The sequence below is a fragment of the Rhinoderma darwinii genome, chromosome 6 (genome assembly GCF_050947455.1).
Source record: "Rhinoderma darwinii isolate aRhiDar2 chromosome 6, aRhiDar2.hap1, whole genome shotgun sequence".
NCBI lineage: Eukaryota > Metazoa > Chordata > Amphibia > Anura > Rhinodermatidae > Rhinoderma > Rhinoderma darwinii.
Window position 1 is genome coordinate 13466515 of NC_134692.1, and position 71280 is coordinate 13537794.

At 44.4% G+C, this 71280-nt stretch overlaps 1 protein-coding gene across 2 annotated transcripts; it reads left to right on the forward strand.

Annotated features, from left to right (window-relative positions):
• Positions 1-8746: 8746 nt before the first annotated feature.
• SLC4A3 (solute carrier family 4 member 3) lies at positions 8747-34411 on the forward strand. Of its 2 annotated transcripts, XM_075829189.1 has the most exons (17): positions 8747-8859; positions 9220-9400; positions 12069-12204; positions 12463-12598; positions 12890-12983; positions 14929-15113; positions 19845-20073; positions 20740-20976; positions 21445-21593; positions 22115-22309; positions 22812-22988; positions 23079-23168; positions 26018-26184; positions 26577-26827; positions 29123-29292; positions 29410-29583; positions 33802-34411. In XM_075829189.1, the coding sequence occupies exons 1-17, from the start codon at positions 8815-8817 to the stop codon at positions 33877-33879; spliced, it is 2694 nt and encodes an 897-aa protein (XP_075685304.1). In that variant the 5' UTR covers positions 8747-8814; the 3' UTR covers positions 33880-34411. The 2 variants fall into 2 exon arrangements, with proteins under 2 accessions (XP_075685304.1, XP_075685305.1); XM_075829190.1 differs by lacking the exon at positions 29123-29292 and having other exon boundaries at positions 33802-33889.
• The last annotated feature ends 36869 nt before the right edge of the window (positions 34412-71280 follow it).

Here is a 71280-nt window from a genome sequence, read left to right on the forward strand (position 1 = left end):
CCGCCGCCCTCCCAGGACAGTGGAACATTGCCTGGAATGCGGGACTGTCCCGCTGGATCCAGGATGGTTGGGAGGCATGCATTCTGTGCGTCGCCACACACTATGTCCTGATGCTGGACGGTATCAGGACCCAGTGCAGCGGCGCCCATAGCTGAACGGGAGCAAGAAGAGTGTTTATAGGCAGAGGTTTGTTTTTGTTACGCGGCGCCTGTGCGCTATTATTACCCTTCCTCCCTAGAAACTGACTAAAAATGACCAGTACTGTATTAGGGAGGTTAAAATTACGGTGACTCCCGGTAAAAACGGGAGAGTGGACATGTCTGTAGGGGTGATCTAATAGTATGTACACATAGATGAATGGAAAGTATAGAGATCTTTCTAATTGTCTTTTTATACCTAGGCCTGTAATCATGACCTCTACGTAGAAAAAAAACCAGTTTCATCCTCATCATAGACATGGATTCTTTACTGTAAGAGCAGTGACAATATGAAACTCTCTTCCACATGATGTTGTGATTGTGGATTTTTTTTAAAAGTTCAGGAAGAGCCCGGATGCCTTTAGTGAATGATATAATATCACAAGTTATATGTACTAGATTACAGCAGATGAGACATTGATTCATGGATTTATTGTGATTGCCAGATTTGGAGTTCGGAAGGAATTTTTTCGCTATTGGCTGTCGCCTCCTGAGGGGTTTTGCCTTCCTATGGATCAACAATATAGGATTATATGTTGGTATTGATGGACCTGTGTATTTTTTTTCCACCTTCCACAATTAGGTAACTAATCTGGTTGTTTTTTTTAGCTTTCGTATGACGGCCATAAGACTCAAACGAACCACCATGTTTCAAGTAAGCTGAACTTATGTTTGTTTCACGAACCACAGGGAGCCCTGGTCTTGAGGCCATGGCAAAATGCAGCCATATTACAGCCGTGATGAGGCATAAGCCAAAGAAGCTTCCTTAATGGGTTGACTCAACAAGAAAAGCCCCTTTTAAACGGCACAATGTACACCTGTACATTGCACCGATAGCGAGAGTGGGGCCATAGTGTTGCTCAGGTCAGTAGGCGATGGAATAAAGGCCTTTTTTAAAATACATTTTATTGAAAAGGCCTCTTTTTCTTCATGAATAAGAGTACTAGACAGTGGCGTAACTACCGCCGTAGCAGCAGTAGCGGCTACTACGGGGCCCGCGGCATGAGGGGGCCCGTGTCGCCCGCCAGCATGGCCGGAGGCTCCGCTAGCAGCCGCTATGGCTGCTACAGCGCGACGCCACTGAACAGTACGGCAGAGCAGGGAGGTATCTCCCCGCTCTGCCATTAAACAAAAGACATGTATCCCCTCTCCACAGGATATCCACAGGATAGGGGATACATGTGTGATCGCTGGCAGCGATAGGGAGAACGGGGGACTGAAAGTCCCCTGACGTTCTCCATCACAAACCTCGGACTTCCGGGGTCTGTGTCGGCAGCTCCGGAGAAATGAATGGAGCGCCGGTCGCGCTTGTGCGCATGCGTGACCAGCGCTCCTTTCATATTTAGTGAGCTGCGCAGACGCCGGAAGTCAGAGGTTAGTCATGGAGAACTTGGGGGACTTTCGGTCCCCCGTTCTCCCTATCGCTGCCAGCGATCACACATGTCTCCCCTATCCTGTGGATAGGGGATACATGTCTTTTATTAGGACACACTGTAGGTCGCATTTTTTTGGGAGGGGGGACGCTGTATGGCGTTCCCTACAGGGGGGACGCTGTATGGCGTTCCTTACTGGGGGGGGGACGCTGTATGGCGTTCCCTACAGGGGGGGGCGCTGTATGGCGTTCCCTACAGGGGGGGACACTGTATGGCGTTCCCTACAGGGGGGGGGACGCTGTATGGCGTTCCCTACAGGGACGACGACGCTGTATGGCGTTCCCTAGAGGGGGGGGGACGCTGTATGGCGTTTCCTACAGGGGGGGCTGTATGGCGTTCCCTACAGGGGGGGGCTGTATGGCTTTCCCTAGAGGGGGGCTGTATGGCGTTCCCTACAGACCCCCCCTGTAGGGAACGCCATACAGACTCCCTGTAGGTAACGCCATACAGTCCCCCCTGTAGATAACGTCAGACAGCCCCCTCTATAGGGAACGCCATACAGCCCCCCGTAGATAACGCCATACAGTTCCCCCTCTAGATAACGCCATACAGCCTCCTCTGTAGATAGCGCCATACAGCCCCCTCTGTAGATATCTACAAAGGGGGCTGTATGGCGTTATCTACAGGGGGCCTGTATGGCGTTATCAAAAGGGGGGGTTTGTAAAAAAGGCACTATCTACAAGGGGGGGGGTTGTGTGACACCCGGGGGAGGGGGGGCCCCCAGTCAAAAGTTTGCTATGGGGCCCAGTCTTTCCTAGTTACGCCCCTGGTACTAGATAAAAAAAAAGACCCCTTTAACAGTGTGCCAGTCACAGTGTAACCCCCTGAGTGCCTCAAATACCCCTCATCAATGCCGGCCTCAGATGTCTCCATAAAAACCCAGTCCATGCTCCCCTTTTGTGCAGGCTGGGACCGATAGGTGTAGGAATTGGCGATAGATGGGGACTCCAGTCCTCGGGCCCTACTGATCTAACATTTTTCATCTATCCAGTGCATGAGTAATAAACATTTTTTGCTGGAGCACCCATTTAAATGTCCCTCATTTTCAACTGATAAATAGATTTGTATTAATAAATTAAAGGGGTTTTCCAGACACTAAAAATTGATGGCCGATCCTCAGGATACACCATCAATAGCTGATGGGTCGGGGTCCGAATTTCGGGACACCCGTCGATCATATGTTTGGAAGGGGCCGCAGCGCTCGTATGAGCGCTGCCTTCTCTTCATTTCTTCTTGCTCACTGTGAATCGTCGACACGCATTTAGCGGCGATTCACAGGTATTGCAGCTTTTTCTCCTATTGAAGTGAATGGGAAAAAGCTGCAGTACCTGTGAATTGACGCTAAATGCGTGTCGACGATTCACAGTGAGAAAGAAGAAATTAAGGGGGAGAAGCACTCGTACGAGCGGTGCAGCCCCTTCAAAACATTGCTCTAAAACGCATCTCTATGATTCTGTACTGCATATTAGACCCAGAATTCTTCATTATTTCATGATCTGATGCAAATTGACCTTTACAAATTTCTGGGTATTCAGATAATTTTTGTGGTAATGTATAAATGAAAAACAGTTCAATCGTAAAGACATGAAAAGCATGAAAAAGTGAACAGTGTACCATAAGTGCCACTTTTTTGTGGCCCTTTAAAAAAATATTAGCTCAATGACATGGTGGGCAGGTTGTCCCTGGCTGATAACTGGTGCAGGGGACCTCAAGCTGTCCCCTTGCCTAGAGCACCATCCAGTCATGATCTGCTACTGGGTGTATGTAAGCACAACTGCACCTTCATTTATGGGTCAATGACATTGAGCAAAGTTATTGTTCACCAGCGCATGATCCAACATCATCCAATAATTAGCCTATAAATTAGGTGTCCGAAATGTATCACTACCAAGAGAGGAGACATAATTAAAGACTTCTGGCCAGCAGCCGTAATATTCAAAGTGTCTGTTCATATTTTAGATCAAATTAATCTACATAAAAAGTTGTCACACTTTGTAAATCCATTAAATTACTTATTTTGAACTGAAACTGAGTTACATCCTGTATTATACTCCAGAGCTGCACTCACTATTCTGCTGGTAGAGTCACTGTGTACATACATTACATTACTTATCCTGTACTGATCCTGAGTTACATCCTGTATTATACTCCAGAGCTGCACTCACTATTCTGCTGGTGGAGTCGCTGTGTACATACATTACATTACTTATCCTGTACTGATCCTGAGTTACATCCTGTATTATACTCCAGAGCTGCACTCACTATTCTGCTGGTGGACTCACTGTGTACATACATTACATTACTTATCCTGTACTGATCCTGAGTTATATCCTGTATTATACTCCAGAGCTGCACTCACTATTCTGCTGGTGGAGTCACTGTGTACACATATGACATTACTTATCCTGTACTGATCCTGAGTTACATCCTGTATTATACTCCAGAGCTGCACTCACTATTCTGCTGGTGGAGTCACTGTGTACATACATTACATTACTTATCCTATGCTGATCCTGAGTTACATCTTGTATTATACTCCAGAGCTGCACTCGCTATTCTGCTGGTGGAGTCACTGTGTACATACATTACATTACTTATCCTGTACTGATCCTGAATTACATCCTGTATTATACTCCAGAGCTGCACTCACTATTCTGCTGGTGGAGTCACTGTGTACATACATTACATTACTTATCATTCACTGATCCTGAGTTACATCCTGTATTATACTCTAGAGCTGCACTCACTATTCAGCTGCTGGAATCAGTGTGTAAATAGATTACATTACTTATGCTGTACTGATCTTGAGTTACATCCTGTATTATACTCCAGAGCTGCACTCACTATTCAGCTGCTGGAATCAGTGTGTACATACATTGCATTACTTATCCTGTACTAATCCTGAGTTATATCCTGTATTATACTCCAGAGCTGCACTCACTATTCTGCTGGTGGAGTCACTGTGTACATACATTACATTACTTATCCTGTACTGATCCTGAGTTACATCCTGTATTATACTCCAGAGCTGCACCCACTATTCTGCTGGTGGACTCACTGTGTACATACATTATTTATCCTGTACTGATCCTGAGTTCCCGAGCAGAGCATTGCAAGCACTCTGGCTGAGGACACTGACCCTAGGGAAGCCATTGATGTCACTGTCCATATATGCACAGTGATGTCAAGAGCTTTACAATGCCAGAGTCCCCGCCCAGAGTGTCATTTTAAGTGCTCCGGCCACTGTGCATATATGGACAGTGATGTCAGTAGCTACAATACCGGAGTCCCCGGCCAGATCATCGGAAGCGCTCTTGATATCAAGAGCTTCCACCGGGCCAAAAGTCTGCGGGCAGAATATTTCCGTTGCTCTGCCTGGGGACTCCGGCATTAAGAAGTTCCTGACATCATTGATGTCAGGAGCTTACCGAAGTATACATTTAATGCATACCTGTGACGGATGCCATTCAATGGCATTTATCCCCCTTAGGCTCCCGTGTGAAAAAAATGTATACCACGCGGTATACTTTTTTTGCAGGATCCCTCAGGATGAAATAGCATAGTCTATAATGCTATTCCATCCTTCAAAAAAAACAAAAACATACTGACGTTTACCAGCTCGACGGAGACCAGAAGGAAACTATTTTGGTCTATGTCGGGCTAATGGAGCCCTATGACCATGTTTATCATGTAATTCGGGAGCTTTAAACGTAGGGCACAAATGTGATGTGAAGAAGTAAGGCATTTTGAGCTAACAAATGGGGGTCCATCATTTGGGGAACTCCAACAATACGTTGAATCAGATAGCAGCTATATAAAGATTTCTCATGCTGGAGGACCCGGTACATCCATGCATTATGCAGAGGCCCCCTAATTTTAATGGCCAAGGCTATGCAATGCTTTATTTTCCCTTTGGTGGCGCTGCAGGGGAATGTACTTATTAGATCACGGTTGATCACTGGAGGTCCCAGCAGCAGAATACCCTAAGATCAGGTTATTTTCAGGGGACCCTTATAACGAAAAGGGATTGTAAATAGAGAACATCCACTTTTGTATTTATTAAAAGTTTAGAGCCCCTCTCATACTTATACATGAACATGACAGTAGAAGAGCCTCGGTCTCCCCCTAATCCTCGCACGTATTCATCATAACTGCGCTCTGACATTGAATGAAGTGCAGGAACTGCTGGAGGCTCCGGAGAACGATCAATTACTAGCCGATCAATAATTACACCAAGGGAAAGTATCGATTTGTTGTATTTTAGCAACAGTTATGTCTGTTCAATGCCGAAAGTCTACTGTGTATGCAGTAAAAGATAAAAGGTCTACGTGTTCTGCTGGACTAACAATAAATAGTAAATAACCAAAGTAATAATGAACCAATTTAACTGTTGGTCCTCCTTTGACCTCTACGTTAGGTCCTAAACAAAGAAGGGAACCATCTCACGTGTTACTCTACATTCTAAAAAAAGAACATGTGTCTGAGACTGTCATCACTGAGCAACGGGTTGGTTGAGGAACGTCATGGAAATCCATGGAGATGTCCCAGGGGCATGGACAACTCAATAGAACAGGCGGGTAGTGACACACAGGGAAGATACACCAGATAGACAGGCTGGAGACCACACTAAAGTATTGAGGCAAGGTTGAGATAAGGGGAAATCCTATGGAATGGACTTCAGAAGAAGAAGTTAGACTAAACATAGACTAGGAAGGATATGTATTGACCTTCTTTAGTTCATCTCCAAGCAACCATTCCAGTTCCACTAGGGAGGAATAGAGAAGGAATTGGGTAATTTTAAAACGAAAGCAATTTTGGGGTTCCATGGTCTACTGTCTTGCATCATTTGGCTACAGGTCAGGTGAAAAAGTTCACCTGTGATATGTGGACATTTTGGGAAGAATCCAACCCCAGCCTTGGTATTCATAAATTCCATTTGAGTAGCTGACCCTTCTTTAGAAAATATAAGTATATTGTAGGAAGACCCAGGTACGGCCAACACGAGAGTAAGACAAAGAGGTTTATTTCTGCTAAAGTCGAGGTAATAATCAAGGAGAAGTAGGATGAAAACCATACAAGAAGGAGATGAGAGTGAAGGGAAGGAGGAAGCCTCCAATGAGCTGGTTAGGAAAGAAAGTTCCAGCCGAAATATAAGGGACTCGGTAGGACGGGAGGACTTTGAAGAGTTTGTCTTAAACTTTGAGGATTATGATCTTTTGGAATCCATCAAAAACCATCTATCCCATTCAGAAGGAGACAGTGTCCGTAAGTAACAATGATCAATAAACTATTTTTATGATAGGTATACTGTTTTAGTTTTTAAGTGTTATTTCTGTGTTTTATTGGGTATGACCTAAAGTCTCAAGTGATCTTTTTTTTATAGCTCTAATGTTAGTGAAGTCAATGTCAACATTTATGCATAGAGGACAGGACTCTTAAGGAGGCTAAAGGGGGACATTCCTAATTACTATTTCAGCCATTCTATAATAGATGTTACAAAGGAGCGCTAAGATGGAGCTAATGTTTCAATTGCTGGTTGACTGGTAGACATTTGTATTGTGTAGGTTTATATTTTATACCAATTATACTTAAAGAGGTTCCCAGCCTAAATCCATATTTAGAAATATCTGATTAATAAAGCAGGCTAAGATGGGGAATGACATGATGTGACGGCAGCCTTCTCTGCTGTCGGTACAGGTCCAAGCTAGCTTTGGGCTGAGTACCTAAATTATATAAAGTAGACTGGTTGCTATGGATTAATTTCCAGCCTTTTACACCTAGCAACCAGTCTTTCTCAGATTAATCAAGTATTCAGCTGAAGGGCAAATTGACACTTAGTTGGGGCAAAAAAGGGGCAATGACACCACATATTTATTCTTGTTGACATATTAATTCGATTTTTTAAACAAAAATGGAGAACCTGTTTAAGAACCTCAGTACCTTTTTAAAAAATTACTCCTCCTTCCCATGCAACTAAGGCTCTGGGTCCTATGAACAGATTTCTGCAATTAGGGTTAATGTGTAAGTAGATGTTACTACTCAGGGTCTGTAGATGCCCCAGGATTTGCTGCCTGAAGATACAACAGTAGGTTTGACCTAAAAATTGGAGTTACCGCCCCATTATGGCCAATTCCCTTTTGATGAAGGGATAAAATAGCATTACCTATAACTAAATATTGGCCTTCGCACAAGACTGAGCCCTTAAACCAGATATTTTGGTGACAATTCTGAGGCCCCAAGTTTTTTGTCCTTGAATAAATGTCTCTTTAATACCCTGTTTTGAATCGATAGGCAGCATTGTGCTGAACATTGACAAACTTCTTCAATACTGTCAGTTGTGGTTGAGTGAGATAATTCACTATATCCTCATAAGCATTGGCCCAGCCACCAAAAAGACTGGCGGAACACCAAACGTTTGTTCAGATCCGGCAGTGTCACTCACATTTACCAGCAGTTCTGGTACCAGATGCCAGAAAGGAAAAAATGGCTACCGGGACCCAGCAAAGGATTATAGATCGCTTTTTAATGTTAATGTTTTGGATGGGTGAGGTGGAAAGTGAGAGACCGACAATAGAAAGTGGGTCATGCCTGAGGTCAAGAAATTTTACATGTGGGACATGAATCCTAAATTGCTTTATTCTAGTCTTTGGTCCATATGTTCTGTTAAAGAGGACCAATCACCCCTCCTGACATGTCTGTTTTAGTAAATAATTGTATTCCCCATATAATAACGAATCTGGAGATTTAATTTTATTTGTAGAACTCTACGTTGTGCCGTTCCTCTGTTATTCCTACTAGAAACGTATGAATAAATTGACAACTGGGTGTAACCAGTTGGGGGACCCTCCCCTTTGTGAAGGGGAAAGGTGACTTTCAAGGTGGTGGAGGAATCAGGTAATGCATATCATCGTTATGTCCATTGGTGATGATATTTTACAGATACTTGGGTAGTTCCCGACTTTTGACTCTGTATAGCAATTTATATATGTTTTTCAGATTGGTTTTACCATTCTATGGAGTTACGCACATTCCAAATCACACCGTAACCGCTCCACATGTCCTTAGCTAACACTTGGTTATTTATTTGCATAGTCCTAAATTTGGAGGAACCTCCAGCGCTGCGCAGGCAGTTAGTAACGAGGAACCGTGCAAGCTGGAAAGAGGCCACTGTCAGCCCATCACGGATGAACTGGGCCAAGAAAAAAACTGATAAGAAGGGACCCCATGAGGTGAGCCCAATGAATACTGCCACCGGGAATGAACAGTGTAGCCTGCGCCATATCCTCCAACAAGGAGTACGTATGTTAGTGAAATATGGCACGTGCTACTGAACAGTGTCAGGTGTTTTATGGGGGAGAGACATGTCAACCATCGTGCAGAATGGCATCATGGATATGTAATTTAGGGGGGAACCCAATGAGTGCCCTGAATTGCTACGTTATATATAATGGCATTATTGGGGTATTCGTTGAAATTCAAGTGACTTCCTGTAGATCATGAGTGGTTCATCTGGGTAGAAATTATATAGTGAAACATATAATGAATGTTACAAGGACCCTCTGTATGGACTTTCTATTTCGTATCTCCAGGTCTTTGTGGAGCTGAATGAGCTCGTGTGTGCAGGAGGCCGTCAAATGCAATGGAAGGAGACCGCTCGCTGGATAAAATTTGAGGAGGATGTGGAACAGGACACTTCAAGATGGGGAAAACCTCATGTGGCTTCATTGTCATTCCGTAGCCTGCTAGAGCTCAGGAAGACCATCACCCATGGTGGGTTTTGTAGGTTCATCTGCTGACCCCTTAAGTGAACTGATTTTGGCAGTAAAGTCCTGCATTTCTTTGGCCCTTTCTGCTAAAATTAAAAGACTTTTCAGATTTTTTTTTTAATTAAATTGAAAAAAGTCGAACTCACGATGTTCCTGTACATTGTATCCTGATGTAAAGGATCTGCCAGGCACAACTTCTGTGTATACGCCCATAGGTAATCAGTCTGCACCTGAGTCTATGTCTCTGAGACTGACTCCATCTTCCACCACTCAGGATGGCAGGCTTAGGAGTGGGAGAGCCTATCGCAGCCTGGCTAGACGGAGCTAGCTCCCGCCCTCTGTCTATTTATACCTGCCTGGTTTGACTGGGCTCGTTCACCACTCTTGTTGCTCACGGTGTTGCCGTGGGCAACTGCCCAATTTCCCTTAGCTTTGTGCCCCTCAAGAAACTACCCAATGCCAAGACGTTAGCTACCTTGTTTGTCAAACACATCCTGCGTCTCCATGGGGTCCCTGTCAATATTGTTTCGGACAGAGGGGTACAATTTGTTTCATTGTTTTGGAGAGCCTTCTGTAAAAAGTTGGAGATTGATCTGTCCTTCTCCTCTGCCTTCCATCCTGAAACTAATGGCCAAACGGAGAGGACTAATCAATCTCTAGAACAATATTTAAGGTGTTTTATCTCTGACTGTCAATATGATTGGGTCTCATTCATTCCCCTCGCCGAATTTTCCCTTAATAACCGGGTCAGTAACTCGTCAGGGGTCTCCCCCTTTTTCTGTAATTTTGGGTTTAATCCACGGTTCTCCTCCGTTTCACCTGGTAGTTCCAACAATCCTGAGGTAGAGGTCGTTCATCAGGAACTGTGCACAGTCTGGGCCCAGGTTCAGAAGAACTTAGAGGCGTCCCAGAGCGTACAAAAAACTCAGGCTGATAGAAGATGTTCTGCTAACCCCTTGTTTATGGTTGGGGATCTGGTGTGGTTATCGTCTAGGAACTTGCGCCTTAAGGTCCCGTCCAAGAAGTTTGCTCCCCGGTTTATTGGGCCATATAAGGTCATTGAAGTCCTCAATCCTGTCTCCTTCCGACTGGAGTTGCCCCCATCTTTTCGAATACACGACGTGTTTCATGCCTCCCTCCTTAAACGCTGCTCCCCATCCTTGGCTCCCTCGAGGAAACCTCCTGTTTCCGTTCTCACCCCTGAGGGGGTGGAATTCGAGGTGGCCAAGATTGTGGACAGCAAGATGGTCCAAGACTCCCTCCAGTACCTGGTCCATTGGAGAGGATACGGGCCTGAGGAGAGGACTTGGGTACCCGCCCGGGATGTTCACGCTGGGGTATTGGTCAGGAAGTTCCACCTTCGTTTCCCCAATAAACCAGGTCCACTTAGAAAGGGTCCGGTGGCCCCTCATAAAAGGGGGGGTACTGTAAAGGATCTGCCAGGCACAACTTCTGTGTATACGCCCATAGGTAATCAGTCTGCACCTGAGTCTATGTCTCTGAGACTGACTCCATCTTCCACCACTCAGGATGGCAGGCTTAGGAGTGGGAGAGCCTATCGCAGCCTGGCTAGACGGAGCTAGCTCCCGCCCTCTGTCTATTTATACCTGCCTTTCCTGTTCCTCCTTTGCTTGTGATTCTTCTCGTGTGGTTTCCTGGCCCAGCTACAGCTTCTACTATTTGATCCTGCTCCATACTGACCCTGGCTTACTGACTACTCTCCTGCTCTGCGTTTGGTACCTCGTTTACTCCTGGTTTGACTCGGCTCGTTCACCACTCATTTCCCTTAGCTTTGTGTACCCTTGTCTGTTTGTCGCGTGCACTTACTGAGCGTAGGGACCGCCGCCCAGTTGTACCCCGTCTCCTAGGGCGGGTCGTTGCAAGTAGGCAGGGACAGAGTGGCGGGTAGATTAGGGCTCACTTGTCCGTTTCCCTACCCCCACCATTACACCTGAACATTGGAAGCTAGAATCTGAGATCAAGATGTCCGACTGCAGTTGTCTCACCCAGTGCAAATGGAGTTATCACATGGCTGGGTCTTTTATGGGGGCTTTTGTAACCGAAAATTAAGGGAACATCTGTTGATGGCACTTATAGGGATTCTGTGGATTTTACATCAGGGGGTATCCGTAGCCAGAACTTTTGGGGCATCTAAGTCAGGCAGTGTTATGGTGACATCCATGGCAGGCATATATGAGAGATCTGTGGTAGGCACACTATGAGGGTATCTATTATTGGCAGGTTGTAAAGATTTTTTCAACTGTCACAGGATTTTTGGGGCATCGGTGGGCGGTGCGTTATTATGGGGACTTCTGTAGCTGCCAAACTCTTGTGGGGGCATCTGTTGCTTACTTTAATCAGGGTTTCTGTGGCTGGCTAAGTGTATAATCCATGTATAAATCCATCCATGTATAAATATGTCATTTGTGATCATGTTGAAAATGAAAAAAGATCTCCTGACTGCTTAGGACCATGATGCTTTGTTGGATTTCCATTCCATTTCACGTCTATAATAATTGTCCTGGTGACTTATGCAGCTGCAGACTGACACTGTGCATATGTTTATTAAGTCCACACAATAAATGTTAATGTCAGTAGATCTAATAAAAAATGGTGTCGGAAACAATATTCAATTTGTCGGACGCTCTCACTGACATGCATTTGCATTACAGGAGCTGTACTCTTGGACTTGGAACAGACCACTATGCCCGGAATCGCCCACATGATTGTAGAGACTATGGTAGTTTCTGACCAGATCAGAGCCATCGATCGTGCTAATGTTTTGCGGTCACTTCTTTTGAAGCATAGGTAATCTGTGAAACCTGGATCTGAATTAAATGTAGATATATAGTTCTGCAATGTCATGGAGATATATCTATCTAAAGACCCAAAATGTCCGATTGGCCTATAGGAGTCCATGACGCTCATTTGGCTATTTTCATATTATTGGAGACTGACCACCCCTCTTTCAGGATCTCAGTGGTCAAGACGTCTTATCGATATATATACCATGAATGTTTGTTATGGCAAAACACCTTTAATTATACTGTAATTTCTCTTTGGTAGCCATCCTAATGATGGAAGAGATTCTCACCATCCTCGTAACACATCCACTTCTGGTGGAGGCAGCCTTGTCACAATCAACAGCCTAGCCACAGAAACCATCACCAATAATTCCAATTATGACCTGGACAGCAAGCAGGTAAACTGAACCAGTGGGTTCTTCAAATCTGTCATCACAGACAACCCCTCTAATCTCTGATCAGCTGATTTCCGTGGATCCAGCTCCCGAGGCCCCAGCAAACAATTAGTTTTGCCGGAGGAGGTTGATGCAGCCGCCACAGGGGAGATGAAGTACTACATGGCGGCCATTCACATGTCATTTGCCTTTGTTTCGAGATAGGCCTTTTTAGTTACTGGACCCTATAGCAGTACCCTATGTCAGCACCTTTAATACAATTTCTTTGTGTTCCTCTCTTATTCTCTGATGTAGAAAGCATCGAATGGACCGGAGGGTCACCGTCTAAAACACTGGAAGCTCATGGAGAAGATCCCAGAAAATGCAGAGGCCACCGTCGTTCTTGTGGGTTAGTAAATGTTTTCTTTATTGAGACCGTGCATTCGCACGATATTGCTTAGAATGTACTTGGAGAGTTGTAATGGATTATGTGGGAATTGCACAATCTCTATTATCTGGATGAGCGGAGGTTGGAGAAATGCTAGTTTTAAAGGAACGTTATGTTATGTCTAGTGCAGGTCCGGAGGGGGCGGAGCATGACACAGAAGTTCAAAGAACACCAAAGATAGAATCCCTTGTAAAAATGATTATTCCGACCGGTGAAAATCTGCTCCATTGGTCGGCATATATTGTTCATGCTCGAAATTTTTTCTTGGTTTACATTCATAGCATTAAGTTTATTAGGAAAATGCCTGTGGAGCTATCAACAATATTTCCCACAATACAAACGATTCTCCATTGGAAAAATGTATTGCGTTGTGGGCGATATCTTTTTGTCTCCTTCTTCGACATGCTTTATAAATAATTTAAAGTGATTATCAGATTGCTGGTCATATGGTGAGCACATCTTTACAGCCATCTTACCAGCTGATATCTTCACCTTCTGACGTATATGATAACATTATGATACATATACAACATAAGGATATGAGATATAACATATAGATATTAATGTAGCCTATCCTCTCCCTCCTTTATTTGCTCTGTCCCCCATCACCTTAGATTTCCTATCCTTGTACTGCACCTTTCTGCAATTTGATTCAGACTTTTCCAGAGGTCAAACCCCCTGCAATCCCTTTATAAAATAAAATGTAACAAGGTGTAAAACAAAAACAAAAAACACAAAAAGTTAATAAAAAACAACAATAAACACATTTTTTTTTTTGACAAAAAAAATTATATATATACATACGTATCACAATATATCGTTATTATCACAAAGGATATACATATGTTTGGTAACCCCACATCCATAAGAACGTACAACAAATTGTATAACGGGTGAAAAAGGAAAAGCAAAAAACATTGGGGGAAATTTACTAAGCAGAATTCTGGCACAAAAAAGCACATGGCGTGAATCAAATTTTTTATGTGTTTAAGACATTATTCTCACCTTCCTTGACAGTTTTGAAAAGTGTCTTGAAAAAGGGGAGTGGCTAAGAGGATTTTTTTGGCGCTAAATACTGGTGTAAAGTACGCCAGCCAAGAGGTGGTGTAAAGAACAGTATCTAACATGTCTAGCCAGATGCGCCAAATTCAACATACACTGTGCGACACTGTGATAAATTTGGTGCATCTCTGGTCTAGTTTTAACTTTAAGACAGTATTATTAAATCTCCCCCTTTATTTTTTTGCGATTTTATGCATTTTCCTTATAAAATAAATACATTTTTCTGGAAAATGGTTCCTACAAAATCCACAACTCGTGCAGCAAAAAACAAAACTTCATACGGCTACATTGATGAAAAAATAAAACAAAGTATACCCGACCGATTGCAGCCAGGTCAACAATTTTATTGGCCAAAATCAGGTACGTCACTAAGGGGTTAATATGTAGTATATTTACATGAGACATTAATTCAATGGGGGAGATTTAAGGGCTACAAAGGAAAAGCAACCAATCAGATTTCAGCTTTCATTTCCCAAAGGGTCTCTAGAAAATGAAAGATGGAATCTGATTGGTTGCTATGGGCAACCATTCCACTTTCCCTTTGCCGTATTGATAAATCTCCCCCAATGTCTACATTAAAAAAGTTTAATGTGACTGTAAGGGGGTTAATAAGCTGAGCTCTGATTGGTTGCTATGGGTAACAAGGTCAGTTTTTAGGTGTAACAGTTTTGTTAAAAAAGCCGACGTGTAGCTATAGGGGGTGCAGAGATGGCTGTCGCACCACTAAAGCAGCAAGGAGGTAAAGATTAGGGTAGGAAATTGTATACTTTGCGTTGATCATATACATATATAGCGCTTATCTATATAAAAACACAACGATCACATGTTCTGGTATAATCCGCAGGTTGCGCTGAGTTTCTAGCCAATCCCGCCATGGCGTTTGTACGGCTCAGTGAGGCGGTCCTGCTGGAGTCAGTTCTTGAGGTGCCAATTCCTGTGCGGTTCCTGTTTGTTTTGCTTGGTCCCTCTCAGTCTCATATGGATTACCACGAGATTGGCCGCTCCATCTCTACTCTTATGTCAGATAAAGTAAGTACACCCGGTACATATGGTTAAATAGTAGAGGTTTAATAGTAGGAACTATGTGACCCCTATCATCCTTTTTTAAAGGAAATGGCAAATTTCCAACTAGCATTTAATGACTGACAAGACCCAAATGAAGATTGTTTCCTCTAAATTATTTCCTGTCCGAATGAATCAGACAGAAAACCCTCTGTATGCCCCTATATGATATGCAGGATGACCCCCTAGACCACTATGGGTTCTGTCCTACACAAGTCAGAGGTTGCAAGGAGTCATAATACGGCCGTGGCAGCGAGATTTTGCTTGTGGAACATGAGGGTCCATTGACTGACAGATGACTCATTGACTGAAGATGCCGGTAAGGCTTCATTCACATCTGCGCCAGGGCTCCGTTCCGGCGTTCTGTCGGAGCTTTCCATCAGAACGGAACCCTAACTGAAACAAATGGAAACCATAGGTTTCCGTTTGAATCACCATTGAATTCAATGGTGACGGAGCCGGTGCCAATGGTTTCCATTTGTCTCAGTTGTGCAAGGGTTCCATCGTTTTAACGGAATGAATAGCGTAGTCTAAACGTTTGACAAACGTCTGACGTGTCAAAGTGACATGTCAGAAGTTGTATTGGTGGGGGTCCGAGCACTGAGACCCCCACCAATCGCTAGAACCAAGCAGCTGAAGTGCTCGTATGAGTGCTGAGCCGCTTCGTGTCTCTTCGGCTTTTTCCGGTAATTAATGTATCGGTGTACGGACTCAATAGAAAGTTTATGAGCCCGTACTACGATACATTGGCTTTCCGGAAAAAGCTGAACAGACACGAAGCGGCTGAGTGCTCACACGAGCGCTTCAGCTGCTTCGTTCTAGCGATTGGTGGGGGTCTCCGTGCTCGGACCCCCACCAATCCAAACTTCTGACATGTCACTATGACTTGTCAGAAGTTTGTCAAACGTTTAGCTACACTTTAAGCCTCTGATTGCAAAAATTTCCATGATATGGTAATTAAAGGGATATTCTGGTAATAAATAATCACCTATTTATTGGAAAGGTGCTAACTGCTAGATCGGTGGGGGTCCAACTAATGGGATCGCCACCGATCGCCAGAACAGGAGTTCCGTGTCCCCTGCTCCCTCCCATCCGCAAGACAACTGCCAGGGAGAGTTGAATGGAGCAGCAGTCGAGCATGTGAATGCCAATCCATTCAAAGTCTATGGCACTGACGGAAACAGCCGAGCACAGCATTGAGCTCAATGTGTTAGTTGAATGCAGTAAGCTCCCTCTAGTGGTTGCTGCAGGAAGCCAGAATGCTATCACTTAAAGGGGTTCTTCACTTTGAACAATACCTACTTGTTAGCAGGGTCTCTTGACATTAAGCTGATTATAAAGCGTCCCTATGCTGGGACCCCCAGTGATCAGCTGTAATTTGTTGGGAAACCTGGCAATAAGTGTTCAGTTTTCCTGCAGCACCACTACAGGATAAATTAGGTATTACACAGTACCCATTCATATCAATGGGCTGTCTGTGTAATGAAGGACAGGACAGGTCCTCCAGAGACACTCTATGTAACCGCGCTACAATTTGACCAAGTGATGACGATCCCGAACATAGGACCCCCCCCCCTCTATTATCTCACAATTCCCTAATAGGGTTTATGAAAATGTGTTTTCTATGCTGGACAACCCCTATGTAGGGAATTTGGAGCTCTGTTTCAGAAAAACAGAGCTCCGACTTCTATACAGGTATATGAAGAAATGAAAAGTGGTGGCAGGTGCCCTTTAATGATGATTTACTAGCGGTCGTGTGCACAGAACTTTTTCAGTGCACTTTAAATAACACTTTTCCCACAAGTATCAGACACTTGAGCTTTGCTTTATTTCTGGAGCTGTTAAATTACAGGTGGGAAGAACACTTGAAATTACAGCACTTATGACCTGCGAAGACGTATGAGCAGCCGTCATGTAGAGCAGCGAGGGTGACGCTAATTTGATATTATTAATCTAATTGTAAAAGGTAAATTGTATTAAATAAGGAGATGGCGCTCGGATCCTTCTCCTGGCAGAGGCCATAAAGAGAGCACTGACACTATGTGATTATTACGCCCTGCTAGGACTCGGGATTTTTTTTTTCATTTAATTGGTTTAATTATAGTTATTTTACAAGCACAGGATATATATCAGCTCGTACGGAAACGCTAAAGCATTGGCAATTATAAGGAGATTATAAGCTCTGCTGACGGACGGATAATGATGGGATGAGGCGTATTGAACCTTTGCAGGAATTCGATGGTTTTAGAGCCCGGATCTTGACTCTCTTATCGCAGATCGCTCTGTAGCGGTTATTATAATGCATAATTTATTAGCTACGTTGCGCATGAAAATCTTATTTTTACTAATATTGAATATTCTCTTAAATAATGCACACAAAGCAGGATCTATAGAAACCATTTTATGGCATATAATGCTGGTCAGCACTAGACTGGCGGGTGAATATATTCCGGACATTGACAGGGACACTATGCTGCGGAGGTTGTACTGGAGGTCCACCATGAACACTATGCGTTTTTGGGTCCAACATTCTGTGCTGATTAAAGAGGTCGTCCAGGTGGGGGGCTGTTTTTCATACTGATGACCTATTCATAGGATAGGTCATCAGTATATGATCAGTGGGGGTCCGACACCCGGACCCCACACTGATCAGCTGTTTCCAGGCGCGGGAGGGCTCGTGCCGGAAGCAGATCACTCCATTCATTGTATAGTGGCCGTGCTGCAGTACTGCAGCTCTGCTTCTATTTTAGTGAATAGGAGTAGAGCTGCAGTAACCTAGCATGGCGGTTATACAGTAGTCGGAGCCATCTGCTTCCGGCACCAACCCCTGCATAGCTTCCAGTGCCCGGAGGCAGCCGAAACAGCTGATCGGTGAGAGGTCATCATATACTGATGGCTTGTCCTGTGGATAGGTCATCACCAGTACAAAAAATAGCCCCCAATCTGGACAACCCCTTTAAATTATAACATTCTGTCTACCTGAAATCACCACTAGAGGGAGTTTACAGTATACTGTTTTATTATTGAGTTTAACGTATAATTAGTATGCAATAAGCTCCTAAGCTCCCCCTAGTGGTGGCTGCAGAATTGAGTCATTTAGCATTATACAGTGGATTTAAAGCTGTGTTTGAGAAAAACAGAACTCCAACTCTATAAAGATATATTATGAAACTAATCAGCAAATAAATTTTGAACCCATCATTCGAAAACTGCATATTTTTAAAGAGTTTTCCAAAAATACTATTTTATGACCCGTTTATAGGATGTCATAAAACTCTGGTTGATGGTGGTCCAGCCACTAGGACCATTGCAGTTACTGGCCCCTAGAGCTGCTTCATATATTTCTCTTTTCAGCTGTACTTAAAGAGGCTCTGTCACCAGATTTTGCAGCCCCTATCTCCTATTGCATGTGATCGGCGCTGCAATGTAGATTACAGTAACGTTTTTATTTTTAAAAAACGAGCATTTTTGGCCAAGTTATGACCATTTTTGTAGTTATGCAAATGAGGCTTGCAAAAGTCCAAGTGGGTGTGTTTAAAAGTAAAAGTCCAAGTGGGCGTGTATTATGTGCGTACATCGGGGCGTTTTTACTACTTTTACTAGCTGGGCTTTCTGACGAGAAGTATCATTCACTTCTCGTCAGAACGCCCAGCTTCTGACAGTGCAGACACAGCCGTGTTCTCGAGAGATCACGCTGTGACGTCACTCACTTCCTGCCCCAGGTCCTGCATCGTGTCGGATGAGCGAGGACACATCGGCACCAGAGGCTACAGTTGATTCTGCAGCAGCATCAGCGTTTGCAGGTATGTAGCTACATCGACTTACCTGCAAATGCCGATGCTGTTGCAGAATCAACTGTAGCCTCTGGTGCCGATGTGTCCTCGCTCGTCTGACACGATGCAGGACCTGTGAGTGACGTCACAGCGTGATCTCTCGAGAACACGCTGTGTCTGCACTGCCAGAAGCTGGGCGTTCTGAAGAGAAGTGGATGATACTTCTATACACAACGCCCAGCTAGTAAAAGTAGTAAACACGCCCCGATGTACGCACATAATACACGCCCACTTGGACTTTTACTTTAAACACGCCCAGTTGGACTTTTGCAAGCCTCATTTGCATAAATACAAAAATGGTCATAACTTGGCCAAAAATGCTCGTTTTTTAAAAATAAAATTGTTACTGTAATCTACATTGCAGCGCCGATCTGCTGCAATAGCAGATAGGGGTTGCAAAATCTGGTGACAGAGCCTCTTTAAAGGGTTTGTCTGCTTTTTTTTTTTTTTTATTAAAAGGGCCCCCTGATGGTAAGATGATCAAAGGGTGTCCTGCTGCTCGGACCCCCACTGATCAGCTGTAAAATGTGAGGGAACTTGGTGGCAAGTGTTCAATTCCCCACATGGCTAGTAGATGAGGGTCCTGAATGCCCCCTCGTCCATTAGCTCAGAATTCCCTAATAAAATCTTCCTATCTTGTTGGGCACTGTAGTAACTATTGAAGGAAGGTGTCGGACTATCAGTAATTCTGGATTATTCGACGGACATAGCATTGTGTATAAAACACACATGTATGGGTGGGGAACCTCTAGAAAGACAGGCCAAAATTAAATACTATATAGTTATTTTTTTAAACAAGTGCCTGATTATCAGACTCCGGATTAAAGGAATTTTACTGTAAATAGTTTTATTCGCGTTCTTCCAGGTTTTTCATGAAGCTGCGTACATGGCCGCAGAGAGACAGGACCTCCTGAACGCCATCAATGAGTTCCTAGATTGCAGTATGGTTCTTCCTCCGTGTGAGATGCAGGGGAAGGATCTTCTCCGCTCCATTGCTACCTTCCAGAAGGAACTACTGAGGAAAAGGAAGGAGCGGGAACAACGGCGATCAGGCAGGGAACACGCAGCTCCTAAAGTGACAGGGCAACCAGAAGGTAAGACATTCAAGACCTAATGTATCAAAAATGTCCTGTAAAAAAACAATGTGGCCTTGTTGCCCATAGCAACCAAAAAGAACTCCACTCTGATTGGTTGATACAGGGCAACAAGGTTACATTTCTACGTGTAAGTTTTAGATTTCTAGATGTTCTTCAAATATATCCATCTTCTAGGGGACTCTAAGGATACATTGTGGACTATTTTAGGCAGGTGTCGTACATGTTACACCCAATTTGGATTAAGTTTTTGCTCTACGTTTAGCGTGTACATCGGAAAAGTACTCAATGTACGCGCTAAACATATATAGGGCCATATTGGTCTGACAGAGGCAAAAAAAAATTATTTTTGGCTTTCATCGGGGTGGCAGGTTTATAACATGGGAGCCTATGGGTGACAGGCAAATGTCACAAGTATATGTTTAATGTATATGGTATCCGTTTAATGTACACATCATGAAAAACGTCATGAGATTTCATGTCGTATCTGTTTAAGGGATGCGATTATATTCCATGGGTGACGGATGTCACTGTTAGGTATCAGTCGCAACCTATATTTACCTTGGAAGCTTATACTGGCGAATACGTTAAATGCAAGCCAAAAACGTGATGTGAATGGGGCTTTATTTCATGTCATCTCTCCAGTTCTACAATTTCTGTTCCCAGACATTAATCTAATGAAGCCAGAGGATGATGATAATGATGACGATGATGAAGAAAGTCAGCTAGATCCCCTGGAACGCTCAGGATTTCTTTTTGGGGGTCTGATTCGGGACATACGCCGGCGGTATGTGAGGTACTGGAGCGACATCAAGGATGGTCTCAACAGTCAGTGTTTCGCCGCCGCTCTGTTTATCTACTTTGCAGCTCTGTCTCCGGCTATCACTTTTGGAGGTCTCTTAGGTAACATTGCACATTGCGAATAATAGGTGGTCAACAGGGGCGGATATAGAAAGCGGACGTCCCGCTGCAAGAACAGTATATGTGCCCAATAGCTCAGCATACAGCACCCCGTTATGTCTCTCTTGCAATCCACAAATAATTGTGATCTTTATCTGTCATTTATTAGCTCAGTCCCTTAGATACAATCTAATAGACAGAAGCGGCTAGCTGCTGTTAAGGTGGTACTGTGCCCCCTTAAGTACTGGGCCCCTGTGCAGCTGCCCAGGTTGCACATTTGGTATGTCCGCCACTGGTGGGTCAACTAAGAGGGTGATTTTTAGCTTGTTCTGGTGCACACATATCCACTAAGAGTGTAATCATGTTTTATACTCCAGTTACATCCAAAGCTGCAAGCAATTATAAGCAGCTATCATTTTAAAAATTGTATAAAAACTTGAAGGCTGAAAAAAATGTTATGTACATTCTTAGGAGAGAAGACTCAAGGACTGATGGGAGTGTCTGAGCTCATAGTATCGACCTCAGTGCTTGGAGTAATCTTCCCCTTACTCGCTGCGCAGCCCTTGCTCATCATTGGGTTTTCTGGTCCACTTCTGGTCTTTGAAGAAGCATTTTTCAAGGTATAAAGAAAACAAATGTTTACAGCATAAATTCATTACATTCCTAAAAATACTGAATTATATAGAGGGGATTTTAATATTTAAATAGGCTGGACTAGTCCCTGCATCACCCAAGCTTGTCATTTCACGTAATTTAAAGGACTAGTATGGTTTCAGCAAATTAAGGTTGCTCATTGTATAATGAAAAGTTAAACCATTTTCCAATATACTCTCCGTATCAAATCCTTACAGTTCTCAAGATCTCTGCTTGCTGTCATTCAATAGGAACCTTCAATGTTTACTACCAGTGGATTCAAATGTGTCCTGGTCATGTGATGGCACGGCTCGTTACACTACCGTTTTTACAGCTGTGTGTTGTTGTTTTTTTTATCCACTGAAAGTAAACAATAAAGGTTCCGATTGAATGACAGCAAGCAGAGATCTTGAAAATGGTAAGGCACTGATACAGAAATGATATTTAAAAATGGTATAATTAATACAAATAATAAACATATGCTGAATACGGAAAATCTTTATGCCAGTTTTGCCAGGTGCAGGAGATAGAGTATCTGACCGGCAGGGTCTGGATTGGTTTTTGGTTGGTCCTGTTTGTCCTCGTGATGGTGGCAGCCGAGGGGAGTTTTCTGGTCCGTTACATCTCTCCATTCACACAAGAGATCTTTGCATTTCTCATTTCCCTCATCTTCATCAATGAAACTTTTTACAAGTTATATAAGGTGGGATTTCTGTGTAATTGTTACTTTGTGATCTTGCTGTAATGTCTAACATCAATACTTTACATTATTTAAAGGGGTTGTCTGGTTTAGGTAACTCGTTTTTAAATAGCCTATTAGGACATTCAGAGTTAATAGAGGGAGTCCCTTTTTCAGGACCTCCATCAATCAGGCCAAGTAGATACAAAGAGTGTCTATCCCTCTGGAGGACCTGGCACATCCATACTTTACACCACATTCATTTTATAGCCTCATTTATCCTGTGGTGGCGCTGCAGTGGAATTAAACACTTGTTTCCAGGTTCCCCCACAAGTGATCAGTCAGGGTTCAAGCAACAGGACAACGCCGCAATTAGCTTCTTTTCGGGCCACCTTTTTAACAAATTGGATTATAAAATTAGGACAACTGCTTTCATTAGCATATGGGGACATTATACTTTCACACATTATAACATCGTAAAATCCTAAAAATAATGAATAAAGTTAAAATTCATCTTTGTTACTAGGTCTTTACAGATCACCCCCTTCTCAGGACGTACCCTTCTGGAGGAAGTCGTACAGCCGCCCTTGGCCCTCGCATGCAACCCAACACGGCTTTACTATCTCTCATCCTAATGTCAGGAACTTTTCTCATCGCTTTCTTCCTACGGAAGTTCAAGAATAGTCGGTTCTTGGGAGGAAAGGTGGGGTGCAGATGGCGCATGATATGTCCAGGTGTAATTTGCTTTGCTCTGTCTCATTGCTATCTCTATAACTGTGTCTTGTTTTTTCAGGCAAGGAGGGTTATTGGTGACTTTGGAATTCCCATATCTATTCTAGTCATGGTTCTTATTGATTACGCCATAACTGATACATACACACAGGTATATTTACATTTCCTGTATCTAACAATAATATAGCTACTATAATACTGCCCCCTATGTACAAGAATATAACTACTATAATACTGCCTCTTATATACAAGAATATAACTACTATAATACTGCCCCTATATACAAGAATATAACTACTATAATACTGCCCCCTATATACAAGAATATAACTACTATAATACTGCTCCTATATACAAGAATATAACTACTATAATACTGCCCCTATATAAAAGAATATAACTACTATAATACTGCCCCCTATATACAAGAATATAACTATTATAATACTGCCTCCTATATACAAGAATATAACTACTATAATACTGCCCCATATACAAGAATATAACTACTATAATACTGCCTCCTATATACAAGAATATAACTACTATAATACTGCTCCATATATACAAGAATATAACTACTATAATACTGCTACTATATACAAGAATATAACTACTATAATACTGCTCCTATATACAAAAATATAACTACTATAATACTGCCCCCTATATACAAGAATATAACTACTATAATACTGCTCCTATATACAAGAATATAACTACTATAATACTGCCCCCTATATACAAGAATATAACTACTATAATACTGCTCCTATGTACAAGAATATAACTACTATAATACTGGTCCTATATACAAGAATATAACTACTATAATACTGCCCCTATATACAAGAATATAACTACTATAATACTGCCTCTATATACAAGAATATAACTACTATAATACTGCTCCTATATACAAGAATATAACTACTATAATACTGCCCCTATATAAAAGAATATAACTACTATAATACTGCCCCCTATATACAAGAATATAACTACTATAATACTGCCCCTATATACAAGAATATAACTACTATAATACTGCTCCCTATATACAAGAATATAACTACTATAATACTGCCTCCTATATACAAGAATATAACTACTATAATACTGCCCCCTATATACAAGAATATAACTACTATAATACTGCCCCTATATACAAGAATATAACTACTATAATACTGCCCCTATATACAGGAATATAACTACTATAATACTGCCCCTATATACAAGAATATAACTACTATAATACTGCTCCCTATATACAAGAATATAACTACTATAATACTGCCTCCTATATACAAGAATATAACTACTATAATACTGCCCCCTATATACAAGAATATAACTACTATAAGGGCATGACCACACATGGCGGAATTCCTCCGCAACTGTCCGCATCAATGCCGCACCTAATCCGGGTTGCGGATTACGGCTGCGGATCTGCACAAAATGTGCAGAAAATTGATGCGGACTAGCTGCTGCGGACTGCGGGAAAAGTGCTTCCCTTCTCCCTATCAGTGCAGGATAGAGAGAAGGGACAGCACTTTCCCTAGTGATAGTAAAAGAAATTCATACTTACCGCCCGTTGTCTTTATGACGCGTCCCTCCTTCGGCATCCAGCCCGACCTCCTTGGATGACGCGCCAGTCCATGTGACCGCTGCAGCCTGTGCTTGGCCTGTGATTGGCTGCAGCCGTCACTTACACTGAAACGTCATCCTGGGAGGCCGGACTGGAGACAGAAACAGGGAGTTCTCGGTAAGTACGAACTTCATTTTTTTTTACAGATACATGTATATTGGGATCGGTAGTCACTGTCCCGGGTGCAGAAACAGTTACTGCCGATCGCTTAACTCTTTCAGCACCCTGGACAGTGACTATTTACTGACGTCTCCTAGCAACGCTCCCGTCATTACGGGAGCCCCATTGACTTCCTCAGTCTGGCTGTAGACCTAGAAATACATAGGTCCAGCCAGAATGAAGAAATGTCAAGTTAAAAAAGCAAGACGCATCCGCAGCACACATGACATGTGCATGACAGCTGCGGACTTCATTGCGGAACTTTGAATCTCCATTGAAGTCAATGGAGAAATTCCGCCATGAGTCCGCCACTGCTCCGCAACAGACAGAGCATGCTGCGGACACCAAATTCCGCTCCGCAGCCTATGCTCCGCAGCGGAATTGTACGCATCGTGTAAACGAACACTGCTAAATTAAAGTGAAAGTCAATGGAGAAACGGCTCCGCTGCGGAATAACGCTGCGGAGTGTCCGCAGCGGAATTTAAGTGAAATTCCGCCATGTGTGAACCCGCCCTAATACTGCCCCTATATACAAGAATATAACTACTATAATACTGCCTCCTATATACAAGAATATAACTACTATAATACTGCCTCCTATATACAAGAATATAACTACTATAATACTGCCCCTATATACAAGAATATAACTACTATAATACTGCCCCCCATATACAAGGATATAACTACTATAATACTGCTCCTATGTACAAGAATATAACTACTATAATACTGCCCCCTATATACAAGAATATAACTACTATAATACTGCCCCCTATATACAAGAATATCACTACTATAATACTGCTCCTATATACAAGAATATAACTACTATAATACTGCCTCCTATATACAAGAATATAACTACTATAATACTGCCCCCTATATACAAGAATATAACTACTATAATACTGCCCCCTATATACAAGAATATAACTACTATAATACTGCTCCTATATACAAGAATATAACTACTATAATACTGCCCCTATATACAAGAATATAACTACTATAACACTGCCATCTATATACAAGAATATAACTACTATAATACTGCCTCCTATGTACAAGAATGTAATTATATTACAAGTGTATTACTTAACTACGTTTTTAACTAAAACTGTTAATATAATAATGATAAATGGATTCAGCAGATAACGTCTCCTTTTCAATTCCACCATTTCTTCTAGAAATTGAATGTTCCATCGGGCTTGTCGGTCACTTCTCCTGGGAAACGTGGTTGGTTTATCCATCCCATGGGAACATCAAGCCCATTCCCGCTCTGGATGATGTTTGCCTCAGCTATTCCAGCGCTCCTGGTTTTTATACTTATCTTTATGGAGACTCAGATCACAACGTGAGTAGGGCTCTTGCAATATGTTTCTTCGGAAATAGAACTTAAAGGATTTGTCTGGTTTAAAAAACCCATTTTCATATATCCTATTAGGGAATTCTGAGTTAATAGAGGGGGTAACCCAGTTCAAGACCCTCATCTATTAGCCAAAAAGTAGAGCGTCTACAAAGTGTACTCTCATTCTAAAGCACCCGCAGCCTCTGTATATTACACAGTCAGCTCATTGCTGTCAAAGGATTCCATGTAATGCTTCTTTTCCCCTGTGGCGGCACTGCAGGCAAATTGAACACTTGCTGCCTTTTTAAATTTTTTGTGCATAAAAAGTTTTAAAAGTATTTATATTTTATAAGTATTATTTTAATAGTGTTTTTCTATGTGCCTGGTCTCCTTTCCAGTCTCATTGTCAGCAGGAAGGAGAGGCATCTACAGAAGGGCAGTGGGTTTCACCTGGATCTCCTCCTCATTGGCTTTCTTGGAGGTATTTGTGCTCTCTTTGGGCTACCATGGCTAACGGCGACCACAGTGCGCTCTGTCACTCACGTCAATGCGTTAACTTTGATGAGCAAGACTGCGCCAGGAGAGAGGCCACGAATCTCAGAGGTTAAAGAGCAGAGAATAACAGGAATACTGATTGCTACATTAGTAGGTAAAAGCGCAACACTCAAAGCCTATGTGTAACCCAATTATGGGGATACTGTGTAAAATAAATTTCCCATTAGAATTATAGTATTATCTAATCTATCTATCTATCTATCTATCTATCTATCTATCTATCTATCTATCTATCTATCTACAGTATACCTGTTATCTATCTCTATATATCTGCTATACTTTTATGTTGCAACCGTTAAGCTATTTCATATACCAGTTCCCAGGTGCAACTTCAACCTCTGCACCTGTAAAGCCTTGAAAATGCACACAGTGATGTCACTGCGCATGAATAATAGTCACAGTGATGTCACTGCGCATGAATAATAGTCACAGTGATGTCACACTACACAGATGTCAAACATTGTAAAGTCATACGAAAAGGTTAATATCCACAGTGATACAGTATGGGGATAACGCGCACAGTAATGTCACAGAACAAGGATAATAATCAGCATATTAGTACAAGGATAATGCACATAGTGATGTCACAGAACAGGGATAATGCACACAGTGATGTCACAGAACAGGAATAATGAACACAGTGATGTCACAGTGCAGAGATAATAAATGCAGTGATATCACATCACTGTTGTAATAAAAACAGTGAAAGCTAAAAGATAATGCATACTGTGATGTCACATTAAACTGGTGAACACTAATATTCATAATGTGGCAGAGGGGCCCCCTCAGGTCCTAGGGCCATGGTGTGACTGCATTCTTTGCAACCCCTATAGTTGTGCCCCAGTATTAATATTATTTTCATTATCGTAATACATTGACACACTTTTGCAGCACTATCTACATCCTCCAGTTACCACTTCTGTTTGATCTCAAGGGCATGGCCCCACGTGGCGGTTTTCTTCCGCAACTGTCCGCATCAATGCCGCACAGAATCTGCGTTGCAGATTCTGTGGCGGATCTGCCCAAAATGTGCAGTAAATTGATGCGGACTGGCCGTTGCGTATTGAGGTGAAAGTACTTCCCTTCTCTCTATCAGTGCAGGATAGAGAGAAGAGACTGCCCTTTCCTTAGTGAAAGTAAACAAATTTCATACTTACCGGCCGTTGTCTTGGTGACGCGTCCCTCTTTCAGCATCCAGCCCGACCTCCCTGGATGACGCAGCAGTCCATGTGACCGCTGCAGCCTGTGACTGGCCTGTGATTGGCTGCAGCCTGTGATTGGCCTGTGATTGGCTGCAGCCGTCACTTAGACTGAAACGTCATCCTGGGAGGCCGGACTGGAGGAAGAAGCAGGGAGTTCTCGGTAAGTATGAACTTCTATTTTTTTTTACAGGTTGATCTATATTGTGATCGGTAGTCACTGTCCAGGGTGCTGAAACAGTTACTGGCAATCGCTTAACTCTTTCAGCACCCTGGACAGTGACTATTTACTGACGTCGCCTAGCAACGCTGCCATAATTACGGGTGCACACACATAGTCACCCGTAATTACGGGAGTCCCATTGACTTCCTCAGTCTGGCTGTAGACCTAGAAATACATAGGTCCAGCCAGAATGAAGAAATGTCATGGTAGTAAAACCAATACGCATCCGCAGCACACATAACATGTACATGACATCTGCGGACTTCATTGCGGAATTTAGAATCTCCATTGAAGTCAATGGAGAACTTCCGCAATGAGTCCACAACCAGTCCGCCACACGTCCGCAACATCCATTGTATGCTGCGGACACCAAATTCTGCACCGCAGCCTATGCTCCGCAGCGGAATTTTCCGCCTCGTCTAAACGAAGCCTACTAAAAAGAAGTGGAAGGCAATGGAGAAACGGCTCCGCTGCGGATTAACGCTGCGGAGTGTCCGCAGCGGAATTCCAGAGCAATTCCGCCACGTGGGGCTTTGCCCTAAGACGTTTATGGCAAAATTCTTCAATTTGACGCTTATTATATTCCTTGTTTCTTATTTTATTAAATCAGCAGTTTGAGCTTCAGAGCTTCTCTTCTTTTTGCAACTGAGGGGAGGAAATTGCAACTACAGTCAGCCATTTTGAAAGTTTCTGGCCATCTGGTCACCTACCTACATGTAAACATATACAGAGACATTTCCCTGGTCTCATTCCTTCTATTTTCTCCTCCTTTCATGTCTATAAATCCCGCATAGTGTCTTCTATGTCTAATTGGATTAGTCCCAATGGAGGGCACTCCTAAAATGAGGTTGAAATGTCCACATGACGGCCCACATACACCATGGGAGCTATAGTAACGCAAACCCCTCTTGTTTCCATTAATTTAAATGCAGATATCATCACGGTTTTATCTGTATCTCTAATGCAGGACTCTCCATAGTAATGGGAGAGATGTTACGTCAGATCCCGCTGGCTGTTCTTTTTGGGATTTTCTTGTATATGGGGGTGACGTCTCTCACTGGGATACAACTGTTTGAACGACTTCTTCTTATCCTCATGCATCCAAAACATCATCCAGAACACCCCTATGTGGTGAAGGTGAGCTGGTTCCAGAAAAAATGGTATATACACCTGACAGAATATTCTATTCTATTCATGGGGGAGTCCTTTGTACTTGGTGGATATCTGTAGGATTTTCTGTGTAACTTCTTCTAGGTGTGCACATGGAGGATGCACCTTTTCACCTGCGTCCAACTCTCCTGCATTGTGCTGCTGTGGGTGGTGAAGTCTTCTCCAGCGTCACTCGCCTTCCCATTTCTCCTCATCCTCACTGTTCCATTGAGACGATTCATCCTGCCACGTTTTTTCCATGAGAGAGAATTAAAAGCTGTGAGTTACCTATCTATATATAATTTCTAGTGTCTCTTGATATTTAATCAATCATATGGCTGTCAAGAAGGGTTTGGGGAGGGAAGTGACAACTGCTTGGAAGAAATTTCTGGACCATAAAAGTGGTTGTCATCTTCAAGCCCATTCAGCCACTGGCCGAATCAACTAAAATATGTATTTTTACATAGGGGGCAGTATTATAGTAGTTATATTCTTGTATATAGGGGGCAGTATTATAGTAGTTATATTCCTGTATATAGGAGCAGTATTATAGTAGTTATATTCTTGTATATAGGGGCAGTATTATAGTAGTTATATTCTTGTATATAGGAGCAGTATTATAGTAGTTATATTCTTGTATATAGGGGGCAGTATTATAGTAGTTATATTCTTGTATATAGGGAGCAGTATTATAGTAGTTATATTCTTGTATATAGGGAGCAGTATTATAGTAGTTATATTCTTGTATATAGGGGGCAGTATTATAGTAGTTATATTCTTGTATATAGTGGGCAGTATTATAGTAGTTATATTCTTGTATATAGGGCGCAGTATTATAGTAGTTATATTCTTGTATATAGGGGGCAGTATTATAGTAGTTATATTCTTGTATATAGGGGGCAGTATTATAGTAGTTATATTCTAGTATATAGGGGGCAGTATTATAGTAGTTATATTCTTGTATATAGGGGGCAGTATTATAGTAGTTATATTCTTGTACATAGGGGGCAGTATTATAGTAGTTATATTCTTGTATATAGGGGGCAGTATTATAGTAGTTATATTCTTGTATATAGGGGGCAGTATTATAGTAGTTATATTCTTGTATATAGGGGCAGTATTATAGTAGTTATATTCTTGTATATAGGGAGCAGTATTATAGTAGTTATATTCTTGTATATAGGGGGCAGTATTATTGTAGTTTTTTTCTTGTATATTGGGAGCAGTATTATAGTAGTTATATTCTTGTATATAGGGGGCAGTATTATAGTAGTTATATTCTTGTATATTGGGAGCAGTATTATAGTAGTTATATTCTTGTATATAGGGTGCAATATTATAGTAGTTATATTCTTGTATATAGGGGGCAGTATTATAGTAGTTATATTCTTGTATATAGGGGGCAGTATTATAGTAGTTATATTCTTGTATATAGGGGGCAGTATTATATTAGTTATATTCTTGTATATAGGGGGCAGTATTATAGTAGTTATATTCTTGTATATAGGGGGCAGTATTATAGTAGTTATATTCTTGTATATTGGGAGCAGTATTATAGTAGTTATATTCTTGTATATAGGGTGCAATATTATAGTAGTTATATTCTTGTATATAGGGGGCAGTATTATAGTAGTTATATTCTTGTATATAGGGGGCAGTATTATAGTAGTTATATTCTTGTATATAGGGGGCAGTATTATATTAGTTATATTCTTGTATATAGGGGGCAGTATTATAGTAGTTATATTCTTGTATATAGGGGGCAGTATTATAGTAGTTATATTCTTGTATATAGTGGGCAGTATTAGAGTAGTTATAGTCTTGTATATAGGGGGCAGTATTATAGTAGTTATAGTCTTGTATATAGGGGGCAGTATTATAGTAGTTATAGTCTTGTATATAGGGGGCAGTATTATAGTAGTTATATTCTTGTATATAGGGCGCAGTATTATAGTAGTTATATTCTTGTATATAGGGGGCAGTATTATAGTAGTTATATTCTAGTATATAGGGGGCAGTATTATAGTAGTTATATTCTTGTATATAGGGGGCAGTATTATAGTAGTTATATTCTTGTATATAGGGGGCAGTATTATAGTAGTTATATTCTAGTATATAGGAGCAGTATTATAGCAGTTATATTCTTGTATATAGGGGCAGTATTATAGTAGTTATATTCTTGTATATAGGAGGCAGTATTATAGTAGTCATATTGTTGTACATAGGGGGCAGTATTATAGTAGTTATATTCTTGTATATAGGAGGCAGTATTATAGTATTCATATTCTTGTACATAGGGGGCAGTATTATAGTAGTTATATTATTGTATATAGGGGGCAGTATTATAGTAGTTATATTCTTGTACATAGAGGGCAGTATTATAGTAGTTATATTCTTGTAGATAGGAGGCAGTATTATAACTACTATAATACTGCCCTCTATGCAAAAGAATATAACTACTATAATACTGCCCCCTATGTACAAGAATATAACTACTATATACTGCCCCCTATATACAAGAATATAACTACTATAATACTGCCCCCTATGTATAAGAATATAACTACTATATACTGCCCCCTATGTAGAAAAATATAATTATTTTAAAACTACCCGCTATGCATAGAACACAATATAATATAGCCCCCCCCCCCATTGGTCAGGAATATATCTAAATATGTAAATATATTTTTCTTCGTTCCACTAGAATTATTCTTTCTCTAAAAGGGGTTGTCCAGTTTAGAAAACCCATTTTCATACACCCTAGTAAGGAATTCTAGGTATATAGAGTGGGTTCCTCTGTTCAGGATCCTAATCTCTTGTTCAGAGTGGAGAGCGGTTACATTGGACGTCTCGCTCTGGAGAACCTGTCCTGTCCTGTATTACACAGACAACGAATTGATATGAATGGACACTGTGTAATGCTTAGTTTCCCCTGTGGTGGTGGTGTTGTAGGGAAACTGAACTTTTACTGTCAGGTTTCCCCACAAATAACAGCTGATTGTTAGGGGTCTCAGCAGGGGGAAACTTTGCGATCTACATCTTGTCAACAGGTAAAGATTGTCCAGAGTGGAGAATCTGCTTTAATAGTTTCATATATCAATGTAAATGTTGGTTCTTTGTCCCTGCTGTTCTATATGGGTCATCATCTCCTGACGATAACAAGAAGCCTCAAAGTGATCTGGTTATTTAACCTGATCAGCTCAGGTCACCTTGAAAACATGCTCTAAGGCCACATTCACACGGCAGTATTTTGGATCAGTATTTGGAGGCCAAATCCTGGAGTGGAACCTTTAAGGTATGCCCAGACGTGGCGGAGTTCTGCATACACTGTCCGCATCAATGCCACAGAGAATCTGCGTTGCAGATTCTGTTGCGGCTCTGCCAAAAATGGGCATTAAATTGATGCGGACTAGCCATTGCGTATTGAGGGGAAGAGGGCTTCCCTTCTCTCTATCAGTGCAGGATAGAGAGAAGGGACAGCCCTTTCCCTAGTAAAAGTAAAAGAAAATCATACTTACCCGGCCGTTGTCTTGGTGACGCGTCCCTCTCTTGACATCCAGCCCGATCTCCCTGGATGACGCGGCAGTCCATGTGACCGCTGCAGCCAGTGATTGGCCTGTGATTGGCTGCAGCCTGTGATTCGCCTGTGATTGGCTGCAGCCTGTGATTGGGCTGAAACGTAATCCCGGGAGGCCGGACTGGAGGAAGAAGCAGGGAGTTCTCGGTAAGTATGAACTTCTATTTTTTTTACAGGTTGTTGTATATTGTGATCGGAAGTCACTGTCCAGGGTGCAGAAACAGTTACTGCCGATCGCTTAACTCTTTCAGCACCCTGGACAGTGACTATTTACTGATGTTGCCTAGCAACGCTCCCGTAATTATGGGAGCACACACGTAGTCACACGTAATTACGGGAGCCCCATTGACTTCCTCAGTCTGGCTGTAGACCTAGAAATACACAGGTCCAGCCAGAATGAAGAAATGTCATGTTAGTAAAACCAATGCGCTCCGCAGCACACATAACATCTACATGACATCTGCGGACTTCATTGCGGAATTTTGACTCTCCATTGAAGTCAATGGAGAAATTCCTCAATGAGTCCGCAACAAGTCCGCTACACGTCCGCAACAGTCAGTGTATGCTGCGGACACCAAATTCTGCACCGCAGCCTATGCTCCGCAGCGGAATTGTCCGCAACGTGTAAACGAACCCAACTAAAAAGCTGTGGAAGGCAATGGAGAAACGTGTACGCTGCGGATTTCCACTGCGGAGTGTCCGCAGCGGAATTCCAGAGCAATTCCGCTACGTGTGGTCATGCCCTAACAGATAAAGTATAATGGAAGGATTAGCACCTCCTACATGTTTTGAACCCCCCCCCCCAGTTTTGACTTCCAAATACTGATACAAAATACTGACTAAAATACTGCCATGTGAATGAGGCCTTAGTCTGGATGGATCTCATGCTGAATCACATTGTATTCTGTCTTCTCTAGTTGGATTCTGAAGATGTCGAACCAAACTTTGATGAAGACGGCCAAGATGAATACAATGAACTTCATATGCCTGTCTGAGACTTGCCCATCATGATGTATTCTGTCTGGCGCCATTCTACCCTTCATCTCTCTACTACGATGAAAAGACGTCCCAAACTTTTAGGGTCCCATCCCCTATTACAAACGATAGTCCTAAGTGGCATTAGACATACGATAGTAGCCGGACCTCCCAATTGCCAAAGTAATGTTTTGTATCAGCACAATTTCATAAAAATTTCCACCAGCGAATGGCCACATGGAAACCATCGCCTCAACAATAATAAACGTCCTCTCGGGAACAGTCACCCAGAGCTGTCTAATGGCGTCCATAGGCTTAAGGCTGTCCCCAAAAATCGGCCGTGTAAAAGTGTTAGTCATCTAAGGTTTATGGGTGGCTTTGGTTTCACTTTATTAGTGGCCAGGATTGAAAAAATTATTTTGCATTCTTTCACAGAAGAATCCATAAAAATAGCACCCCCAGTGGACAGTTTGTTAAATACATCTATAGATTACCTTATCTTTTCCAGGTTCAAATGTTGTCCATTAACCACTTGTAAAATAAATGTTTTTTTTCATACGAGTATGTGTCATGTCTTCATCTTTTAGGACCGTTAGGCCTCACAGGTGTATTATGGCACCCTACAACCTCCAAGTCATAGTAGGGCACCCATAGCCAATTGTGGGTCCATACTGTACTTCTGTATGCCTGTTATTTCATACGGAGGCATTTGGGAGTTTTATCAGTCCGATTCCGTATCATATCATGTTCTATTGGACGCCGTATTACAAAGGCATTCTCATCTAGAAGCATTGCTTTCTGGGGGATAATATCTCCATAATATGGTGCCGTATAGAAGCACCATATGGCAACACATGGAGTGCCCGCAGCACCGTGCACACAAGGCCTTAGAGCAACAGCCAAACTTTAATTGCTATTTTATACTTCGAGATATTGGCAAAAGGATCGGGCATGCTGGAAACCAACTACCCAATCCTTCTGTGCTGTCGGGGTAAAGTCAGGAGGTCCCCTTACACATTGGATGGTTGGTCTTGCTGAGATCGGCAGGTACGGACAACATTGATCTTACGCGGATGGTCACCTTTTATATATACACAACACTCTGTCACATCCCATTGATGACGCCATAGTCAGTGTCACACTGTGCATTGTGATACCTTGAGGTGCGGCTTGTGCAAGACATAGCAAACTTAAATACTCTGTGATACAGTTTACAGCGGCTGCGGAATAAAATCCCAGGAGCCATTTAAAGCGTTAATTTTAAAAACAGGGTGTGCAAACTTATGCAATAACTTTGCTGAACGAGCCTATTTTTTATGAATGGCCCAGTTTCCTTTCTGCCCTTGCTGAGGCTTAAAATAGCTGCGTTTCGTGATTTTATCCTCTGAGCGTTGGCAGCGCGCCAGGACAGGATTGCAGCTCACACGTAACCGGTCTGAGAAAACGAATGAATCTGCTCTAATTGAACCTAATGAGTCGAGAATATTTCTGCCAATCCAACATAAAGACAGCAGATCAAAAGCACGGCAAAAACAAGATAACGCATTAGTGCCGATGGAATCTTCAGTCCACTTCTTTCTCCTGGTAAAACACAAGAAACAGAGGAAATATTGACTTTTCCTTGTTCAGGGACAAACTTCAAATGATGCTGAATGTTGAGATTTAAGGGCTTGTACAGAATGAAAAAACATGACTACTTTCCTCCAAAAAACAGCGCCACAACTGTCCACAGGTTGTGTGTGGTATTGCAGCTTAGCAATGCCACAATACAACCGCAACATGTGGACCTGCTGTGGACCAATTGTTCTGTCTTTAGATAAAGGGGCTTGTCTATGGATCTTTTGGAGGGCCATATAGTGTACATGCCCAATGAAAACTTTGGCCTTAAAGGAACAGTAAACCTAGAAGTGAATGAGGAAAGTAAACAGTCTACAGGATTTTTTGTAGCTCTTAAAAAAAAAAATCTTGAAGAAAATAATTTCCTTATGATCCCTTCCATTTTCATCTGGCAAAAAGATAAAGGGGGCGGGGCTTAACTGCCTTCTATAGCAGACAGAGCAGCAAGGAAGGGCTCCTGCTACAGCCAGATGCCTTACAGCTAGAGTCAGGTCTGATCTCAGGTTTGTGAGAAGAGAAGTGGGGAAATCTCCAGAGACAAATACAGAACAATTTTTAATATATTTGTTACAGATTTAATTGTAATATAAAATGGGATAGGGAAAAGGATCAAAGTAAAGTAAGAGATTGGGGAAAAGAGTGCTGGAATTATTTTTCTATTTTTTGTTGTGTGTTTAGGGTATGTCCACACGGCTTATTTTCGGCTGTTTTTTGGGCCATGAAAGGCCGAAAAAAGGCGGAAAAATCGGAAGCAGAACACCTCCAAACATCTGCCCATTGATTTCAATGGGAAAACGGTGTTCTGCCCCGACGGGCCGTTTTTTTACGCGGCCGTTTTTCAAAACGGCCGCAAAAAAGAAGTGCAGGTCACTTCTTAGAACGTTTTTGGAGCCGTTTTTCATAGACTCTATTGAAAACTGCTCCAAAAACGGCCGTAAAAATGCCCTGAAAAACGCAGCGAAAATCGCAAGTGGCTTAAAAAACATCGGAAAATCAGGAGCTGTTTTCCCTTGAAAACCGCTCTGTATTTTCAGACGTTTTTTGCTAAGCCGTGTGAACTTACCCTTCGTGTTCTGCATTTCGGTGAAGTGAGGCTCGTGTTCTCAGGGCCTTCTGGATCAATACTGGTAAGGGAATGTGAGCACAAACTTAAACAAGGGACGCAAGGCCAAAAGTAACAAAAAGTTCCTTTATCTGTTTACTTAACTGAATAAGAAAAGAAAAAAAACAAAATGTATTTTTGGATTCTAAATGGTTACATTTTATAAATACCTGGAAACATAGAGATGGAGGATTAGGAGTTGGTGAATTCTGGCGAAAAAGGAATGAGAGGAGGAGAGGGGTAAAATATAACTGTTTCTTAAAGGGCAACAAAAATGACCAGCATAATAGGGGTTGTCATCCAGCTTTCCCAGATTACTGAATGGCATCTCTGTGTAGTTCTACAATAATACAACTAAGGCTTCGTTCACATCTGCGTCAGGGCTCCGTTCCGACAGAGCTTTCCCTCGGAACTGATCCCTGACTGACACAAATGGAAACCATAGGTTTCCGTTTCCATAACCATTGATTTCAATGGTGACAGATCCGGTGCCAATGGTTTCAGTTTGTCTCAGTTGTGCGAGGGTTCCGTCGTTTTGACAGAATAAATAGCGCAGTCGACTACGGTATTCATGCTGTCAAAACGACGGAAACCTTACACATCTGAGACAAACTGAAACCATTGGCACCGGATCCGTCACCATTGGAGTCAACCTATGGTTTCCGTTTGTGTCAGTTAGGGCTCCGTTCCGAAGGAAAGTTCCATCGGAACGGAGCCCTGACGCAGATGTGAACGAAGCCTTACGCCTTACGTTTAACGGATCAGGTTTTTTTCTGCACATGCGCAGATTAAAAATGAAAGCAAGAAGGATGCAAAGATAAAAGTCGATCTGTTAAAAACGGAGTATAAATGATGACAAACTGACACAAACGGAAAGAAAAGAGGCAGGTTTTTTTTTACGGATCTGGTAAACTGATCCGTCAAAAAAAACCAACATATTTTACCTTCCGTTGCGATCAGTCTGGCATCTGTCAGTCTGTCCGTTTTTATAAATTTCAACAGATTTGCTCTCCAGGTTTCTTGTTAAATTTGGTGATGACAACTCTGGTGGAAATGGCAGAAATATCGGTTGTCACTCATCATTCCTTAGTTAAAAGGAAAAGCTGGGAGAGTTCGGTGCTCTGACAACCAACATGGCCGACACTACAGGTGTTGTCAGTGCAGTCTCGCAGAGTCCTGAATGTAAAATCTGCCTACAGAAATTAGGGACAATGACCATACTGCCAGGACGCTTCATAGGGAGTTCTATGCCCGCGGTGCTCCATGTCCTTCAGTGTGGAGAAAAAATATCAGAGGAGCAGTCGGAGCCGTGAGAAAAGATTGAGCTGTTTTCCCATTCGCCATCACTGAACACTCCTACGGATTCCAAGGCAGACGCCTGACGTGGCTCTTTTTGTGGGTTTAGTGAGGCCTCTAGTTGTGTGCAACGTTCTTGGACCTGGAAGTATAAAAAAAATATTCGATAATACCTCACAACGTATGAATCCCCATTCGCGGGACATTTAAGCCCCACCCCTTATCCGCACAGACACGTCCTCAAAACCTTCCAGAAACGCCCAATTTGGGATTAGATTTGCATTAGCTCTGCCCTCTTAGGAAATACTTGAGAAATGGGACGGTTGGGAGTTATGGCTCAACAGAGGCGTAACTTGAAGCACCTTGGTCCGCTGCAAAAACTTTAAGCGTCCCCCCACCTACTACGCGCTGTTTATTATACTGGTATGTTTTTATGTAGTAGAGGGGCATTTCCCCCACCCTCAGGTTCCAGGGACCGGGTGCGTTTGCTACCTCTGCACCCCCTGTAGCTACAACTCTACTGGTCGATATTAACATTTAGTGTTTTAGCCTTTATATAAGGGGAGATTTATTTATTAAAAGTAGTGCAAGGGGAAAAGTTAAGCTGTTGTCCATATCAACCAATCAAATTCCAGCTTTCAGAGGCCATGGAAAAAAAAAAAAAAAAAAAAAAATCAGCGACCTGATTGGTTGCTATGAGCTTCCTTAGACTTGAATGCAAGGTCCAGGCCTCGGGCGGCATGTTGTAAAAGGTGGAAATTTTCACATATTTTGTTTTCAGAATTTTTTTCTGAAAATGTTAAAAAAGATAAAGAAGTATCGGGTTAAACTATAATAATTACATGATTTTACATCTATGAAATCTCTATTTCCACTCCAGGACTTAAAATGCATTTAATGGAAAGGTAGACATTTCTTATATTTTTAATTTAGTTATTTCCCATCATCCATCCTTTCCTACTATCATAATTTTTTTATTTTTTTTTACCTGGGTGGAGCTTAGTTGTCACATGACTGTGTCACTGCCAATTGGTTATCGGAAAGGTAAATAACATATGGCTGACACTATACAGGCCATTGAGATAACAACCATGAGCTGCAACAAAGTAGAAACCATACTGATAACATAAGGGCTGAACTGCAATACCACACATGGCCTATAGACAAGAGCGGCGCTGTTTCTCATAAGTAAACAATAAAACAGATCCTTTTTTCTCAACTCAGCAAATCTCAAAGGGGTGGACTTGTCAGGACAGGTGTATGCTTGTCTCTATGGGAATTGTTCACACTAAAAGGAAAAATCGCTGTGTGCAAACAGTCGCTGCAGGACCCGTCTAATAATACAAACTTATCAGATGTCTCATGTAACGAGACCAAACAACTCTGTGTATAGATGTCGATCAGGTATTTGCTAAGCAACCAGTTACAATCAGGCCAGGGGTGTTGTCTAAAACTGAACTGTATAATCCGTGTGTAATAATAAGTTCTTCAGCTCTGTTATATACTTTGTGTTTCAATTCCTTACCATTTTCAAGATCTCTGCTTGCCCTCAATAAATAAAACCATTCCTGAAAACCTGCACTGAACCATCATAGCAAGAGCAAAAGGGGCAATTGTTCCAGAGCCTCTCCCACCATGGTCTAAACATACATCATGGTGCCCACTGTGATAATATGTGTTCACTGTATGGCACTATAGTATTATGTGGGCACTATATGGTGGCATTATGTAGGCACTATAGGGCACTGTTATTAGGGCTGTGATGTGGCAGTATTGCACTCTTTATCCTTCTAAAATAAATGGGGCACTCCATATGTTTACACATATCTTGATTCAGCTACGTCTGCACTGATACATTGTAACAAAATATCAGGACAGGAGAGAGATTGTGCTGCTGAGTTTACCTCACAGAGAATTGTCTAGACTGGATACAATTGTAACAAACTCTCAGCTGTAAGTCTCTGCACATTTTCAGCTTCGATTTCCATTTACTGACAGCAAGAAGGGATTTTGAAAATGGTGAGGAATTGACACACAAAGCATTTTGAAAAGTTGCAGAACTTTTCATTATATAATAATTAAAAGGGGAATCCCAGAATTGACAATTAATATTTATCCACAGTATAGGTGATAATTGTCTGATCGCTGGGGGCACCATCACTGGGACCCCCACCAATCACTCGAATGGGGTTACCGAACGGGAGCGGCGGTTGAGGAGAACTTTGAATGGGGCGGCAGTTGAGCGTGCGCATTCAAAGTCTACAGAACTGGCAAAGACGGGCGAGTACAGAACTCAGCTGTTTCCGTCACTCCCATAGACATTGAATGGAACGCAGCGCACATTATCAAACTCCGCTCAATTCATGCTCCTCTTCACTGCGGAGGGTGCAGTGAGGACGAACGGTGGGCTCAGTACCCCTGTTGAAGCAACTGGTGGGACCCTTAGCGATCAGACACTTATCCTGTGGATAGGTGATAATTGGGAATTGCCCTTTAAGTTGTCACCCAAAACAGCCCATTCCAATTCTTAATTATCTCTCTTTCTGGGAAAGCTGGGTGACAAGCAATATGGCTGCCATACAGATGTTCTCACCAGGCTTTCCCAGATCGTGGAATTGAAAATCTGCCTAGTTATGGAGCGATATGAGATATACACTTTCTAACAAGGGTCATAACGCGGGGATACTTGTGCGGAGAGAAAGCTATTCTGGTGATGTATTAGACAATCGCATTTCTAGTGAAATGGAACTTACCATATCCATCTGTCTAATGAACGATGGTCGGACCTCCAGCTCCAGCTGCCAGTCACAAATTACTATCCGTTGCTGGTAGGTTTCGAGTTCAAGCTGCCGCTGCAGTTTCTTCAGCCGTCTTTGATTCTCCAGGTTATCAGAAGGTTCTTGTCCATCTCTCTGCATTAATTGCTGCAGCTCATTGATGTCCTGCTGGAGACTCCGTATTTTCTGTTTGGTGTCCTTCACCTGCTGTTCCAAGGCCCCGGCCCGTCCGGCTCTCCATAGGAGAAACATCATATGTTCTCTCACCTCCTTCAGTTGGGTCTGAGTTTCTTCATTAGCTGCGGACTCGGTTGACCCAAAAAGTTCCCTTGGTTTTTCTACTCGAAATTCGTGGTCTAATTGACTCTGTTGTGGAGTAACGTTAGAAGGATTCTTATTCCGAGCTTCATGGAGTAGGATCCAGTTCCGGGCTAAATTAGCAGTCACTAGGCTTTCTTCAAATATATCTGGAATACAATGTAGTAAGCCCATCGGACGAGAAGGTCCATGAGTGTTCCGACTCTCCGAGCTCAGAAGAAGGGCCCAACTACGTCGATGGTGGAAGAGTTGCCTAGCAGTACTCATAATGTTACCCGGAGACAATGGGATACTTGAGGGTACACTTGGGGTTTCAGCTTCATCATTTCTATACAGGTTATCACACAATCGGAAAAAAACATGGTCATCAAACGCATCCTTCATGGTCCTGAGATACCCAACGTAGGACAGCAACCAAGTGAAGTACCTGCGGAGTTGTAATCCTTGCTCTCCCGAAGTGGAGGTCGATTGGACATATTGGTTTATCTTCTCCCAACTCTCAAGGTCTTCCTTGTGATCTTCAGAAAGCAAGGCCAAGGCTCTTTGCAAGGTTTGCAGGTCAAAGTTGACTCGACACTTCTGAACCTGGTCCTCGAAGATTTTGAGCTCCTCTCGCAACGATGAATACAGTTTTTCCATGCTGGAGACACCTCAAAAGTCTATTCCAGGACCATAGTTCGCTGGTTGACACAATGTTCCTGCGGTGATATTGTCCTCTAATTGTCCATTCTAGGGTTGGCCGAATCTTTTGTCGTTTTCGTGATCTTGTCTTGGTTCATATCATGGAACAAACCACTAGTAAAGTACTTCGTTTTTCTTTGATGGCTCTGGATTTGTAGCTTTTGTTGCTCCCTCACCCGTTTCAAGTGTCTGCACCTTCTCTGAGCTTCTACCACCCACAATCTGGTCTCCTGGCAACTCCAGGCAGGTTCAGACCTGCTGCTCCTACTTTTTGTTTAGTTGACAACTACGACCGATCTGCACAGTGTCCATTGTAAGGCTATGCTCACACAGGGCGGATACGCTGCATAAAAGCACACTGTGTATCCGCCCTGATCGCTGCAGGGAACCGAAAAACCGCACCAAATTGTGGGCAGTTTTTCGGATGGAATATCCGCTGCGGAAAACTGCCCGTAAAAAAAAAAAAAGTTCCATACTGACTCGTAAACATGGCGACAAATCCCTCTACCGTCCTGCAGGCCAGCCTCCTGGGATGACATTTCATCCCATGTAACCCCTGCAGCCTGTGATTGGCTGCAGCAGTCACATGGGATGAAACGTCATCCCAGGAGGCCGGCTTGGACGAAGAAGCACAGAATTTTGGGTAAGTATAAGATTTTCTTTTTTCTGAGATGCGATTTTTGCAGCGGAATCGCAACTTTTCTGCTGCAAAAATTGCAACATCTGCTATTTGTTGCGGGTTGAATTAAATGGGGAAAACCTGCAACAAAAAAGCAGCGATTACGCAAATACAACTGACATGCTGCGGATTAAAAAAAACGCACCCCAGGTCGATTTCTGAGCGTTTTTTCTTCTTATCATCTACGCAGCGTGTGGAGGAGATTTGTTCACCTCATCCACTCTGCTGCTACTGTATAAATACTGACCCCGGACCCTCTAAAATACAACTACCAACCAACAAGAAGCTAAGCAATTTGTTGGGAGGGGTAGGTCTGTTCTTCTCTTGGACCAACAGAGGGCAGAGTAACTACATCCTCCTTGGATAGAAATAGGAAGAACAGTTGAGGAGAGTTTGCTAATTGTTTGAGATTCCCATAAATCATCTGAGACCATTGTATGGAGCGTTACACAATGTCAGTTCAGCATTTCAGTGTATTGTGCAATTAAGTTGCGCTGTGTCTTTAAAATATATTCATTTTCACTTGTAAGATTTAGACAAACACTTTTTTGTTAGAAGGATCCCCTGACAATAAGCTGATCAAAGAGTGACCGGCTGCTGCTGGGACCCTCTGTGATCTGTGGGGGAGCAGCACGGTACCTCTGTAGTTAGCACTTTGCAGCACCCAAGTCCTGGATTCAAGTCCAACCAGGAGCAACATCTGCATGGTGTTTGTATGTTCTCTCCTATTGGCCCCTCTGTAAGAGGAGTGTCACTGTCCCTTTAAATGCCACTGCAGCCCCATTAACCTGTTTGATGTTCCCCCAGTGAGCCTTGTCTTTTCTCTCGCCCTCCCTGCTGTGTGATCCTGGTGCGCCTCCTCTGTCTGTATTCCCTGCTGCCTGTCGGCATTGTAGATAGGAAGCAGTAAGGGTCAGTTCACACGTAGAGTAAATATTGTGGATTTTCCGCAAAGGTTTTAGTTACGGAAAATCGGCAGCCTAATACAGTAGCAGCAGAGTGGATGAGGTTTGAAGAAATCTCCTCCACACGCTGCGTAAATGATATGCGGAAAAAACGCTCAGAGATTGACCTGCGGTGCAGTTTTTCATTCCGCAGCGTGTTAATTATATTTGCGTAATCGCTGCTTTTCTGTCGCTGCTTTTCCCCATTGAATTCAATGGGGAGGTAAAACCTGCAACTAATAGCAGATGTTGTGATTTTTGCAGTGGAAAAGCTGCAAAAATCACAATTCAGAAAAAAGAAAATCTTATACTTACCCAGAATTCTGTGTTTCTTCTTCGTCCAGTCCGGCCTCCTGGATGACGTTTCAGCCCATTTCACCGCTGAAGACAATTACATGGTTTTTTTTTCTCTTCTGTTCTGCACAGCGGACTTTCCGGCTGAAAAAGCGCACCACATTTTCAAGCCAGAATTCCTTACGGCCGCCAGGGCGGATACGATGTGATACGCTTTACTCAGCGTATCCACCCTGCGTTAATATAGTCTGATTTTGGCTACGGCAGAGGAGCGCGGTCGACAACCCTGATCTGGCTCCTAGACTGATCTGATTTGCTCAGGTCGGTTGTAACTGAGAATCACCCAATGGTTAAAAATAGCAAAGCAAGAATCTGTGACAACACTGGTGGGAAGTCCGTTTGATAACAAGTTTGAGATAAGTGAATTAAATTGAGCCCCGTCAGGGACAGAGACTGGTGTGAATGGTGACAATCTCTGTACAGCGCTGCGGATTATGTCGGTGCTATATACGCAACAAAAAATAACCTGGCAGTACGTGCTCAATTTCCCTGCAGCGCCACCACAGGGCAAAATAAAGCAATACACGTTGCAATGAATGGGCCATCTGTGTAATACACAGTCCAGTCGCATTATTACAAGCAGCAGCGAATATCCAGAGTAACCGGCGTGTGCAGCACGGGCAGCAGCTAGACGGGCGGGCAGTGACTCAATAAGATGCTGGTCGGGGGTCTCCGGTATCTGGCGCGGTGCTGACTGCAGAACATCCCACATTTGCTGGCGGGTGGGGGATCCATAGAGTGAAAAAGACGATCGAGGTCCCACAGATGCTCAATTGGGTTCAAGTCTGGAGAATTAGGGGCCAGGGAAGTATTAGGAAGTCTTGGTCGTGCTCTTCCAGCCACTGTCGGACATTTCTAGCCGTGTGACATGTCGCATTGTCTTGCTGGAAGATTCCATCTGCTCCAGGGAAGACAAGCAGCATGTATGGGGGGGACGTGATCTGCAATGATGGATTCATACCCAAATCAGTTCAGAGCCTTCCACATGGATGAGTGGCCCAGAGAACGCCATGAAAATATCCGCCAGACCATAACGCAGCCGCCACCGGCTTGTGTTCCTCCAGCAATGGTTGCCGGGTGTTTGTTCTCTGATGTTTCTCGCCTGACGCGCCAACGTCCACCCATTCCATGAAGCAGAAAGGGTGACTCATCGGAGAAGACAACCTGTGCCAATCATCGCTGGTCCAATTCCGATATTGCCGTGCAAATCGAAACTTTTTCTATGATGCGCCTTTGTTACACAGGAGCAGATGAACTGTTGTTTTAGACACACGTCTGGGCGCCCCCTGGTTGATTTTCACGGTGAGCTGCTCTACTGTAGCGTGTCGTTCAGCCCTCGCGCACCTTCGCAGCCAACGTTCACATCTCACATCAATGTCACGTGGTGCTCCGCAGTTTCCACGTCGGTTATTCCCAATGGCGCCATTTGTCCACTCACGATGCACTTTCACCATGGCAGCACGCAAACACTTCACAAACTGCGCTGTGTGAGAAATACCGCCACACTGGGCCCGAAAGCCGATAATCAGCCCTTTTTGAAACTCCGATAAATCGCCCCTTTTAGCCATGGCAAAAAACGAGTGATAAGTGATCAGACTATCGCACACCTTATATACCCACCAAGCCCACCACACATCACTGCCTTCATGGGTTACGCGCTGCCGACGTCGAAAGTAGGAGGTGGTCATAATAATGTGACTCCACCGTGTACGTGGACATGTCAGCTCCAGACCAAGAAAAGTTCACGGCTTTGGCTCATAGATGGAGGTCCCGATTGGGCCGCTCCCCTCTAATAATTCAGGATTCGCTGTAAAGCAGACAATCGCTCATAGGACGAATGCTCCGATAATACGTAGATAGATACATAAAGGAACGTTCATTCGGATGTGGCCAAATCTTTGTGACCGACTGCACATGCATTGAGAATAAATCATCAGATTTACCCTCCGCACACGACCGTCCCCGGGGCGATGCTGCAGCCGCGCTCACGACAAAATATACTTAGATTTTCAGCCATTAACAGGCAGCCGCTCGCAGCAGGACTGGCCCCTGGGGCCTCATTTATATCGGGGCCACAGGTTGGTAACAGAGATTTAATGTATCCATTGACATGCCTGGGCATCCATTTCTCCCCCTTGTATATACTTCACCTTCAAATAACCTCTTTTATTTCCATGCACGGCTGTTAAGGGTCCTAAACTTTTGCCCTCGGACTTGCCCCTATTTTTAATGTTCATCTGTTCTTGTTCTATGTCCTGAAGCTTTTATCTACTGTACAGAGCTATAAAGAAAAAGATATGCAAATCTATAAAAATAATATTGTCTTCTAATCAATTGAAAGAGCATCTCAAGTTATCACTCAGCTTTCCCAGACTCCTGAACGGCACATCTGCTTAGCCGTGCTGGCACATGAGAGCTGGGGATATATATGACTGCATTATCAGGCAGATTTGCCTTTCAGGAGTCTGGGATAGCTGGACACCTACCCACGTGAGAGGTATATGGTTGGTCATATTGGTCATCACCCAGCTTTCCCTGAAACGGATAAGAAGAAAACCACACAAGTAGTGAGCGTGCTCGGCCATTTCGGAATCTTTCATTCTTCTCAAAGGGGTTGTCCCACAACCATACGTGTTTTACTTTAGTGACCTGTTTCTGACGCTCCCATTCTGGCCACAGACGTTGGACCTCCGCCCCTTTAATTGTGAGGGTCCGGGCAATCCATTATTGGGGTAAGTTCACACATAACAAACACTGTGGATTTTCCGCAACAAATTTCATCCACACGCTGCATAATAAATACGTCAATTTATGCTTCAGAGTCGTTGCTTTTCTGCTGCAGTTTTTGAATTGAATTCAATGGTGAGATAAAACCCGTAACATATAGCAGATGTTGTGATTTTTGCGGCGGAAAACCTGCGATTCCACTGCAAAAATCGCAACTCCTAATTTTTTGGGGATATACTTACCCAGAACTCTCTGCTTCTCCGTCCAGGTCGGCCTCCTGGGGTGACGTTTCATCCCATGTGACTACTACAGCCAATCACAGGCTGCAGTGGTCAGATGGGATGAAACGTCATCCCAGGAGGCCGGCCTGCAGGACGTCGGAGGGAGGCGTCGCCATGACTACGGGTAAGTATAAGCTTTTTTTTTTTTGTTTAACCAGTTTTCCACAGCGGACATTCTGCCCGAAAAACTGCACCACACTTTCGTTTTTTTTTGGCCAGAATTCCCTGCAGGGTCCAGGGCGGATACGCTGTGCTTTTATGCAGCGTATCCGCCCTGTGTGAACATAGCCTTGGAATCATGGGGACCCATTTTCTCCTTGATACATATTTAAAGGGCATTGTGGAAACACTCATAATAATGCAACAATTATATCCAGGATGGCGTGGGTGGCCTTACATAGGACTGTATACCGCAAAGTGTTACTGGAAATGTTTCCATCTCTGAATGTCCTAATATTTTACTCAACATTTCCTAGAAAATAAACAAAAAAGAAGCAAAATATTACATAACATGATGCGTGGTGCACGGGACGGTCAATCATGTCCCAAACTCTCCGGCTTCAGCTCTGGGTGTCCGGCGCGGCACTTCCCTATTTAATGTAATTATTGCAGACTGAGGTTTCCTGGTTGGGAATTTCACTTCCTCTTGTGCCCGTTTTTTAGAGGTGTAAGTGGGCGAGGTCTCCGAAATATTACATGTGCTAGGAGTTTCACTTCAGCTCGGATAAAATATTGCTCAATATTTCCGAATGGCACAGAAAGGTCAAAAGTCAAAAATAGCGAAACCGCAGGGACATCATGCTGAGCCAAAAAAGGGCTTGGAATAACTTAGGGATATATAGCAAACCCCGTCTATTAGTCCTAGACGAGAGCCGCTACAAAAAGAGGTCGTCCCTCTGGACCTGGTACATATCGGTGTTACAAGGCCATGATTACTTAGCCCTCCTGGGCAGGGATGGGTTATATATAGGGAGGGGAAACAGGGCACATGCCCTTGGACCTCCACCACCTTGGGAACCTACGGACCCTCCACCTCCCACACTCTTTGCCTAGGCGGGTTCTTCAGATCAGTTTGCCCTTTCCTATATGTGGATGCAATAGGGAGTCCGGTGGGGTCTGGGTCCCAAAGGTGGGATTGAGGGCCCCACCAAACTTAATTTGGCTTTGCTGCTGGGGTTCCCCTACTCACAATTAGCTTATTGTAAGAGGACCCCTTACTCAGGGTCAGACTGTCCCAAAAGAGTACCAGAACGGAGGATGACAGGGTGATGAGAAAGAGAGTCCCCTCCATTTGTCAGTATCGTAGTAAGCATTTATCACAATGCATAAAGGGTTAAGTGGCCCGGATCTGAGTTGCCTCTGATCCCGGCTGTTAGAGCAAGAGAGCAGTTGCCAATAACAGTCGTCCTCCAGATCGAGTGGACACAGCTGTGCAGAGCTACATGCAATACCACACCCAGCCCATGGACAAGAGTGGCGCTGTTTCAAGAAGAAATCATCCCTGTTTTTTAATGTTAAAGAACCCCTGTTATGTATGAAATGCATCCGTTATGCTATTCCTCTGCGCTAAAGCAAGAACAAAGTGTTACTAAATGACATTAATCAGATTTCTGTCATCAGAGGATTTACGGCTGATACAATTTTCCTATTGCTGTGACTGGTTAAGACTTCAGGGTTCTCAGCTAATTAAGGAACTGACGGGCTGGCTTTATACTAATTAAATTTGAACAACTAGAGAGCATGCTTATTGTCTGCCGTCAAGTCACACAAATGCGTCTATCTGAGGGAGGGGGAGGGGAGTATCATCACTCCGGCTAAATTAATTTACTATCTATCATTGAATTAAATGAGAATTTTTAACGGTACTATGACGGCATATGATAGAGGGGAAAGGGGGGAAACCTTGACCAGCCAAAGTGGTCTTATAATACTACTTTGTGCATAATAATAGAACCTGACAAGTTTAAAATGCTAAAAAACGGACACTGTGTTTTAAAGCTTACATATGATCTAGATTTTAAAAAAATTGATTCCAGAGCTTCACTCATTATTCTGCTGGTGGAGTCACTGTGTACATACATTACATTACTTATCCTGTACTGATCCTGAGTTACACCCTGTATTATACTCCAGAGCTGCACTCACTATTCTGCTGGTGGAGTCACTGTGTACATACATTACATTACTTATCCTGTACTGGTCCTGAGTTACACCCTGTATTATACTCCAGAGCTGCACTCACTATTCTGCTGGTGGAGTCACTGTGTACATACATTACATTACTTATCCTGTACTGATCCTGAGTTACAGCCTGTATTATACTCCAGAGCTGCACTCACTATTCTGCTGGTGGAGTCACTGTGTACATACATTACATTACTTATCCTGTACTGGTCCTGAGTTACATCCTGTATTATACTCCAGAGCTGCACTCACTATTCTGCTGGTAGCGTCACTGTGCACATACATTACATTACTTATCTTGTACTGATCCTGAGTTATATCCTGTAATATACTCCAGAGCTGCACTCACTATTCTGCTGGTGGAGTCATTGTGTACATACATTACATTACTTATCCAGTATTGAACCTGAGTTACATCCTGTATTATACTCCAGAGCTGCACTCACTATTCTGCTGGTGGAGTCACTGTGTACATACATTACATTACTTATCCTGTACTGATCCTGAGTTACATCCTGTATTATACTCCAGAGCTGCACTCACTATTCTGCTGGTGGAGTCACTGTGTACATACATTACATTATTTATCCTGTACTGATCCTGAGTTACAGCCTGCAGTGTACACACGCAGAATAGTGAGTGCAGCTCTGCAGTATAATACAGGATGTAACACAGGATCAGTACAAAATTAAATGTATTTACAAAGTGACTCAACATTTTTATGCTAAAATGTATTATACCAGAATCAAGGACAGTCATTATTAAATGTGTCTCGCATAAGATATAAAAGAATCAGCCCAGTTTCCCATTTGCTGCAAGACAGCGGCTAGGAGAAATTTGAATGGGTCTGCACCGTGCATGCCCGGCCTCCGGTACATTCAAATTCCTCCTAGCCACCATATTGCGACTGGGGGACATGGGGGAACGGTTTAGCGATCGGTGGGGTCTAGCTGTTGGGCTCCCCCTGATCTACCATTTTTCACCTATCCAGTGGATAGGTGAAAAAGGCTGGAGGCTGGAATACCCCTTTAAGAGTTTCAGGTTCATTGCATTAGTATCGGAGGTAAGGATAAAACTACGTCTACGCAGCCCTGACAATGAAAAATCGATGTTCAATTTTATTTCTGCTTACCAGAACTTATCTACAAACTTCTAATTGTCAGTCAATCAATCCACTGATTGCTGTATGGATCATGAATCATCAGATTCTCTGCTGTACCATTGACCTGTCAGTACACAGCCAATCACCTACACAACAAAAGGCTTACAGAGCAAATTCACAGCTACCATGACTTTAATGGGCCGTGTTAGCAAAGAATTCAGCATTGTGCAATGTTATGTTATTTTGTTTTAAAGTAGAACCCAAAATTCACCTCTGATAACCAGTTCATATATAGCATTAATGTACACAAACCGTTGTGGCACTGACTTGTACTTACATTACTTATCTTGTACTGATCCTTTGTTACATCCTGCATTATACTCCAGAGCTGCACTCACTATTCTGCTGGTGGAGTCACTGTGTACATACATTACATTACTTATCTTGTACTGATCCTGTGTTACATCCTGCATTATACTCCAGAGCTGCACTCACTATTCTGCTGGTAGTCACTGTGTACATACATTACATTACTTATCATGTACTGATCCTGGGTTACATCCTGCATTATACTCCAGAGCTGCACTCACTATTCTGCTGGTGGGGTCACTGTGTACATACATTACATTACTTATCTTGTACTGATCCTAAGTTACATCCTGTATTATACTCCAGAGCTTCACTCACTATTCTGCTGGTGGAGTCACCGTGTATATACATGACATTACTTATCCTGTACTGATCCTGAGTTACATCCTGTATTATACTCCAGAGCTGCACTCACTATTCTGCTGGTAGAGTCACTGTGTACATACATTACATTACTTATCTTGTACTGATCCTGTGTTACATCCTGCATTATACTCCAGAGCTGCACTCACTATTCTGCTGGTGGAGTCACTGTGTACATACATTACATTACTTATCTTGTACTGATCCTAAGTTATTATACTCCAGAGCTTCACTCACTATTCTGCTGGTGGAGTCACTGTGTACATACATTACATTACTTATCCTGTACTGATCCTGAGTTACATCCTGTATTATACTCCAGAGCTGCACTCACTATTCTGCTGGTGGTGTCACTGTGTACATAAATTACATTACTTATCTTGTACTGATTCTGTGTTACATCCTGCATTATACTCCAGAGCTGCACTCACTATTCTGCTGGTGGAGTGAGTGTGTACATACATTACATTACTTATCTTGTACTGATCCTGAGTTACTGCCTGTATTATACTCCAGAGCTGCACTCACTATTCTGCTGGTGGAGTCACTGTGTACATACATTATATTACTTATCCTGTACTGATCCTGAGTTATATTCTGTATTATACTCCAGAGCTGCACTCACTATTCTGCTGGTGGAGTCACCGTGTATATACATGACATTACTTATCCTGTACTGATCCTGAGTTACATCCTGTATCTCTTTATTTTATATAAATTTACAAAACATAAACTGAAAAACAAATACATAACTAATTCCATATAACCAAAAAGTCACAACCAAATTCTTATAAACAAATTTTCTTATATACATTTCTGTATATGAGAAGAGAAAACCATACCAGACCCGGCCACATACACCCCACTCTTATATACTTACATCTACACTTCATCCGAAACTAAACAATAACTAGAATATATACAAACATCATATAAACGTAATCAAAAGTACCAACAGAAAATCCCCCGACCCGCGTCAACCAAGGGCCTAAAGAAACAACATAATAATGATAACAAATAAAATAATAATAATAACAAAAACAATCCAAAATATAATAATACTAATCCCAATTTTTTTTTATTTTTTTTTTTTTTTTTTTAAACACACTATACACATCCTGACTTTCCCTAACCTTACCCTTCTTACCTAAACTCCACCACCCCAGCCAGCATCTCGCCTCATGTCCTCTCACGTCCGCATAGTCCAGATGCTGGCCCCCACCACCACACCCAACACCCCAGCCCAGCCCCCCCGCCCCATGTCCTCCCATGTCCGCATAGTCCGGGGCTGGGTCAGGCAAACCCCCCCCCCCCACCCGACCCCCTCCCAACCTATCTATTAACCCACTTAAGTCTATCCCTATTCTAACATAATTTCTACAATATAATACAATACACATCACCAACTTGTCCAAATACCAAACCATATACAAAATACACCGTACCCGAAAGCACCAAGTTCGGTCGCTTGTAAACCTTTTTCCTGCCATTTCAATCCTAAACAAAACAAAAATCTTCCAGTGCTTACCTAGCCCATCACCAGATAGAGAGAAGGGAAAGCCCCCCCAGCTCCCCCCCAGAGGCCAAGGTACCACGTCCACCGCTGCACCCTCCCTATCGCTTGCCCTATCTCCTTACCCTATTACTAGCCCTTTCTTGACCCTATTGAAAGCTGACCCTATGCTGACCCTCACCTTTCCCTTATTCCGAGCCCTATCTCTATAATTTTTTGGTGCCTCAGCGGAACGCAGACCCCCACCTCCAGTTGAGCACCGGTGACGACCCCCCCTCCCTCATGAAGGCAGACACATTAAGGCACCCAAAAGGAAAAGCCCCTCCAAAGACGAGAGGCTTTGGATGCTCCCAATCTGCCGACCTCCAAAGAATGCACCTTCACCAGGTCACCCATGATATTGCTAACAACCTCATCCACTAGGAGGATTTTCTTCTGGGTAGAAACTAGACATCGTGCATTCCACATAAAGTGCCTGACCACTATACTGACTAGAAACAAGGTGCAATGGTCCCTACCACCGAGGTCTCCGAACACTCCATAGGCCCACCCAGCATAGGAGAGGCTGGTTAGGCCTGGCCAACCAATGGAGGCTCCCACCCTTTTGTATACCTCTGTATTGAAAGGGCAATGAAGCAGGAAATGCTCCATGCTTTCCAGAACTCCGCCACACTCCTCCCGGGGGCAATCCCGATCATCAGAGCTTCTGCACTTTAGATTGTCCCTCACATACAGTCTCCCATGGAAGCAACGCCAAGCCAGATCCCAAAACTTCTGGGGAATCCTCGCTGAATTTAAAAGTTTTAATCCCACCCCGAGGTCACTACTTGGGCAGTCTTTGAGCGCCAGGGGCTTCTGGAAGTGGGTCATCAGGACCCTCTTGTCAAGAAATTTTCTCGACATGGTCCTGATCTCCCACACCTCCAGACCCCACCGGCGAACAATCTTCAGCGCCAGGGTGGCATAAGCCGGGAGATGTCCGTGAGGTGTACGCAGGTCTTTCACTTGCCCTCCTCTCTCCCATTCCTGGAAGAAAGGCCGAAACCACCCCCTGCAGGAGGATATCCACCAAGGAGCCCTCTCTTGCCAGAGGTTTGCCAGGTTGATCTTAACAAAGGTGTTCACTAGGAACACCACCGGGTTAACCATACCTAACCCGCCTAGTGTCCTTGGTAGGTAAGTAACCTCCCTCTTGATTAGGTTGAGCCTGTTCCCCCATAACAGCTGGAAGAACAGGCTATAGACCCGAGTCCAGAGAGGTTCTGGCAAGATGCACACACTGCCCAGGTAAAGCAACATGGGCACCAGGTAGGCCTTGGCCACGTGAACCCTTTCCCTCAGGGTTAAGGACCAACCCTTCCATTGGTCGACCTTCTGGGCAACTAGATTCAGCCTATCCTCCCAGTTCTTCTTGGGGTAATCACCCGGGCCAAATTCGACTCCTAAGATCTTAGCAGACCCCTGAGGCTCTGGAAGGGTGTCCGGGAGATCAAAACCAGGATCTCCTCCTCCCAGCCAGAGACTTTTGCACTTATCCCGGTTGATCTTGGACCCAGATGCCAATGAGTAACGCTCCACTTCCGACATCACCCACTCTGCTTCCCCTCTCGAGGAGACAAAAATGGAGACGTCGTCTGCGTACGCAACCACCCTCTGAGTGGCCTCCGGCCCCTCCAGGCCGGCCCCGACTCCCGCCAATGGCCCACGATCGATCCTTTTAAGAAAAGGATCAATTGCGAACGCATATAGCAAAGGGCTCAAGGGACAACCCTGGCGGACACCAGACCCAACCTCAAAGGGGGTTCCAACCCAACCGTTCACCAGCGCAAAAGTCTCAGCCCCAGTGTATAAGGTCTGTAGCCAATTGACAAACCCCCCCGGTAGGCCGTACCTCAGAAGGACCGACCAGAGGTACTCGTGGTCCACCCGGTCAAAAGCCTTGGCCTGGTCCAAGGACAGGATGTACCCCTCCCACCGACCAGAATTTCCCTGCTCCACTGCCTCTCTGACACTGAGGACAGCACTAAATGTGCTGCGGCCTGGAACAGAGCAATGCTGGACCGGCGAAAGGAGCCGGGATGCAAACTTCACCAGCCGATTAAACAGCACCTTTGCGAGAACCTTTCTGTCCGTATTGAGCAGCGCTATGGGACGCCAATTCTCAATACGGGTCGAGTCTTTACCCTTCGATAAAACGATCAAGGCCGACCTCCTCATTGACATTGGCAAAGTACCCGAGGAAAGGCACTCATTAAACACCTCAGTCAAGAGGGGAACTAGGGTTCCTTTAAAAGTCTTATAAAACTCGGATGTTAAGCCATCCGGCCCTGGCGATTTTTTGAGGGCAAGCCCATCAATCGCCAATCCCACTTCCTCTTCCTTGATCGAGTCTATCAAAACACCGAGAGAGGGGTCTACCCCTGGCTCAGGGATGGTTTCAGCCAGGAAAGCCGACATCTCGTCTCGGTTTGGATCTTGCTTCCCCAAGAGGTGCGAGTAGAAGGATCTGACGACCTCCAAGATCCCTGATTTGGATCTCTTCAGAGATCCTGTACTATCAATCAGTCCTGTCACAACCTTACGACTCACTGACATCTTACAGTTCCTGTAGGGGTCGGGCGAGCGGTACCTCCCGAAATCCCTCTCAAGAACTAAAGATGTGTGCCTATCATACTGACACCTCCTGAGCAAAGCTTTCACCACGGAGATCTCCTCCCCACTACCCCCGGTTGAGACCAGATGTTCGAGTTTCCTCCTCAGTTCCTGATATAGGCGGTACCTACTCATGGACCTGAGGCTCAAGAGCCTGCGGAAAAATCCTGCCACCCGGACTTTAAACAACTCCCACCACTCAGACTTAGTACCACTGAGATCCAACAAAGGTACCTGGCTCTGAAGAAAATCCTCAAAGGCCTGTCTTATCTCCGCTTCTTCCAAGAGAGTAGAATTCAGCCTCCATATACCTCTTCCCATCTGGAGGGACTCTGCAATGTTCAAAGAGAAAATAATCATACAGTGATCGGAGAACTCCACCTCAACAACGGACACTGGTGAAGAGATGGCTTCCTCCTTCAAAAAAAACCTGTCTATCCTAGACCTACAACTACCTCTACGATAGGTGAAACCCGAGTGGCCTGGGGTATGCCTGATGTGGATATCCACCAGGCGAGCATCGCTAACTATATTTTTTAATGCTACACTATCATAGGTCAATTTTTTATCTCCGGAACCTCCTCTATCTCGGGGCCTCACGACAGTATTGAAGTCCCCTCCAAAGATAACTCGTCGACCTGTAAAAAGGAAAGGCTTAATCCTCATGAAGAGACTTTTACGGTCCCATTTGCTCTGGGGTCCGTATATATTGATTAGTCTTAATTCCTGTCCCCTCATGAGGACATCTAAGATCAAGCACCTCCCCATTTCTAACTCAATCATCCGTCGGCATGTTACCGGTGCGGTGAAAAGGACCGCCACTCCGCTATAGGGCTCAGCCGCAAGAGACCAGTAGGAGGGCCCGCGTCGCCACTCCCTCCTAGATTTAACGACGTCTGCCAAAAGTGACAGCCTGGTCTCCTGCAAAAACAAAATGTCGGCTTCAACTCGGCCAAGAAAATCAAAGGCTGCAAATCTCGCCCTATCTGACTTAATGCTGGCAACGTTAATTGATGCCAGCGTCAACGGAGTGGGTGCCGCCATCATGGATGTTTGAGTTAGACGGCTTTCTTCTTCCCACCCCCCCCTCTATCTGATGAGGACCCCCCTTCTTTGCCTCGCTTCTTGCAAACTGAGGAGTCCATACTCACCACCCTATTCCCATCTTCATCCCCAAGTTCCGGGTCAACCTCCCCCTCTGGGGGCAACGGCCCCTGCAGCAGGGGAGGCTCAATGACTCTGGGGTGCCCTACCATGCCCTCCCTCTTAGTATGGGAGGCTGGAACGTCCACAAGAGCATGGTATCGATCAGTAGAGCGCACCAGGGGGGTACAGGATTTACCTTCCTGGGCCAGGGCGGGGCCAGATGTATTTGGCCCTTGGGTTTTGCCCGGTGTCCCTTTTGCTGTAGGCTGAGTCCTCTCTTCCTCTCCCACACTTTCATAGTGGGAGGACTGAGAGTCCTCAGCCCTCTGCTCCCTTTGGATCCTCATCTCCTCGTTCAATTCGGCCTCCCCAGGGGCATCAGCTTCAGGGGGGTCATCCAGATCCGAATCAGAGGTCGTCCCAGTTTCCTGGAGCGCCCTCTGAATCCTCTCCTTCCTTCGCTTCTCCGCCCTTCTCTGGCGAGAAGGGGGACCCTTCTTTGCATTCTTCCCTTGCCCCTGTGCCCCATCGTCCCTGCCCGCACCCTCCCCCACGGAGGCCTCCCTCCTCTCATCCTCTGCAGGTTTGGAACAAGCATTGACAACAGAGCGAGGACACCGACTGAACGGGTGACCTAAGTCACCACACAGGTTGCAGCGAATCCGGTCACACGATGCGGCTAGATGACCAATCCCCCCACAATGAGCACACTTCTGCACCTTGCAGCCTGCACTCAAATGTGAGGGGTCGCCACACCGGTGACACAACTTCGGCTGCCCCTGGTAGAAGACAAGGATCCGATCTCTTCCCAGGAAAGCAGACGATGGTATGTGGGACACCGTCTGTCCCAGACGCTTTAGTTTAACCATGAACGTCCAGGCCCCTGACCAGATGCCAAACTCATCCATGTTCTTCCGTGGCATCTCTACTACCTCTCCGTACCTTCCCAACCAGGTCATGATATCAATACAAGAGAGTGACTCATTACGGGTAAGAACGGTCACTCTCTTGGGACCACTTTGGCGAGAAATTGCTTGTGCAGCAAAGTCTCGCCAGCCAGGCTCGTCCTTCATCAGCTCGTAGTTCCCCCAGAAGACCTCAAGGCCCCCTAGGTGAACAAAGCTGATGTCAAACTCGACCGAGCCATGAGGATGTATCAAGGCAAAGATGTCACTCGCCTTGAAGCCCATCCCCAGCAGCAGCTCCACCACCCTCTTTCTGGGAGGGCACGCATCATTGCCACGCCACCGGAGACGGACCACATTCCTCCTGGCTACAGCCTGCCCGGCTGTTGGGAGCGACCACTGATCTCCTCGTTGCTCTCGGAAGGCATTTAGACCATATCTGTCTATCCAGAAAGACAGGTCCTTCTGCACTCCCCCTATGGTTAGGGTTTGCTTTCCCTCTCTTAAAGCGTCCAAGAGACGTTGTTGCAAGTTACCGTCCCCGGACCTTGAGGATGAAGATGGGTGGGCCCGCTGTCCCCCCGCTGCCACACCAGCATAAGACCTGCCGGATGTCACAGCAAGAGGAGCGCCAGGCCCATTGCCCCTGGTTGATACCCCATCCCCACCACCCACCACCTCACCACCTACAGACACAGCACTCAACACCCCATTACCAGCAGACACTCCAGCAACTTTATTTACAGACACCTGCATACCCCCAGCAGTTCCCACATCCACAGCCGCAACTTTTTTATTTAACCCACCAGGTCCCCCTGCAGTCATCCTTCTGGCCAGGCCTGGTCCTATGTTATGTATTTTTCCTGTACATTTTGTGTGGGTAGACACTGCTTCAGTCTCCGCATCATCAGGCACCTTTGCAGGGACGCCACCAGATGTTATAAGCGGTGTCCCCGCTGTGCCCTCCGCCTCATTAACCTCCATCTTTTCTAGGTGCGGAACATTTTTGGGAAAGGGGCCACCGCCGCCCCCGACGCCAGCAGCCCACTTCTCGCCTACACCACTTTTCAGTGATGCGGACGAAGGAGCCACTGATGTCACTGGAGCCGCCTCCGGCGCCGGACCACTCCCCCCTCCCACAGAGGAGTGGCCAACAGAGCCGGAGCCCCCTCTGTGACCGCCCTTGTCTGACGGCTTTACTGCGACACCGACAGACTTCCGGCTTTCAGACACCACATCCGGTTTCTGGTTTACCCGTTCTCCAGACCGCTGACTCGCATCAGAGACCAGTTTCCCGGGCTCACCATTAACCGGACACGGGGACACACCCCCTGGCGTCACCAGGCCACCAGTACCGCCCCCTTTGCAGGGGTTGGCGTCCGGCGCCATTTTGACCACCACGTGTTCTAATGCCGGACCCGTAACACTCTCCCCGCATTCCCGCTCCAGCCCCACTGCAGAGGCTTGAGCTGGGGGTCTTGCGGGACCTGCGCCCTGATCCTGACTTGCATCTGGCTCAGAGCACAGGAAGGATCTTGCTGTATACACCATTTTAAATGAACCTTCAGCAGATTTTTTTTCCTTTGTCTTTTTTTTCTTCTTAAATTTTTTTTTCTTTTCCTCCTCTGCGGGTAACTCTGCACCGAAACAAAATCCCTGGAAGGATACCGGCGACTCCACGTTACGGATCTGTGTAAGTAATCCTGGAGGCCGCTCACTGTCAGTATCAAAACTCTCCTGATTTCTCCCAGCTGTGAGTCCACCCTCCTCCTCCTCACTGCTCCTGGGTGCCTCAGAATCTGAGCCTTCTCTGGACTTTACATTCTCATGCTCCATTTTCTCCCCCACAATTTCCTTTGTTGTGTCTGGGGCTCTGCTGTCTTCCTCCACACTTTCTATTTTTATAGGTTCTGCCATCTCGGCAAACCTCTCTTCATTTTTTAATTTTTCACCAAACACCCCTCCGCCTGCCAAAATCTCCTCACGTCTCTCTTCCACTTCTTTTATTTCCTCCAACAAGGATTTCACATTTAAAAGGTATCGGGACCTCTTACCTCCTGAGGCTTTTGCAGCTCTTCCTCTGGCGACCGCCAAGTCCGCACGGAGCCGTTGCAGCGACTTCCTGAGGTCCCGATACTCCTCCAACCGCATAGCCAGACGGGAGCTGAAGTTCTCCACCGTCTCTCCGGTCCTCAGCTGTCCCCATTCCTCCACACGACCGTCATCCAAATGTCCGGACGGCGCTGGTCCTTCTCCAGATGACAACACCTCGATCACCCTGCCGGACCGCGTCTCCATACCCTTATCCAGGGTTCCAGCCTCAGGGGGAGCCAGGACAGCCTTGCCCCGAGATGATCTCCTCACCCCCGCGACTGTTTGCATATTCCCAGCCAGCTGGGATGACCCTCTACCCCCCGCTGGCATGCTCCGGGAGGTAGAGGTCTGAGGCTCCATCCTAGGATGGAACCCCCCTCAGGGTACTTTCCAAGCCCAGGCAGATGGTATGAGGCCTGGGCAGATAGGATAAGGAAAGTCCCTGGATCCAAGGCCTGCACGGTAGTCTCAGCAGCTCTCTCCACACGTCCTACTCCACCCACTCCAGAGCTGCACTGACTATTCTGCTGGTGGAGTCACTGTGTACATACATTACATTACTTATCTTGTACTGATTCTGTGTTACATCCTGCATTATACTCCAGAGCTGCACTCACTATTCTGCTGGTGGAGTGAGTGTGTACATACATTACATTACTTATCTTGTACTGATCCTGAGTTACTGCCTGTATTATACTCCAGAGCTGCACTCACTATTCTGCTGGTGGAGTCACTGTGTACATACATTATATTACTTATCCTGTACTGATCCTGAGTTATATTCTGTATTATACTCCAGAGCTGCACTCACTATTCTGCTGGTGGAGTCACCGTGTATATACATGACATTACTTATCCTGTACTGATCCTGAGTTACATCCTGTATTATACTCCAGAGCTGCACTCACTATGCTACTGGTGGAGTCACTGTGTACAGAGATTAAAGGGGTATTCCAGTTAGAACAAGTTACCCCCTATCCGTAGAATAGGGGGTAACTTGCTGATCGGTGGATGTCTGTCAGCTGGGACCCCCACCAGTCACGAGAACGGGGATCCCATACCCCCCGTTTGAACAGAGCGGCAGGTCGCTCATGTGCACTGCCGCTCCATTCATTCTCTATGGGAGCGCCGGAGATAGCCGAGTACAGCTTTGGGCCCCCAGCTGTCTGACACCCACCGATCAGCAAGTTACTTGTTCTAACTGGAATACCCCTTTAAATTATCTAGCATTCCTTGCTGCTTCAAGGTTTGTACAGACCTTGCTGTTGTGATTTGCATTGAAGAAGGGTCCTCTTTACACCAGACACTATTATCTGAGGTAGTGACTGGCCACCTGTATTATAGGAGCTCCGTTAAGCTGTTAGGGGTGTGTCTATTGACAAACTTGTTGACTGTTTCCAATGACAACCATCAGAATTTTGAGGCCTTTCTTTCCTGGGAGAAACAACCTGTCCCCATGATCTTTGTTATTGGGCGACCTCTATTCTATTTACCCTACTGGTATGTAATGAATCACTGCAAAACTAAGCATATGTGTCGTTCGGAAATCTGGGAACGCAGGACGACAACCCCAATGGCAGATTTATTGACGGCCATATTGGTTGTCACCCAGCTTTCCTGGACACTATAACAGCCAAAAAAATACTAAATAGAATTTAGAGACAATTCTATTTACTGGGTATTTTAGGATACTTAGCGGGAATGTTGCTGAGTACATCACAAATCTATCAACTGTTCACCTGGTGCAGTGACTTATATCCACTTCCATTGGGGAAGGAAGGGACGGCGCTCCCCTCCATGCGGGTGCTGTAATAGAACATGACTTATTAGGGCTGCAGGAAAGGATCAGTGGTCGTGATTCATTCAGGTATGTGGATACATTGGAATAATGCAACGTCCCTACAGTATTTCCCTATAAGTGAATGCAGACGCCATGTTTTGCGGCTGATTCATGACTATACAATTCAGGTCCTCCCTGCCCACCAGCCGTGAAGGTAGATAAGGTCAGATGATTTCATCCTCAGCGCCGTGACACGTTATTAATCACAACGCAGTGACGTCACTCCAGGAGAGATACATAGACGACAGAGGCCGGAAGATCTGGATCACATGCTTGGACTATGTTCTGTATTTTCCAGTTTTATGTAAATCCAGCTTAATCATGGAAAGTTCTGGAATTTTCTAATATATTTTGTGCTTCATTTCCTCACCGTGATCAAGATCTCTGGTTGCTGTCAGTGAATGTGCATTACATTCAGGGGCTGCAACTCCCGTCCTGATCTATTACACCAGTAACACAAATTTCTCTCTCCTGTTTGTTACAATATATCTATATAGGTGAAATGTATCAACCTGGAATTCAGGCTGGACTGTATCCAAACTGGATACAATTGTGGCAAACAATAAAGCTTAAAGGGGTATTCCCTTTTTATAAAGTGAAGGCATATTGCTAGGATATGCCATCATTTTATGATCTGTGGGGGTCTGTAAACCCCACTGATTCTGAGAATGAATGGGCTGTTATAATGATTAAGGACTGTGTCCCCTTCTAAGTTTTCTTCCACAGCGGCGCCCGGCCAACCGCTGCGCACGGAACTGCAGACAATCCCATTCATTGCAGGAAAAAGTGAAGCAGCCCCTTCATTCTCAGGATGTGGCGGTCCTAGAGGTCGGATTCCCACCAACTATGAAGCGATAGCAAATCCCAGCGATACACCATCATTTTATAAGACGACCCTTTAAAGAGAATCTGTCACCACGACAGACACCTAGAACACTACGGGCACAGCTGAGGGGCGGAGCATGACACAGGGATTCTCTCTGGTGTTCTTTGTATCCCTGTGTCAGGCTCCGCCCACTCAGGGCTTACAGGAGGCATAACACAGTCTTTGCCAGGGGTGTTCCTTTAACTAAGAGCCAATGTACTGATTACTAGGGTACTAGGTACTTTGGCTGCTGGGATCTCCCCACAATCAACAGTTCTGATTGCGCAAAGTGACCACTTACTATTCATTTCCTATTTTGGGGGTGAGGTGTGCGGGGGAGGGGTGTTCCCTCTATTAGGCCAGAGATTCATTACTGAACTAATTCTATTGCGTTCGATCATAGTGAGAAATTGCGCTTTATGAATCCCCTATGGTTGCAAAAAAGTGCAGGGGCACATGTACCCTAATAGGGTGTATGGGGATGAATAATCCATAATGGAAAACCCCTTTAATATCTTTTATGTAATTTGTGTATTTTTCCAAATGTTCTCATTCTCAGAAATGTTATCAGTACGTTCTCTGTTCATTATTATGCATGATGTTACTCGCCACTCTCCTGCCCAGTTGTTTCCACTGCTTCTGCCGACTCTACAGACCACAGACTCTACCGACCACGGACCCTACCGACCACAGACTCTACCGACCACGGACCCTACCGACCACAGACTCTACCGACCACGGACTCTACCGACCACGGACTCTACCGACCACAGACTCTACCGACCACGGACTCTACCGACCATGGACTCTACAGACCACAGACTCTTCAGACCACGGACTCTACCGACCACGGACTCTACCGACCACAGACTCTACCGACCACGGACTCTACCGACCACGGACTCTACCGACCACGGACTCTACCGACCACAGACTCTACCGACCACAGACTCTTCAGACCACGGACTCTTCAGACCACGGACTCTACCGTCCACGGACTTTACAGACCACGAACTCTACCGACCATGGGCTTTACCAACCACGGACTTTACCGACCACGAACTCTACCGACCACGAACTTTACCGACCATGGACTCTACCGCCCACAGACTCTACTGGCCATGTACTTTACTGACCACGGACTCTACTGACTATGGTCTCCAAGCAAACTATAGGACGCAGCACATAACTACCTGCAGCTTCTAAACTGTGAATCTACTTCTTAATTACTAATGGTGACGCTGCTCATGTCCTTGGCAATCCATTATGTGTTGGGATTACGCAAGATTCTCAGGGGTCGTCCATATAAATAATTTACAGCTCCGAGCAGCAATGACATAATAACTTTATTACAGTCTGGATTGCAGGTTAATATATCACTGAGAGAGTCCAAAATTCGGTTTTAACCCGGCATCGATAAATTGTTTTTGCAGGAATTCCACATGACAGCAATTCACATGTTAAAGGGCCAGTAAACCTAAAATCAGCAGCTTATAATAATACAGGAGCGTTATCAGGCCACATGCACACGTTGCGTACTGTGCTGCGGAAAATACGCAGCAAAACCGCAGGAAACTGCAAGAAATTCGCAGGAAAAAAATGCACCAATGTGCGTTTTTTTATGCGTTTTTGGGTGTGTTTTTTAAGTTTTGCTGCGTAAATGAAGGCGTCTTCATGCTGCGGGCCTTGCTGCGTATTTATGTAGAACTACAGAGATAGAATTCGCAAGCGGAACCGCAGGATAATTTGACATTCTGCAGTTTCAAAAATACGCACCGCGGGTTAATTTCCGTCCCTAAAAGTACCGCAGTGTGGACATGAGATTCCCTGGAATCTCATTGTCTATGCTGGTACTGTATGACACTGCGGTTTTGCCGCACGCAAATATGCGTGGCAAAACCGCACGTAATATGCATCGTGTGCATTGACCCTAAGAGGAGCGTCTGATATCAGTCACAGCTATGGATATAAATGTCTGGAGATTCTCAGCACAGACGATCTGTGACATAAAGTAGTGATCATGGGGGCAGGGATATTTTAAGACTTTCTGTCAGTCATCACATTAATGGCTGATAACAGGGGACAATAGATTGTTTAGGTTTCAAAAATAAAAGAAGTGTTTGGGGCCCCTTAAATGATGATATAAGGAAATTGCATAACTCACAATTTCCTAAGTCAGAGTAATAACCATGCAGTTGTATTGGGAATTCCTCTATATTTGACATTACAGGGGGGATTTCAGTCTCATTTCAACATCTCTGTTTGTTGTCAGTAAGGGCGGGTTCACACGTGGCGGAATTTCACTTAAATTCCGCTGCGGACACTCCGCAGCGTTAATCCGCAGCGGAGCCGTTTGTCCATTGACTTACACTTTAATTTAGCAGTGTTCGTTTAGACGAGGCGTAAAATTCCGCTGCGGAGCATAGGCTGCGGAGCGGAATTTGGTGTCCGCAGCATGCTCTGTCTGTTGCGGAGCAGTGGCGGACTCATGGCGGAATTTCTCCATTGACTTCAATGGAGAGTCAAAATTCCGCAATGAAGTCCGCAGATCTTATGTGTGCTGCGGAGCGTATTGGTTTTACTACCATGACATTTCTTCATTCTGGCTGGACCTATGTATTTCTAGGTCTACAGCCAGACTGAGGAAGTCAATGGGGCTCCCGTAATGACGGGAGCGTTGCTAGGAGACGTCTGTAAATAGTCACTGTCCAGGGTGCTGAAAGAGTTAAGCGATCGGCAGTAACTGTTTCTGCACCCGGGACAGTGACTACCGATCTCAATATACATGTATCTGTAAAAAAACATATAAGTTCATACTTACCGAGAACTCCCTGCGTCTGTCTCCAGTCCGGCCTCCCAGGATGACGTTTCAGTGTAAGTGACGGCTGCAGCCAATCACAGGCCAAGCACAGGCTGCAGCGGTCACATGGACTGGCGCGTCATCCAGGGAGGTCGGGCTGGATGCCGAAGAGGGACGCGTCACCAAGACAACGGGCGGTAAGTATGAAATTCTTTTACTTTCACTAGGGAAAGTGCTGGCCCTTCTCTCTATCCTGCACTGATAGGGAGAAGGGAAGCACTTTTCCCGCAGTCCGCAGCAGCTAGTCCGCATCAATTTTCTGCACATTTTGTGCAGATCCGCAGCAGAATCTGCGACGCAGATTCTGTGCGGCATTGATGCGGACAGTTGCGGAGGAAATCCGCCACGTGTGGTCATGCCCTAAATGGGAACAATCTTGTTTACACAAGCATGTACCTAAGGCCAGATTCAGACAAACGTGAGCTTTTTGCGCACGCAAAAACTGCGGCGTTTTGCGTGCGCAAAAGGCACTTGACAGCTCCGTGTGCCCTGTTCATATGGATGCGCGGCTGCGTGCTTTTCGCGCAACCGCCATCTTTATGACACTTCGTTTGGATGTTTGTAAACGTGGTGCTTTTCAGTTTACATTCATTCTTTTACTGTTATTGCGCGAATAACGCTTGTCCCACGGAAGTGCTTCCGTGGGGCATGCGTGATTTTCACGCACCCATTGACTTCAATGGGTGCGTGATGCGCGAAAAACACAGAAACATAGAACATGTCGCGATTTTTACGCAGCGGACTCACGCTGCGCAAAACTCACGGACTGTCTGCACTGCCCCATAGACTTTTAGGGCATGACCACACGTGGCGGATTTCCTCCGCAACTGTCCGCATCAATGCCGCACAGAATCTGCGTTGCAGATTCTGCTGCGGATCTGCACAAAATGTGCAGTAAATTGATGCGGACTAGCTGCTGCGGACTGCGGGAAAAGTGCTTCCCTTCTCCCTATCAGTGCAGGATAGAGAGAAGGGACAGCACTTTCCCTAGTGAAAGTAAACGAATTTCATACTTACCGGCCGTTGTCTTGGTGACGCGTCCCTCTTTCGGCATCCAGCCCGACCTCCCTGGATGACGCGCCAGTCCATGTGACCGCTGCAGCCTGTGCTTGGCCTGTGATTGGCTGCAGCCGTCACTTAGACTGAAACGTCATCCTGGGAGGCCGGACTGGAGACAGAAGCAGGGAGTTCTAGGTAAGTATGAACTTCTATTTTTTTTGACAGGTTGCTGTATATTGTGATCGGTAGTCACTGTCCCGGGTGCAGAAACAGTTACTGCCGATCGCTTAACTCTTTCAGCACCCTGGACAGTGACTATTTACTGACGTCTCCTAGCAACGCTCCCGTCATTACGGGAGCCCCATTGACTTCCTCAGTCTGGCTGTAGACCTAGAAATACATAGGTCCAGCCAGAATGAAGAAATGTCATGGCAAAAAAGCAAGACGCATCCGCAGCACACATAACATGTGCATGACAGCTGCGGACTTCATTGCGGAATTTAGAATCTCCATTGAAGTCAATGGAGAAATTCCGCCATGAGTCCGCAACCAGTCCGCCACTGCTCCGCAACAGACAGAGCATGCTGCGGACACCAAATTCCGCTCCGCAGCCTATGCTCCGCAGCGGAATGTTACGCATCGTCTAAACGAACACTTCTAAATAGAAGTGGAAGTCAATGCAGAAACGGCTCCGCTGCGGATTAACGCTGCGGAGTGTCCGCAGCGGAATTTAAGTGAAATTCCGCCACGTGTGAACCCAGCCTTATAGGTCCGCGCGAGCCGCGTGAAAACCACGCGGCCGGCACGGACGCAAAACACGTTCGTCTGAATCCGCCCTAAACCTGTGTTGACAGCTGATGGTTTATTACAATTGTATCCAATCTAGACAATACTAACATTAAACAGTCTGGACTCCAGGCTGATACATTTTACCTGCAGGCTGCACTGATACATTGTAACAAACTATCCGGACAGGAGAGAGATTTGTGCAGATAATGCATTTAGCTCCCAGTGGATTCTTTGGACTAGATACAATTGCAGCAAACCCTCAGCTGTGACAATTATTAAGTCTTTATAGTTTTTCATGTGGGCAGTAGATGGCAGTATTATCCAAGCACTATATAGTGTATTATGGATGTAAACAAGAATGTTCCCATTCATTGACAGCAAGCAGAGATCTTGAAAATGGTGAGGAATTGAAACACAAAGTAATTTAGAAAGTTCGAGAACTTTTCGTGATACTACGAATAAGCTTTATTTGAATAAAACTGGAAAGCCCCTTTAAAATAATCTAGGCGCTGTTCATAGCAGCCTGTATTCTGGATGCTGAATGACAGCCTCTGTATTTAGCGCCTCAGTACTGTTCACAGTGCTTACAGGTCTGCAGCCAGTCATACAGGGACCCCTCTCTCTTGTACAGGGAGAAATTTCAATAATAACTCTGGTTTAGGCAATTGCTAGATGTGCAATTCCATAACACAATAATTTAAGTGACTCCACATCAGGTTTTCACTGTAAAGTCATTGGTCTTATAATGGATTTTATCATTTCGGTCCCTCTGTGGTCCCTGGAGCGGAGACTCTATAGATCTGTGATAATGTGCAGCAGTTCTCTGGTGGGAGATGACATCACTGAGCCGCCCAGGACCCCTGGGCTGAGGTCAGAGACACAGAGCACAAGGCAGAGGAGAACAGGGAAGGAAGAGGAGGAAAGGAAGAGGTTTACAGGAGAATACAGATGGAGAGTCAGGAAAATGGAACACCGGGGGACAACACCGAAGAAATGTATCATGTACAAGGGACTCGTGTGTAACCTGTAGGCAGGATATAGACGGGGATTGCTAGATCCCAACATCAAAGGTTCCAGCAACAGGACTTATGCAATGTCAGCTCTGTACGTCTCTGAAGAGCAATGTCACTCAGCTTTCCTGGAGTCACGTGTTCTTTAGGGAGAGGAAATCAGGGCAATTGCTCAGGGCCTCCACTTCCTAGGGGCCTCCGAGGACTACCCTAGATTCAAATGAACATTAAAATCACACAGTATTATTTAGAAATCTATAGTGGTATGGTTTTGGAATTAAATTGCAGTATTATGTGAGAACTATAGGGCAGTTTCATGTGGGTATTATTTAGATACTGCATATTTCAGAACAATACGGTGTATTGTGTGGACTGAATATGGCAGATTTTTTTCTGGCAGTATATAGTGTATTATGTGGGCAGTATATGTCAGTATTATCCAGGCACTATATGGTGTATTATGTGGGCAGTATATGGCAGTATTATCCAGGCACTATATGGTGTATTATGTGGGCAGTATATGGCAGTATTATCCAGGCACTATATGGTGTATTATGTGGGCAGTATATGGCAGTATTATCCAGGCACTATATGGTGTATTATGTGGGCAGTATATGGCAGTATTATCCAGGCACTATATGGTGTATTATGTGGGCAGTATATGGCAGTATTATCTAGGCACTATATGGTGTATTATGTGGGCAGTATATGGCAGTATTATCCAGGCACTATATGGGGTATTATGTGGGCAGTATATGGCAGTATTATCCAGGCACTATATGGTGTATTATGTGGGCAGTATATGGCAGTATTATCCAGGCACTATATGGTGTATTATGTGGGCAGTATATAGCAGTATTATCCAGGCACTATATGGTGTATTATGTGGGCAGTATATGGAAGTATTATCCAGGCACTATATGGTGTATTATGTGGGCAGTATATAGCAGTATTATCCAGGCACTATATGGTGTATTATGTGGGCAGTATATGGCAGTATTATCCAGGCACTATATGGTGTATTATGTGGGCAGTATATGGCAGTATTATCTAGGCACTATATGGTGTATTATGTGGGCAGTATATGGCAGTATTATCCAGGCACTATATGGTGTATTATGTGGGCAGTATATGGCAGTATTATCCAGGCACTATATGGTGTATTATGTGGGCAGTATATGGCAGTATTATCTAGGCACTATATAGTGTATTATGTGGGCAGTATATAGCAGTATTATCCAGGCACTATATGGTGTATTATGTGGGCAGTATATGGCAGTATTATCCAGGCACTATATGGGCTATTATGTGGGTAGTATATGGCAGTATTATCCAGGCACTATATGGGGTATTATGTGGGCACTGTATAGAAGAATTTTTTAGTCACTGTATGGCGGTATTATTTGGACACCGAATCGCTGTTTTATTTGAGGATCAATGGAAATATTGTGAGGCCAAAATATGTCAATGTTATGAGGACACTGTATGGCAGTATAATTTAATAAATGCAGAAAAACTGTGGGGATACTTTGGGGTCCATTTTGTAGAACACCGGTCCCTGATACTTTCCAAGTATCTTAAATTTGGTACGGGTGTGAACACTTTTGCAAACAGACTGCGAATGTAACTAGTTGTGGTAATTAGATTTCTTGATTTGGACAAACGGTGATGAGAAGCTTTCCTGGGTGACAGGTTCATATAGACAGGATATAATGCATTGAGTTTTATCGACTTTTGCTTCGTCATTCTGTGCCAAGTATGTACCTTGTTATAGCGAGTGAACGAGGAGCAGCGCGCGGTGTCACTTCCATTACCCGTCACAGACAATTTAATTCAGGAGGATAAGGACTGGGCTAAGCTCACTCAATGGGCTCAGAAGTGGCTAATCGTGGCCCAAACGGAAAAAAAGGCTGCGCCACACGAGTCAATAACAGCTTGCTGGCTGCCAACACGGCCCCGGCCTCCGAGGGTTTAAATCATATTCTGGTAACGAGAGAAAATCTGTGGAAACAGAGAATGAGACAAACGAGAGGAAGACTGGGATGCTGGGAGGATGAGAACTGGATTATCAGGTTTCAGGGTGTAATTGGATTTGCTGCATGGGATGTGACAGATCCCCCTCTGCTGCATCTAATTACTTCACGTAGTTTTACATCAGCCCAGACGGACCGATGAAAACGAGACGACTGAGAAGCAGTGTAACAACCCAATCAACCCGCACCGGCTCTATACCCCCCTGTATGCTGCAAGCCTGTGAGAATCTGAGATGGTATCTGAGGTGGGCACTCATGGAGGCATCTATGGCAAGCGGAAGTGGGGATATTTGAGGAAGGCATTTATGAGAATTTCTGAGGCAAGCACTTTAGGGGCATCTATGGTAGGCATTTATGGAGTCATCTTAGGTGGTCACTTATGGGGCATCTGAGGCAGACACTTATGGAAAAAATGTAATATTTATGGGAATATCTAAGGCAAGAACTTTTGGGGGCATCGATTGTAGACACATACAGGCATCTGTGACAGGCACTTATGGGGCATGTGAGGCAATCACTTATGGGGCATGTGAGGCAATCACTTATGGGGCATGTCAGACAGGCACTTAATGGGGGGCATCTGAAGCAGGAACTTCTGGGGCAATGGGGCATCTGAGGCTGGAACTCATGAAGGCATCTATTGCAAGCCGTTATGGAGACGCATTCATGAGAATATCTGATGCAAGCACTTTAGGGGCAACTATGGTAGGCATTTATGGAGGCATCTTAGGTGGGCACTTACTGGGTATTTATGGGAAGCATTTAGTATTTATGGGTATATTTGAGGCAGGCGTTTATGAAAATATCTAAGGCAAGAACTTCAGGGGGCATCTATGGCAGGCACTTATGAGACATTTATGGCAGGCACTTTTTTTTTTCAATTCATCCAGTGTTCGGCTGGCCTTATATGTTAAACCACAGTCAGCTTCCGTATGGGGGCTGTCCATTCCCCCCATGTCTGCCGGCAACACGTTGAATTTCATCATGCCCAATCCTTTATTCTCCCCCATGGAGATAAGCTGCTGCCAGAGGTGTCTGGAGGGGACAGATGTGTCTGGCAGCAGCTTATCTCCCTCTCCCCAATCATCCCTATTCGGTTGTCAGCTATCTAATGTGTATGGCCGGGTTTAGATTAAGCGCTCGGCTGAGTTTTTCACACCCTCCAACTTATGAAAAATTAAAATAAATATAGTGCCCCGGAGTGAAATAAGGGAGGACGTTCTGTGTCACACGGCAGCAAATCTCAGGAAAACTAAACACAATATTATCATTGTTCCTAAACTTTCTGAAAGTCTTCTACAGAGGCTCCCATGACAGGGCGCGCCAGACGCACGTGTGCCCCCAATAGCTCAGCTTATCTTAGGTGCCAGCTCGGACACCTGCAGTTACCTACCTACTTTTTTTTCTCTATTTTGCCAAAGGATTTCCAGAGGATTCTGCCAGTGAAGACCAAAGAAATTCTGAGCTCTAATTTTCTATGGGACAAATTTTCTATTAAGACATGTACAAATGGAGGTCCTCTGTATATGAGACATGTATTTCTGGAGGTCCTCTCTATATGAGACATGTATTTCTGGAGGTCCTTTCTATATGAGACATGTATTTCTGGAGGTCCTTTCTATATGAGACATGTATTTCTGCAGGTCCTCTCTATATATGAGACATGTATTTCTGGAGGTCCTCTCTATATGAGACATGTATTTCTGGAGGTCCTTTCTATATGAGACATGTATTTCTGCAGGTCCTCTCTATATATGAGACATGTATTTCTGGAGGTCCTCTCTATATGAGACATGTATTTCTGGAGGTCCTCTGTATATGAGACATATATTTCTGGAGGTCCTCTCTATATGAAACATGTATTTCTGGAGGTCCTCTCTATATGAGACATATATTTCTGGAGGTCCTCTCTATATGAGAC

Excerpts from the sequence above, each read along its gene's own strand:
- SLC4A3 (XM_075829189.1), top strand. The coding sequence starts at position 8,815 with ATGAACTGGGCCAAGAAAAAAACTGATAAGAAGGGACCCCATGAG. Across the intron at positions 15,114-19,844 it reads CTACTCTTATGTCAGATAAA|GTTTTTCATGAAGCTGCGTA; the intron begins GTAAGTACACCC and ends GCGTTCTTCCAG. Across the intron at positions 22,989-23,078 it reads GTCGGTTCTTGGGAGGAAAG|GCAAGGAGGGTTATTGGTGA; the intron begins GTGGGGTGCAGA and ends TTGTTTTTTCAG.